Source organism: Pseudopipra pipra, chromosome 26 (assembly GCF_036250125.1).
Source record: "Pseudopipra pipra isolate bDixPip1 chromosome 26, bDixPip1.hap1, whole genome shotgun sequence".
NCBI lineage: Eukaryota > Metazoa > Chordata > Aves > Passeriformes > Pipridae > Pseudopipra > Pseudopipra pipra.
In genome coordinates, this window is record NC_087574.1 from 211684 (window position 1) to 280717 (window position 69034).

Here is a 69034-nt window from a genome sequence, read left to right on the forward strand (position 1 = left end):
AAGAGTTTGGCAAAATAAAGACTTGAAGAAAAGTACCAAGGTCAGTGTTTACAGAGCCATAGTGCTGTCTACTCTCTTATATGGTTTCGGATCATGGGTCATCTACCGCCACCACCTGTGTCTCCTAGAACGCTTCCATCAACGCTGCCTCCGTACAATCCTAAACATCCACTGGTCAGATTATGTGACCAATCCATCTGTTCTAGAACAAGCAGCAGTCACAAGTATTGAGGCCACGTTGCTGAGAACACAGCTGAGCTGGGCAGGACACGTCTCCAGGATGAAGGACCAAACACCGCCTCCCTAAGATCTTACTTTACAGTGAACTTCCACCGGCTGCCGCAAGAGAGGACCCCGAAGAAAAGACACAAGGACTCCCTGACACAACATCTCAGCCTTGGCCGTATCAATCAACATAACTGGTCTACTCTGGTCTCAAATGAGGAGGCCTGGAGACACAGCATCTATAGATGGTAATAGTATAATAAATATTATTAAAATAATAAAATAGTAAATACTAAAATACTTTAATCAGAGTTATTTATTCCACGTTGTAGATAATTATAGGTAGAAACATAGTGCAGTATTTGGAAGCAGTGTTGAAGCAATTATATTAAAGCTAAGAAAACAAATATTAAGTAGAGATTGTGCAGTACACAGACTACTGCCCTTCAGAGAAGAAGAGGAGGGTTTCCATGCCCCAGAGATTCACGTCAGACAAGCATTCAGGGCACTCTGGCAAAGATGGCGTTGGATTATGGCCCTGGCTCAAGCAGAACGGAAGACTAGCACTGCGTTTATTAGCCAAGGCATCCTTGTTTTCGACACGCCTTCTCAGACCTGAGTGAATGATTTAGCTAAGAAGATGAGAGTTATAATAATATAGAAATATTATTAGAAATATAGACATATATATGGAAATATAGAATATATAGAGAGAGAAGTATATATAGAAATATAGAAATATATATAGAAATATAATATAGAAATATAGAGAGAAATAATACTTTATAATACATTATTACATGTTATATATATTCAGCAATAGATAGTAATGTTATAAGAAATATTATTAAAATAATAAAATAAGAAATACTAAAATACTGTAATCAGAATTATTTATTCCACGTTGTAGACAATTATAGCTACAAACATCTCAGCCTCGGCCATATCAATCAACATGACTGGTCTACTCTGGCCTCAAATCGGGAGGCCTGGAGACACACCATCTCTAACGCTGCTGTTTCCTTTGAGAACGCACACAGAATCACTCTCGAGGAGAAAAGACAAGGCAGAAAGAATCATGTCTTGCAGAATATACCACCTAGGGAGTCTTTCTGCTGTGCCTTTTGCAATCGGATATGTCTATCTCACATTGGCCTCATAAGCCACCAGCGTGCTTGTAACAAATGTGGATAGAGCCTTCTTAAATCTTCGTTCGAGAAGCCTAGCCACGATGATGTGTTTAACTCGGGTGTTCCATCATTAAGTGTTCTCACTGAAACCATGCAAATCGTGCGCCACTCGCTCACTTCCCACTCCTCCTTGCCTTCCCACTCCCCCTCCGTCCTGAGGCAGGCTGGACAGGAGAATTGGAGGCACAAAAGGTAAAGATCGCAGGCTGAGATAAGAACAACTTTCTGGAAAAGGCAATGAAATAAGAAAACAGTACAGCAACAGAACAGTAACAGAAACAATACTAATAACAGAGTGTACAAGGGAGGCAAATGACTCACACATGATTGCTCACCAGTTGGTGCCCAACTTTGCCACCACGCACACAACCTGGAAGAGACCCCTTCCCCCATCCTTGACAAAATGAGGAATAACCTCTATGTCCTGGCTGTGCCCCCTCCTGGATACTGCCCAAATTAACACTGTCCTGACCAGAAGCAGGACAATCACCTTCCGGATGTGCAGCACAGCTTTCGGGTCTGCACCGGAGGCACTGGATCCCTCCATGCCAGGGAGGGGAGACATCAGAGATGAGCAGACTTTGGAAAAACCTCACCTCTCACTCCGGCCCATCTTTTCTCATTTTATGGGATGGAAGAATACATACCCAAGAATACATACCCCTCCCAGTGTCCTTCTCACTGGAAATCCCCTGAGCTTTGATTCCTTTGCTGACATGCTGCTTCCTCTGGGAAAAGCAGCCAGAAAACCCAAGGCCATTGCTTTGAGTGAAGGTCTTTCTTAGAACACTTTTCCTGAAGTGCACCCAGGAAGGCTGGGCTGCAGCAGCACATGGCCCCCATGGCTTTGCTACATCTCATCCAGAACACCTGGAAGCCCTTCTCTCACCATCCAGCCGCTCCCCTGCCCTGTCTTCCCCACCCCACAGGGATGCTGCCGAGGAGGTAACAAACTTCACAGTTCAATCCCGATATCCCACTGCTGACTGGGATGGGGTGAGACCAGGGGCAGTTTTGGCCCCCATCAGCACCAGCTCTTGGGACAGCCAGGCTCTCTCCTGACATGTGGGCTCATCTCTGCAGCTTTGCTGTCCTCCACAGGGCGTTTGCTGAAAAAAATCATCTTCTAGAAAAGATATATGACACCAGCCCAGGGGTCAGCAGCACCACACGAGAGCTTGGCAAGATGCCCTGAGGACAGCCAGGCCAGGCAGAGAGAGGTGGAAGGACCACAGGGGCTCTCTGAAGCAGCCACATTGTACAACATAGACAATGAGGCTAAATAAACACTGGGCTGAAAGATGATCGTGCTCTTACAAGGGAAATTTACAGCTGCTGTACAGGCCTGGGGCTCTTGCTGGAAAGCTTCAGTCTCTGGGCTCCCGGTGGCCAAAGGCATTGCAGATAACTCCTTCTCAAGCAATGGCAGGGAGCAGGGTGGAGAAGTCAAGGATGAGGCAGATCAGAAAGACTGGGGCAGCACAAAGAGATCTACAAGGGAGAGAGGCAGCATCTGAAAGGCACTCCTTGCTGACCTATGAGCTGGTGCCGTGGGCTCTACAACTGCTGCCTGCAGTCAGCTTGGAAGCTCTGGCAGTTTTAACAGGAGGTTTGTCTGCAAACAAGATGGAGAGACGTTACGATGATGGATGTGGGTATATTCCTGACCTCGGCTCTCCAGAGGGAGATTTGCTGTCTCCTTGTGGGCCATAGAGGCTTTTAATATGGGATGAACTTCACTTGGTCTCCCCAAGCTCATGTCCAACCTGTTCCATGGCCTCTGACTGCGATCTGCTGTCCACCTAGCTTCATCCCCCCTCACAACCCTGGGGACTCCTTGGAGATGAATGGCTGCTGTGCCAGCACCTACTGCTCCAGGAAGGGAGTGCAAGGTGAAGATGCTACACTCGCAGGTGCAAAGAAGGTTCATTTTGCCATGGGATCCCAGGAGGTCACCATGCACATCGTCAATGGGGTCTGAAAAAAGAAAACTTACAGATGTTGAGGCAGCTGAGCTCATCAAGCACATGTAGAAAAGCTCCTGATTTCAGTATGGCTGGCTCTTTTGAAATGCCCCAGGAAGGAAGATTTGGTCTCAGGCATCATCAGCCTCATTGGCCAGTCTAGAGAGAACTGCCTGGACTTGAATCAGAAGTTTGTGGATAAGAGATTCAGCTTCATTTAGCTAGAAATGGGATATCTCTCTCCAGTGAGCCAGCTGCTTGCCATTCCGTTAGTCCCTGACCACAAGCAGCACTGAATCCGTGATCTCTCCCCCTCCAGTTTCTCGGAGTCCCTGGGTAACCCTGAAAGCACTGCTTCAGTATCAGGTTCTGCAAGAGGCCTTCCAAAAAGCAGCTAGGGGACTAGGTGAGGGGAAGAACCAGAAAATCGCACACATTCTTCCCTGGATTCGTGAAAGACAATAAGAAAGGAATACAAGACCCCCAAAAGCAAGTCCACTTGATGGGAGCGGCAGGTGAGCATCTCTGGTTCAGTAGTGATATGACGCACTCAACTGCAGCTTGCAGACAAGAATCCTGAAACATTCCAGTAGCCAAGATTGCCACCTGATCCCAAGGTCCCCTGTCCTCTGCCCCATGCATTTCCACGGGACCAAAGCCCCTGTGCACAGCAAAAGGAAAGTATGTGAATGTACACACATGGTAACTTGCTCCTGGCCTTTTCAGCCTATGGAGGAAGACAGCTTCCCTCATCAGAAAATGAAGCAGGTCTGACCTGGACTTTCTCAAAACACTCTAAAGCCAGAGGCAGGTTTCTCCCACAAGCGACAGCAAAGCCCTCCTCCTGCCCATGTTGTTTGGGAAATGCCACAAGAACCAGGAGAATCACAGAGAGATTCACACCTTCAGAGACACCAGTGAGTGCAGCCCCTCCTGACATCATCTGGGCAGAAGCCTCCAGCCCTTGGGATGACTTTACCTCCTAACAGAGGTGCCAGAGCATCTGATCTGGATTTACCAGGCCTGCCTTAGTACCATGCCACAATAATTGTCGCAGCATCCCAGCCTTTCCTTGCTCGAGCCAGTCTGTTTATAGGTTGTTTGGATCTCCACCTCCACATTGCAGGGGGATTGAACACCACTGATCACATCCACTTCTACCTCTGACCTGAAGGGAGAGGAAGATTTCCCCGTTTGCTGTTGTGGCAAGTGGTGCCTCTCTGCAAGAGATTTCACCTCCTGCTCGGGGCCCCTCTGCACTGGCCAGGCTCACTCCATGCTGCTGGACCTCTCCCAGCCCCTCTAAGCAGGGCTCCGGTCAAGTCTTCGTAACAACTCCCCATTCCTCAGAATGGCTTGGCACTCCTGTAGCAGTTTGGGTGGGGAATGCCAAACTCACACCAACAAATGGCTCTGTCCAATCACCTGAGCAGTAGCAGGTACCACCCAGTGCGGAGGTCAGCGCTTGAATAAAGACCTCCCCAACTTTTCTGGGTGCAGCTGGTAAGGCGATTTTGTTATAAAAGTAGCGGGGCAACTGAACTGCTTAAAGGGAGGAACAAAAGGGCACAAAAAGCACTGCGCAAAAAGGCTCCAGCCTTAAATAAGGTGGGTAAGGAAGGCGCTGGAACAGAAGATGGGGTTTAGGCGGAGCATGCAAATTACAACCAATCGTAGGAGATAGGGGCCGAACATAACCATATACGGTACTGCGTCAAATATCAGCCAATGAAAGGACAGAACATACATACAGTACAATACAATACAACAACTTATATGCAAAATCTACAATTTCCTTATTAATTACACATTTTTAGGCTGCCACAACCCAGCCTGCCCCATGCAGAACCTGGGGGTGGCTCCTGCTACGCCCAATGCCAGAAGAACACCACAGGAGACCCTGGGGAGGGAAGAAGGGAAGGAAAGAAGGAAATCTCAGTGCTTTGGATCTGGAGCAGCTGGGGGAACTCCAGTGCCTCCCAAGACGCCCTGTCAGACACGCGAGGAACTGCAGAGTCGAGAGCTCTCCCCACGCACCCCTACGGCCCGCTCCGAAATCAATACCATTGACTGCCCATGGAAGGTCCCCTTCAGAGTAGCGACACGATCCCCGTAGCCCCTTGCTCTGGATTCCCCCACCCATTCCTGGCCTCACCCCTTTGTGCCCAGAGCCCACTAGCTTTGAGCTACAGGGAGCAGAGGGGCTCTGTTGCCACCCTGTCAGGCGGCGTGAGCTGCAGAACAGCTCCAGCGGCCAAGTGTAGGGCTGAGCTCTCCATGGGACTGTGTCTGGCTTCAGGCAGTTTTCTGACAGGGAATGGGACTATTCTAGCCCAAAGGGAGCAATCAGGATCCAACATCTCTTTTGTTTAAGGCTATCAGGAGCCTTCTTGGTCGCTTATCCTTTGATTTTTGTCCAAATCTTGAAGTGGTTTTGATGAGGTACAAAAATGAGGTGCAGAAAGCATACCTTCCTCCTCCATAGACATAGTTTCCCCTCAGATCAGGGGGATCAGACCAAATCTCTGGTGGGAGCTGTTTTATTAAACTTGTCAGACCTTGAACATCAGGGGAGCTGTGTACAGCTCGTGGCAGCAGGTGCTGGGGCCTTGGCCAGTGTCACCTGGAAGGGGAAAGGAGGAAAGGGGACCAGCACGCATCCCTGCTGCCCTGCATATCCCCTGAGCCAAGGGACACTTATGGACAGTTGTTCTGCACCTCCCCCTGTCCCCTTTTGGTCAGGGCTATCACCTGACACTGCGGTGACAGACGGGTTCATCAGGATATCCTTGGCAGAATGATGATGGCACTGAGTCACAGTTACCATTAAAGCTTCATTTTTTTTAACATCATGGTATGATCACTATAGCCCAGAACACCATGATTTGAGTAGCACAAGATTTCTATAAGCAGCACCAGCATAGCAAGATTTTGTAAGCCCTTTAGCACAGAACTGTACAGCACAGCTCAGCTTATGATGCCTGATCACCTGGACCTGATCACTCTGCAGGCCAGGGCACATCCTAATCCTTGGTTTGTCATGTCAATATAACAATCTTAATCTAGACTTGAAACACGTTAACAGAACAGGAGTGGCCCTTTCAGGGGAGAAGAGTCTGTTTGGTATTAAGATGGGGCTCTGCGTGCTGCTGTGCTGCCCTGTGCTGCTGTGAGGCCATCCCAGCCCGGCAGGCAGGTGCCTGTGACCTGCAAGGCCTGTGAGGAGCAAAGGAGTCGGCCTGGGGCCTGGAAATGGGAAGGCTGATAGGGAGGGGGAGAAGGGGTCTTCCTGGCGCACTGGACCTTCAGGGACTGACGATGAGGGCAAAGGGGACTCATGTAGGACCAGCTTGGTCACAGAGCACAGCTGTTTACGTCCTAAAATGCCCCCATATGAGCAGGAGGCAGGAGCAGAGGCACTGTTCACGAGTGCCATTGTTGATTGTCTTCATCAGAGAGCTCCTGAAGTGCTGCTGGGGGGACGGTAATACAGGACCTAGACATCAGGTTAGGGCAGGGGCATAAAAAGTCACCTGAGAGGTGTAATGCAGGAGTAAATGCAGATACTTTGTCTGGGTAAGGGACACAAAGGAGCCTCCCCAAGGATGACAGGGATAGAACCAGCTGCTGCAAGACGTGATGAAAAAAGCCATCCAAGCAAAGTCATGCCCTAGCTGGATGCCCCAAGTATAAAAGAAGAAACACCTCGGAGTGGAGCAGGAGCCATATGAACTGTGCTGAGCTGGGCAGGAGTAAAACCACCTGTCCTGAGAAGAACTGAGTAAAACTTGATGCCCCATTCCAGGCAGGGGCCAAACCAGCCAGGTCAAGTGTTGTTAAATAACAACCAGCTGCATCCTTGGCGCATGAGAAACACTATCTGCCTGCTGAGCAGAGGTTACACCAGGTGTCCAGAGGACTGCCTGTTGCTAAACACCTCTGAAACTGTCGGGATAAATAGGACCTTCTGACAAATTGGCTTTTTAGTGTTAGAAAGCAAGTGATTACTTTTATTTGCAGCCCTGCGTGCGCATGTGGCTGACAAAAATCCTGCCTCCGTACTGACAGCAAGACATCGCTTTTCACCTATTTATACAGATTTGGCAAACAAAGAAATTAATGTTCATTGCTTCCAAATTACATCACTCACTCCCTTTCATTACTTAGTATTCTATGTGGTATTGGTTATTAATTTCTCACTTTCTACTGTAATAACTTCATATCTTTAATCTTTTTTGCATATTTTCCCTCCCCTAGGGATTTTCTGACACAAATGCTGAGCCTTTGTTAGTCTTCTTCTTTAGCTGCTGGTTTCTGCAGAAGGTCCTTGTAGTCCATAAATCTTGTGTTCCAGATCTCCTCCTTCAACAGGACATCTTTCTCTGGCAGGCTTTCTCCACTGAAGCATAACAGGGTTAACTTCAACAAAACTTACAGTTTTAGTACTTTTCCCAGGCTGTGTTCTCCCAAAGGAGCTTATGACAATTTTTACTCCATGCTGGCTAAAGCTGATTTAAGGCTGAACGCACCGCCTATGATGTGTGTTAAAAACAACTAATCAAAAAGTTAATTAGGAACACTAAAAAAATTAGAAAAGTTTTATGATTTCCAACAAGCCCAAAACAACATAGGCCAAGTGCAGCAGGGACAAAACTGTCTCTACCCATTGATGCCAGGAAAAGGCAACAGTAGTAAAACTCAATAGCCACAGGTGCTATTAAGCCGGTATTTGTTTATTTCGGCGCCGGACGTGCGGGGGATAGCTCCGCCTAACACGCGCGTGCCCTCGCCCGTCATAGCTTCCGTTTTATACAATTAGGTCATACAGATTCATTGCACATTTTTACATCTTCCTGAACTACCCGAGAGTGGGCAGTGTTCTATGTAAATCTCGGGACACGCCTCCTGGAGCCTGCGCACTTCTCTCTGGTGGTTGCCTCGGGTGGTCGTAAGGGATGAAGGCTCAAAGTCTTCCTCTCTCTGAACTTCTCACCTCGCTCAGTCCCTCAGCATCTTCCCCTGGCAACGGCTCCTCATGGACTGCCCGTCCACTCGGTGTCCCATTGGTTGCCTACGGGTTACCCTTTGCTACACTGCACACTTTCCCACTGGCTGCCCCTTCGCACCATCACACAGCTTTCCCATTGGCTGCCTCTGGGCAACTCCCCATTGCCTGCTCACCAGCACATAGCTGCTATCTTAGCAACAGCACACGAACCTTAAAATTTCACTTATTAGACTGTGCAGCTTGAAATTTTCCCTTATCAATAGCAGCGTAACATTTTCTCAACAGCAACTTAACATTTTCCCTTATCACCATCCAGAGTGGGAGTCTGGCTAAAGCTGCGGCTGATCCAAACCTAACCCACCCTAGCGGCAGGAGTAAATGTGAAGCTGCCAAAAAGCCATCCAGGAACGTTTTCAGAGCTTGAGGACAAGACAGCAGCTGGGCAGGGGCCAGCAGCCAGCCAAGGTCCTCCCAGTGCAGCCTCTGAAGGGTTCCTTTGGCAGTCCCAGTTCAGGGTCAGCCCATGGCTGTACCCTGGGGGCAGATGAAATTAATTGGAAATGAACCCATTAGAGTCCAGGTGCTTTGCTAAGAGTCTCACTGATAGAAGTGGAAGTGAAACCCTCAGTGTCTTGGGGGTCAGAAAAGCTGTGACCTGGCTCAGTTACAGCCCTGAGCAGGCTTTTACTCCTCAGGCCGTGTGGCTCAGGGAAGGTGTGGGAGCTCTGTCAGAGGATAACTAGCCCTTTGCCACCAGCACGGGGGGAGGTGCAGTGGCTTCCACCTGGCGGACGTGCCATGTGGGTTCCTGTGCCCAAGAACCATGTGGTTCCATGTGGTTCCGTGTGGTTCCATGTGACCCCATGTCACAAAGGGGCAGAGATGTGGCACCCATCCGGTATCCTGAGGAGCGCGCCAACGAAAATCAGTTGGACAGAGTTGGCCTTCGGGATAACTCAGCTCCTTCCTTTGCTACTTGTGTGCCTGCCTTTTTTGGATGGTTTATTGTTTACTGACCGTTTCTCCTCAACTTTCATCCTCTTTCAAAGGTAATGCTTTGACTTTTGGCACAGATCATAGAGCAGGGTACATGGGATAAAAGTATAGGCTGATTTATACCTTCCTAGCTGTAGGCTGAGCTGTTACAACTTTTATAGGCTGGCCACGTATGACCTAGGCTAGAATTCCAGTTTGCTGATTCTTGGTTTTTTTCCATAGCCTAGGGTAGGTAAGCAGGGAGGTGACTGTAGTCTGAGGGGATGGGCTCAGCCCACCTTGACTGCTGGGGGAGGGAGGGAGGCAGAAAAAGGAGAGTAGCAGAGGCAGCAGTTAAAGTAGTGGCTGAAAGACGGTCACTCCTAGGAGGTGGGAAAGCCAGAGGGTTCTGTTGCTGAAGCAGTGTCAGGAGAGCAGCAGGGCCTCTTCAGAGAAGGTAACGTACATTGGAACATTTCAAAAGGGCCTTTGAACCCGCTGTGAGTTGGTGCCCCGCGACTGATCATAAGGGCGTGAGCTGCAGCTCAGCAGCAGTTACAAGCACCACTGAAAGACTTGGTGGTGGATGCCGTTCTGCGTTTATTTAGAGTTTTTATACTTTCGGTGAGCTACAGTAATTTCTTTGCAATTAGGTGACGGGATTGGTGCTGTTCTCTTTCTGGAGAGAAAGACATCCTTGGTCATCTAAAGCATTGCACTCTCTTCCTGAGAGAGGCAATGGCCACAGCAGGGAACGACTCCTGTGAGTAATAGCTTCACCAGCAGGTTTGGACTTTGTGAACTGCCACAGACAACTGACATGGCTGGTGGTCAAATCCCAGAACGATGTGCTCACAACCTAGAGTGATCTCTGGGATGTTTCCTGAGAGCAGTCAAACTGACCCCCGTGTTTACAATTAGACCCAGGAAAACACCTTTTGTCACTCCTCTGACACTAGGTACAAGACTTTGAAAGCTGCCATTGCTCGTAGAGAGGTCTGCCATCCTTTGGGTTACCTTCCGTGCTCACTATTTACTTGTTTTCAACAAGTTACAATCAGGAAAAGGGATGGCTTCACTGATAATTCAGTCTAGAACTCTACTGAGAAAGGAAGGTAGCCTGCGGCCCATAAATCAAATTGTGGGTTTGTTGGACTCTCAGCAACGTAAACAGGGGAATGGATTTTTCCAAAACAGTAAATTTAAATGGCACTGTTTAAGCTTCCCCTGATGTTGTTGGGTTGGCAGTTAAAGCAGATGGTCCTGAGTGCTCCTGTAGAGACCTCACTGTTTAAATACGCCTTTGTGCCTCATTTCATCTCTTTCCAAATGGAATTTCCCTGCAGTCATTGCCGAGGGAATGACTCCGCCACAAAGGATCCTCTTTCCCCCGGAGAAGATTTGCATGGTCTGGCAGCAAAGACAGAGTGCTGGAGCAGGACTCCGCAATGTGGGCAACACATGCTTCCTTAATGCTGTCCTGCAATGCCTGACATACACCCCGCCGCTGGCCAACTATCTGCTCTCCCGGGAGCACAGCCAGGCCTGTGAGTACTCTTAGGGACGTCTCCCTGTAAATCTGTTAATCAAATCCCAAGGATTCCCAGAACCTGAAATTTGATTTAGGAGAAAAGCAGCCCTTTGTCAGCCCCAGAACTTGTGTTCTTTGTACACTCAGGAGCCACCTGTCCTATCCAGCTGTCTTATTCTTCATGAAGGCATGTCTTTCTAGCTCTGGGTCTCTATTCCTGCAAGTTAAAACCTCAGTTTAGCATTCCTCTGAAGAACATTTTCTGTGCACTAAAACGTCCCGTGCTTGTTGAAACACTGGGAGGAGTGGCATATTGCACTGGAGTGGGAGTGGAAGAAGAGGAGTATTCCACCACTAGGGATATTTTGCTAACCAGAGGACCTTCTCTCCCTCCCTCCTCAGGTCGCCAACAAGGCTTCTGCATGATGTGCATCATGGAAGCGCATGTTAACAAGGTCCTGCATTCCTCAGTCAGTGCCATCCTGCCTTTGGCTGTTCTCAGGGGTTTCAGACGTATGTGATTTCAGGTTCTTTGACAGGTTTTCTTCCCTTCCTGTAGGAGACAACTGCTAACTTCCTGTTTCTTAGTCATAGGAGAACATTTTCAGCTTGGCAGGGAGGAAGATGCCCATGACTTCTTATGCTGTACTGTCAATGCCATGCAGAGAGCTTGTCTGAGTGCAAGCAACGAGTAAGCACAAGCAAGTTACCTTTACAAAGTTCTGAGCCCTTTGGACTCCTTGATGTGGCCTCATCAAGGAAAACCTACAGCCGGGGCTTGGAGGAAGTAATGCTCTGTCTTACCACTTGTTTCCAGCTTGGACATATCATCCCAATCTACTACCATTGTCCATCAAATATTTGGAGGCTTTCTGAGATCCAGAGGTATGTTTCTACAACTACTGCTCTCCTTGGCACTGCCTGTGCCCTTCTGTCTGCCTGTGCCCAACAGCTGGTCCTGGGACTAGCAGGACAGGTACAATGAGCACAAAGCAGTACCATCGTTCAACTCACCATTGCTCGGCATTTTGATTTTTCCTTCCAGTCATCTGCTTCAGCTGCAAAGCCATTTCTGATTCCTATGAGGCCTTCCTGGATGTCCCTTTGGATATCAAAGTAAGAGGTTTTGCAGTTGTGCTTCAAGACATGGCAAGGCTTTTCAGAGTCAACACATTTGTCCTGAAAGCATATACTGTGAACCCAAGAGGTCTTGGTCGTGGATGGGAAGGGGAACGGATGTTGTCCTCCTGCAGAGCCCATGGCACTGGTCTCTCTGTAGGTGCTGGCTTGAAGCTGGACAAGCGCCCATTATGCGCTCTGCACCCTTGACATATCCTCCTCCTTCTTCCCTTTGCCCTCCTTCAACACCTGTCTGGCTTCCAGGCTGATGGGTTGGATTGTTTTCACTACTGATGACCCTACATAACATCAGTAGCTCAATGGCAGGCGGTACAGAGAGGGAGCTCTTGATTGCCCCTGAGAACCTCTGGGACAGGGGAAATGTTCAGCACCACACTCCCTTTCTGACTCCTTCTGGATATAGCTTGCAGATTCATGGCGGGTCTCCTCAGCATCAGCTACAGGGGTTTTCTTGTCAGCTCCTGGAAAATGTTTGGGCCAGGGCATTTGCTGTAGCTCAGTGCACCAATTTCTCAATTCTCCAGGCAGCCTCATCCCTCACTGCAGCTCTGGAGGACTTTGTAACACCTGAGCACCTGGATGGTGAAAACTGCTTTAAATGTAGCAAGTAAGATGATTACTAACAACATATTAACACTAGACTCTGTGTGAGGGGGCTACAAGTCATTGAGCAGAAGTCATCTTCTCGTGGAAGTTTACTGCACACTGATGAGACACAGGTTTTTTTGTCTGGTTTTTGGGGGGGGGGTGGGGGTGGAGGTTTTTTGTTTGTTTGTTTGTTTGTTTGTTTTAAATATGGCACCGAATTGCCTTAAAATAGCATAAGGATGCACGAGACAAGAAAGGTTGTCTGACTGCCTTGGTGGAAGATAGGGTGCATTTCAGTGCTGTGCTCTGTGCTTGGTTTCAAGGTGTGAGAAGAATGTTGCCGCCACTAAGAGGTTCACTGTCCACTGTGCACCCAAGGTTCTCACTGTGTGTCTGAAGAGGTTTGACTGCTTCACTGGTGGGAAGATCAGCAAGGTGTGTACACTATTGGTGTGTAGCTTTCTCTTCAAGAGGCAGATTTCCTAAAGCAGTATGCTTGTCACAAGCTGCTTGTGTGGGGTTTTTTGTGGTCCCTTCTGGGGAGTGGAAAGTTCCTGTGGGAAGACAGGCAAGCACTGTGCTCTGATAGGGCTGCTTTGACTGAGAAGGGTTTCCTGCCCCCCAAACGATTATATGTTGCTTTATGGAAAACCAAGTGCTCATGAGCCCCAGAGATGTATTGATACACCTGGACTGGCCCCTGCACTTGGTAGGCTATTTCATGTCACAGACCAGGGTCTTTTCTGAGCCCTCTTGGTCTCTCCATAGGTTGTAGAGTATCCGGAGTACTTGGATCTTCGCCCATACATGTCTCAGGCAGATGGAGAAGCACTCCTCTACTCCTTATATGCTGTCCTGGTGCACAGTGGTGTCAGCTGTCATGGAGGACACTATTTCTGCTACACAAAGGTAAAAGAGCAACTTCCTTCCCAATGGGGAAAAATGTGTGCTGAGGAAGATAAACTTTCCTGTCAGTGTTACTGACAGCCAAAGTTTTGAGGCAGGAGGCCTCCTTAGTGGCTGGACTGCATTTGTTTTGACATGCTCTCGGTTTGGCAGTTTCCTACCTGTGTTTTTGGAGAGAAACCATGGAGAGATCCTTGCCTTTTTTTTACAGGCCAGCAATGGATTGTGGTACCGGATGGACGATGAATCTGTGGAGCTGTGTTCCATTGACACAGTTCTCAGGCAGCAAGCCTACCTGCTGTTCTATGCCAGGTAATAACCAGGATTCAAATATGTTCAGAATACATTTCCTTTTCCTCATTTGCAGTTGTGCTTCTCACCTTCCTGAGTGTTTTTCTCATCAAATGAAATTACTACCTGCATCATTCAGTGCTGTCAAATCTGAACTACTCCGTGTCTGTCCTTTACTGGGCTTCAGGCTGCGGCCCGGATGTAATCTGCTACTTGCCTGGTCTCTGATGTTGACTCTTGTAGATAAGAGGACTTAAAGAGGACCTCCAGGAAAGATGGGGAGGCACCATTTGTCAGGGAATGTAGTGACAGGATGAAGGCTATCAGTTTTCAGCTAACAGAGGGCAGGTTTACATTAGATATTGGGAAGGAATTCTTTGCTGTAAGGCTGCTGAGACACTGGCACAGGTTGCCACAGCATCTGTGGGTGCCCCATCCCTGGAAGTGTTCAAGGCCAGGTTGGACAGGGCTTGGAGAAACCTTGGAATAGTGGAGGGTGTTCCTGCCCACCACAGCGGGGTGGAACAAGATAAAGTTAAAGGTCCCTTGCAACCCAAACAAGTCTGTGAATTTATGAAATGGAGGCTGTGGGAGGTATAGAGATGAGGTTTTTGTTGGGACAGAGGCAAACTTGGTGGGAAGACCCTAGCTGAGTTTCCCATTAGTGTCCTTGGTTAAGACTTCTCTCTGTCATAGAAACCTCTCTGAGAAAACGACTGAACCCCAGAGGAGGTTGCAACAACAGCTCTAAACTGAGATCACTCTTTTGTTTTTCTCCAGATGCTCGGATCTGAGAATTGGAGAAAGGGCTTCTTCCTCACTGGCACCATCACATGCCCCTTCCTTCCTCAGTCAGTGTGTGGCCAGCAGCAAGCAGGCGGGCTCTGTTGGACCACAGGGTCTGACTGGTAGGACTAAGGTAACTTTGGGGTCGTGGGTCAGGGCATCAGAGGAATAGTGGATTTCTTTCTGGGATCTCAGCATTTCTCTTCTGTCCCTCACACACCGCACCTTTCTTCCCAGCCACAACGCTGCTCCCTCTCAAAGCATCCCACCTGGATCCATCCCTTTTGTGCGCCTCTGGCCTTTTGGTCTTAGTAGCCCTCCAAAAGAGCCTTTTGGAGGCCCCAAACTGTCCTGTCCCAGAACTTGTAGGGGTTCCCCACTGCTCTGATCCTTTCAGGAGAAAAGGGCAGGAACTCTCCACAGCTCTCTTTGCAGGGCATGAAGGACACTGGCAGGGAGCGGTCCCGGAGCAGATCCCCTCTGTGGGGCAGGGATCTCCGCAGCTGGTCTGTGGACACCACAGACTATGATGACTCTTCAGAGAGAAGAACTGGTCCTCCAAGTCGTGACCGTGGTCCTAGGGATAGCACAGCTGCAAGGCCTTCCAAGAGGATCTGCCGGTGGGCTCCCGCTCCCAGGGCTGCTCAGGAGCAAACCTTGCTGAGGCAGAGGGAGCCAAGCAGATCTGTGCGGGGAACTTACAACCTTTGCAGGAAGGACACTGGCAGGGAGCGGTCCCGGAGCAGATCCCCTCTGTGGGGCAGGGATCTCCGCAGCTGGTCTGTGGACACCACAGACTATGATGACTCTTCAGAGAGAAGAACTGGTCCTCCAAGTCGTGACCGTGGTCCTAGGGATAGCACAGCTGCAAGGCCTTCCAAGAGGATCTGCCGGTGGGCTCCCGCTCCCAGGGCTGCTCAGGAGCAAACCTTGCTGAGGCAGAGGGAGCCAAGCAGATCTGTGCAGGGAACTTACAACCTTCGCAGCCGGTTTGTGCCGTACACAGACTATGACCGCTCACTGCGGAAGAGAAAGAGGCAGAGAACAAGTCCTCCATGTTGTGACCAAGTCTTAGTGAATACTGCAGTTCCAGGGCCCTCCAAAGCCAGCTCCAAGCAGGCTCTCATGCTCCGGGCTGCTCAGGAGCAAACCCGACAGAGGCAGAGAGAGCAGAGAAGATCAACATGGCGGGGCTATGATCGCCACAGCCAGTTTGGGCAGCACACAGACTACCGCCCTTCAGAGAAGAAGAGGAGGGTTTCCACGCCCCAGAGATTCACGTCAGACAAGCATTCAGGGCACTCTGGCAATGATGGCGTTGGATTATGGCCCTGGCTCAAGCAGAACGGAAGACTAGCACTGCGTTTATTAGCCAAGGCATCCTTGTTTTCGACACGCCTACTCAAACCTGAGTGAATGATTTATCTAAGTAGATGATAGTTATAATAATATAGAGATATTATTAGAAATATAGAAATATATATAGAAATATAGAAGAGAGAGAGAGAGAAATATATATAGAAATATAGAATTATATAGAGAAATATAGAATATAGAGAGAGAAATATGTATAGAAATATAGAAATAGATATAGAAATATAATATAGAAATAGAGAGAGAAGTAATACTTTATAATACATTATTACATGTTATATATATTCAGCAATAGATAGTAATGTTATAAGAAATATTATTAAAATAATAAAATAAGAAATACTAAAATACTGTAATCAGAATTATTTATTCCACGTTGTAGACAATTATAGCTACAAACATCTCAGCCTCGGCCATATCAATCAACATGACTGGTCTACTCTGGCCTCAAATTGGGAGGCCTGGAGACACACCATCTCTAACGCTGCTGTTTCCTTTGAGAACGCACACAGAATCACTCTCGAGGAGAAAAGACAAGGCAGAAAGAATCATGTCTTGCAGAATATACCACCTAGGGAGTCTTTCTGCTGTGCCTTTTGCAATCGGATATGTCTATCTCACATTGGCCTCATAAGCCACCAGCGTGCTTGTAACAAATGTGGATAGAGCCTTCTTAAATCTTCGTTCGAGAAGCCTAGCCACGATGATGTGTTTAAGACGGGTGTTCCATCATTTAGTGTTCTCACTGAAACCATGCAAATCGTGCGCCACTCGCTCACTTCCCACTCCTCCTTGCCTTCCCACTCCCCCTCCGTCCTGAGGCAGGCTGGACAGGAGAATTGGAGGCACAAAAGGTAAAGATCGCAGGCTGAGATAAGAACAACTTTCTGGAAAAGGCAGTGAAATAAGAAAACAGTACAGCAACAGAACAGTAACAGAAACAATACTAATAACAGAGTGTACAAGGGAGGCAAATGACTCACACATGATTGCTCACCAGTTGGTGCCCAACTTTGCCACCACGCACACAACCTGGAAGAGACCCCTTCCCCCATCCTTGACAAAATGAGGAATAACCTCTATGTCCTGGCTGTGCCCCCTCCTGGATACTGCCCAAATTAACACTGTCCTGACCAGAAGCAGGACAATCACCTTCCGGATGTGCAGCACAGCTTTCGGGTCTGCACCGGAGGCACTGGATCCCTCCATGCCAGGGAGGGGAGACATCAAAGATGAGCAGACTTTGGAAAAACCTCACCTCTCACTCCGGCCCATCTTTTCTCATTTTATGGGATGGAAGAATACATACCCAAGAATACATACCCCTCCCAGTGTCCTTCTCACTGGAAATCCCCTGAGCTTTGATTCCTTTGCTGACATGCTGCTTCCTCTGGGAAAAGCAGTCAGAAAACCCAAGGCCATTGCTTTGAGTGAAGGTCTTTCTTAGAACACTTTTCCTGAAGTGCACCCAGGAAGGCTGGGCTGCAGCAGCACATGGCCCCCATGGCTTTGCTACATCTCATCCAGAACACCTGGAAGCCCTTCTCTCACCATCCAGCCGCTCCCCTGCCCTGTCTTCCCCACCCCACAGGGATGCTGCCGAGGAGGTAACAAACTTCACAGTTCAATCCCGATATCCCACTGCTGACTGGGATGGGGTGAGACCAGGGGCAGTTTTGGCCCCCATCAGCACCAGCTCTTGGGACAGCCAGGCTCTCTCCTGACATGTGGGCTCATCTCTGCAGCTTTGCTGTCCTCCACAGGGCGTTTGCTGAAAAAAATCATCTTCTAGAAAAGATATATGACACCAGCCCAGGGGTCAGCAGCACCACACGAGAGCTTGGCAAGATGCCCTGAGGACAGCCAGGCCAGGCAGAGAGAGGTGGAAGGACCACAGGGGCTCTCTGAAGCAGCCACATTGTACAACATAGACAATGAGGCTAAATAAACACTGGGCTGAAAGATGATCGTGCTCTTACAAGGGAAATTTACAGGTGCTGTACAGGCCTGGGGCTCTTGCTGGAAAGCTTCAGTCTCTGGGCTCCCGGTGGCCAAAGGCATTGCAGATAACGCCTTCTCAAGCAATGGCAGGGAGCAGGGTGGAGAAGTCAAGGATGAGGCAGATCAGAAAGACTGGGGCAGCACAAAGAGATCTGCAAGGGAGAGAGGCAGCATCTGAAAGGCACTCCTTGCTGACCTATGAGCTGGTGCCGTGGGCTCTACAACTGCTGCCTGCAGTCAGCTTGGAAGCTCTGGCAGTTTTAACAGGAGGTTTGTCTGCAAACAAGATGGAGAGACGTTACGATGATGGATGTGGGTATATTCCTGACCTCGGCTCTCCAGAGGGAGATTTGCTGTCTCCTTGTGGGCCATAGAGGCTTTTAATATGGGATGAACTTCACTTGGTCTCCCCAAGCTCATGTCCAACCTGTTCCATGGCCTCTGACTGCGATCTGCTGTCCACCTAGCTTCATCCCCCCTCACAACCCTGGGGACTCCTTGGAGATGAATGGCTGCTGTGCCAGCACCTACTGCTCCAGGAAGGGAGTGCAAGGTGAAGATGCTACACTCGCAGGTGCAAAGAAGGTTCATTTTGCCATGGGATCCCAGGAGGTCACCATGCACATCATCAATGGGGTCTGAAAAAAGAAAACTTACAGATGTTGAGGCAGCTGAGCTCATCAAGCACATGTAGAAAAGCTCCTGATTTCAGTATGGCTGGCTCTTTTGAAATGCCCCAGGAAGGAAGATTTGGTCTCAGGCATCATCAGCCTCATTGGCCAGTCTAGAGAGAACTGCCTGGACTTGAATCAGAAGTTTGTGGATAAGAGATTCAGCTTCATTTAGCTAGAAATGGGATATCTCTCTCCAGTGAGCCAGCTGCTTGCCATTCCGTTAGTCCCTGACCACAAGCAGCACTGAATCCGTGATCTCTCCCCCTCCAGTTTCTCGGAGTCCCTGGGTAACCCTGAAAGCACTGCTTCAGTATCAGGTTCTGCAAGAGGCCTTCAAAAAAGCAGCTAGGGGACTAGGTGAGGGGAAGAACCAGAAAATCGCACACATTCTTCCCTGGATTCGTGAAAGACAATAAGAAAGGAATACAAGACCCCCAAAAGCAAGTCCACTTGATGGGAGCGGCAGGTGAGCATCTCTGGTTCAGTAGTGATATGACGCACTCAACTGCAGCTTGCAGACAAGAATCCTGAAACATTCCAGTAGCCAAGATTGCCACCTGATCCCAAGGTCCCCTGTCCTCTGCCCCATGCATTTCCACGGGACCAAAGCCCCTGTGCACAGCAAAAGGAAAGTATGTGAATGTACACACATGGTAACTTGCTCCTGGCCTTTTCAGCCTATGGAGGAAGACAGCTTCCCTCATCAGAAAATGAAGCAGGTCTGACCTGGACTTTCTCAAAACACTCTAAAGCCAGAGGCAGGTTTCTCCCACAAGCGACAGCAAAGCCCTCCTCCTGCCCATGTTGTTTGGGAAATGCCACAAGAACCAGGAGAATCACAGAGAGATTCACACCTTCAGAGACACCAGCGAGTGCAGCCCCTCCTGACATCATCTGGGCAGAAGCCTCCAGCCCTTGGGATGACTTTGCCTCCTAACAGAGGTGCCAGAGCATCTGATCTGGATTTACCAGGCCTGCCTTAGTACCATGCCACAATAATTGTTGCAGCATCCCAGCCTTTCCTTGCTCGAGCCAGTCTGTTTATAGGTTGTTTGGATCTCCACCTCCACATTGCAGGGGGATTGAACACCACTGATCACATCCACTTCTACCTCTGACCTGAAGGGAGAGGAAGATTTCCCCGTTTGCTGTTGTGGCAAGTGGCGCCTCTCTGCAAGAGATTTCACCTCCTGCTCGGGGCCCCTCTGCACTGGCCAGGCTCACTCCATGCTGCTGGACCTCTCCCAGCCCCTCTAAGCAGGGCTCCGGTCAAGTCTTTGTAACAACTCCCCATTCCTCAGAATGGCTTGGCACTCCTGTAGCAGTTTGGGTGGGGAATGCCAAACTCACACCAACAAATGGCTCTGTCCAATCACCTGAGCAGTAGCAGGTACCACCCAGTGCGGAGGTCAGCGCTTGAATAAAGACCTCCCCAACTTTTCTGGGTGCAGCTGGTAAGGCGATTTTGTTATAAAAGTAGCGGGGCAACTGAACTGCTTAAAGGGAGGAACAAAAGGGCACAAAAAGCACTGCGCAAAATGGCTCCAGCCTTAAATAAGGTGGGTAAGGAAGGCACTGGAACAGAAGATGGGGTTTAGGCGGAACATGCAAATTACAACCAATCGTAGGAGATAGGGGCCGAACATAACCATATACGGTACTGCGTCAAGTATCAACCAATGAAAGGACAGAACATACATACAGTACAATACAATACAACAACTTATATGCAAAATCTACAATTTCCTTATTAATTACACATTTTTAGGCTGCCACAACCCAGCCTGCCCCATACAGAGCCCTGGGGGTGACTCCTGCTACGCCCAATGCCAGAAGAACACCACAGGAGACCCTGGGGAGGGAAGAAGGGAAGGAAAGAAGGAAATCTCAGGGCTTTGGATCTGGAGCAGCTGGGGGAACTCCAGTGCCTCCCAAGACGCCCTGTCAGACACGCGACGCAGAGTCGAGAGCTCTCCCCACGCACCCCTACGGCCCGCTCCGAAATCAATACCATTGACTGCCCATGGAAGGTCCCCTTCAGAGTAGCGACACGATCCCCGTAGCCCCTTGCTCTGGATTCCCCCGCCCATTCCTGGCCTCACCCCTTTGTGCCCAGAGCCCACTAGCTTTGAGCTACAGGGAGCAGAGGGGCTCTGTTGCCACCCTGTCAGGCGGCGTGAGCTGCAGAACAGCTCCAGCGGCCAAGTGCAGGGCTGAGCTCTCCATGGGACTGTGTCTGGCTTCAGGCAGTTTTCTGACAGGGAATGGGACTATTCTAGCCCAAAGGGAGCAATCAGGATTCAACATCTCTTTTGTTTAAGGCTATCAGGAGCCTTCTTGGTCGCTTATCCTTTGATTTTTGTCCAAATCTTGAAGTGGTTTTGATGAGGTACAAAAATGAGGTGCGGAAAGCATACCTTCCTCCCCCATAGACACAGTTTCCCCTCAGATCAGGGGGATCAGACCAAATCTCTGGTGGGAGCTGTTTTATTAAACTTGTCAGACCTTGAACATCAGGGGAGCTGTGTACAGCTCGTGGCAGCAGGTGCTGGGGCCTTGGCCAGTGTCACCTGGAAGGGGAAAGGAGGAAAGGGGACCAGCACGCATCCCTGCTGCCCTGCATATCCCCTGAGCCAAGGGACACTTATGGACAGTTGTTCTGCACCTCCCCCTGTCCCCTTTTGGTCAGGGCTATCACCTGACACTGCGGTGACAGACGGGTTCATCAGGATATCCTTGGCAGAATGATGATGGCACTGAGTCACAGTTACCATTAAAGCTTCATTTTTTTTAACATCATGGTATGATCACTATAGCCCAGAACACCATGATTTGAGTAGCACAAGATTTCTATAAGCAGCACCAGCATAGCAAGATTTTGTAAGCCCTTTAGCACCGAACTGTACAGCACAGCTCAGCTTATGATGCCTGATCACCTGGACCTGATCACTCTGCAGGCCAGGGCACATCCTAATCCTTGGTTTGTCATGCCAATATAACAATCTTAATCTAGACTTGAAACACGTTAACAGAACAGGAGTGGCCCTTTCAGGGGAGAAGAGTCTGTTTGGTATTAAGATGGGGCTCTGCGTGCTGCTGTGCTGCCCTGTGCTGCTGTGAGGCCATCCCAGCCCGGCAGGCAGGTGCCTGTGACCTGCAAGGCCTGTGAGGAGCAAAGGAGTTGGCCTGGGGCCTGGAAATGGGAAGGCTGATAGGGAGGGGGAGAAGGGGTCTTCCTGGCGCACTGGACCTTCAGGGACTGACGATGAGGGCAAAGGGGACTCATGTCGGACCAGCTTGGTCACAGAGCACAGCTGTTTACGTCCTAAAATGCCCCCATATGAGCAGGAGGCAGGAGCAGAGGCACTGTTCATGAGTGCCATTGTTGATTGTCTTCATCAGAGAGCTCCTGAAGTGCTGCTGGGGGGACGGTAATACAGGACCTAGACATCAGGTTAGGGCAGGGGCATAAAAAGTCACCTGAGAGGTGTAATGCAGGAGTAAATGCAGATACTTTGTCTGGGTAAGGGACACAAAGGAGCCTCCCCAAGGATGACAGGGATAAAACCAGCTGCTGCAAGACGTGATGAAAAAAGCCATCCAAGCAAAGTCATGCCCTAGCTGGATGCCCCAAGTATAAAAGAAGAAACACCTCGGAGTGGAGCAGGAGCCATATGAACTGTGCTGAGCTGGGCAGGAGTAAAACCACCTGTCCTGAGAAGAACTGAGTAAAACTTGATGCCCCATTCCAGGCAGGGGCCAAACCAGCCAGGTCAAGTGTTGTTAAATAACAACCAGCTGCATCCTTGGCGCATGAGAAACACTATCTGCCTGCTGAGCAGAGGTTACACCAGGTGTCCAGAGGACTGCCTGTTGCTAAACACCTCTGAAACTGTCGGGATAAATAGGACCCTCTGACAAATTGGCTTTTTAGTGTTAGAAAGCAAGTGATTACTTTTATTTGCAGCCCTGCGTGCGCATGTGGCTGACAAAAATCCTGCCTCCGTACTGACAGCAAGACATCGCTTTTCACCTATTTATACAGATTTGGCAAACAAAGAAATTAATGTTCATTGCTTCCAAATTACATCACTCACTCCCTTTCATTACTTAGTATTCTATGTGGTATTGGTTATTAATTTCTCACTTTCTACTGTAATAACTTCATATCTTTAATCTTTTTTGCATATTTTCCCTCCCCTAGGGATTTTCTGACACAAATGCTGAGCCTTTGTTAGTCTTCTTCTTTAGCTGCTGGTTTCTGCAGAAGGTCCTTGTAGTCCATAAATCTTGTGTTCCAGATCTCCTCCTTCAACAGGACATCTTTCTCTGGCAGGCTTTCTCCACTGAAGCATAACAGGGTTAACTTCAACAAAACTTACAGTTTTAGTACTTTTCCCAGGCTGTGTTCTCCCAAAGGAGCTTATGACAATTTTTACTCCATGCTGGCTAAAGCTGATTTAAGGCTGAACGCACCGCCTATGATGTGTGTTAAAAACAACTAATCAAAAAGTTAATTAGGAACACTAAAAAAATTAGAAAAGTTTTATGATTTCCAACAAGCCCAAAACAACATAGGCCAAGTGCAGCAGGGACAAAACTGTCTCTACCCATTGATGCCAGGAAAAGGCAACAGTAGTAAAACTCAATAGCCACAGGTGCTATTAAGCCGGTATTTGTTTATTTCGGCGCCGGACGTGCGGGGGATAGCTCCGCCTAACACGCGCGTGCCCTCGCCCGTCATAGCTTCCGTTTTATACAATTAGGTCATACAGATTCATTGCACATTTTTACATCTTCCTGAACTACCCGAGAGTGGGCAGTGTTCTATGTAAATCTCGGGACACGCCTCCTGGAGCCTGCGCACTTCTCTCTGGTGGTTGCCTCGGGTGGTCGTAAGGGATGAAGGCTCAAAGTCTTCCTCTCTCTGAACTTCTCACCTCGCTCAGTCCCTCAGCATCTTCCCCTGGCAACGGCTCCTCATGGGGTGCCCGTCCACTCGGTGTCCCATTGGTTGCCTACGGGTTACCCTTTGGTACCCTGCACACTTTCCCACTGGCTGCCCCTTCGCACCATCACACAGCTTTCCCATTGGCTGCCTCTGGGCAACTCCCCATTGCCTGCTCACCAGCACATAGCTGCTATCTTAGCAACAGCACACGAACCTTAAAATTTCACTTATTAGACTGTGCAGCTTGAAATTTTCCCTTATCAATAGCAGCGTAACATTTTCTCAACAGCAACTTAACATTTTCCCTTATCACCATCCAGAGTGGGAGTCTGGCTAAAACTGCGGCTGATCAAAACCTAACCCACCCTAGCGGCAGGAGTAAATGTGAAGCTGCCAAAAAGCCATCCAGGAACGTTTTCAGAGCTTGAGGACAAGACAGCAGCTGGGCGGGGGCCAGCAGCCAGCCAAGGTCCTCCCAGCGCAGCCTCTGAAGGGTTCCTTTGGCAGTCCCAGTTCAGGGTCAGCCCATGGCTGTACCCTGGGGGCAGATGAAATTAATTGGAAATGAACCCATTAGAGTCCAGGTGCTTTGCTAAGAGTCTCACTGATAGAAGTGGAAGTGAAACCCGTTCTGCGTTTACTTAGAGTTTTTATACTTTCGGTGAGCTACAGTAATTTCTTTGCAATTAGGTGACGGGATTGGTGCTGTTCTCTTTCTGGAGAGAAAGACATCCTTGGTCATCTAAAGCATTGCACTCTCTTCCTGAGAGAGGCAATGGCCACAGCAGGGAACGACTCCTGTGAGTAATAGCTTCACCAGCAGGTTTGGACTTTGTGAACTGCCACAGACAACTGACATGGCTGGTGGTCAAATCCCAGAACGATGTGCTCACAACCTAGAGTGATCTCTGGGATGTTTCCTGAGAGCAGTCAAACTGACCCCCGTGTTTACAATTAGACCCAGGAAAACACCTTTTGTCACTCCTCTGACACTAGGTACAAGACTTTGAAAGCTGCCATTGCTCGTAGAGAGGTCTGCCATCCTTTGGGTTACCTTCCGTGCTCACTATTTACTTGTTTTCAACAAGTTACAATCAGGAAAAGGGATGGCTTCACTGATAATTCAGTCTAGAACTCTACTGAGAAAGGAAGGTAGCCTGCGGCCCAGAAATCAGATTGTGGGTTTGTTGGACTCTCAGCAACGTAAACAGGGGAATGGATTTTTCCAAAACAGTAAATTTAAATGGCACTGTTTAAGCTTCCCCTGATGTTGTTGGGTTGGCAGTTAAAGCAGATGGTCCTGAGTGCTCCTGTAGAGACCTCACTGTTTAAATACGCCTTTGTGCCTCATTTCATCTCTTTCCAAATGGAATTTCCCTGCAGTCATTGCCGAGGGAATGACTCCGCCACAAAGGATCCTCTTTCCCCCGGAGAAGATTTGCATGGTCTGGCAGCAAAGACAGAGTGCTGGAGCAGGACTCCGCAATGTGGGCAACACATGCTTCCTTAATGCTGTCCTGCAATGCCTGACATACACCCCGCCGCTGGCCAACTATCTGCTCTCCCGGGAGCACAGCCAGGCCTGTGAGTACTCTTAGGGACGTCTCCCTGTAAATCTGTTAATCAAATCCCAAGGATTCCCAGAACCTGAAATTTGATTTAGGAGAAAAGCAGCCCTTTGTCAGCCCCAGAACTTGTGTTCTTTGTACACTCAGGAGCCACCTGTCCTATCCAGCTGTCTTATTCTTCATGAAGGCACGTCTTTCTAGCTCTGGGTCTCTATTCCTGCAAGTTAAAACCTCAGTTTAGCATTCCTCTGAAGAACATTTTCTGTGCACTAAAACGTCCCGTGCTTGTTGAAACACTGGGAGGAGTGGCATATTGCACTGGAGTGGGAGTGGAAGAAGAGGAGTATTCCACCACTAGGGATATTTTGCTAACCAGAGGACCTTCTCTCCCTCCCTCCTCAGGTCGCCAACAAGGCTTCTGCATGATGTGCATCATGGAAGCGCATGTTAACAAGGTCCTGCATTCCTCAGTCAGTGCCATCCTGCCTTTGGCTGTTCTCAGGGGTTTCAGACGTATGTGATTTCAGGTTCTTTGACAGGTTTTCTTCCCTTCCTGTAGGAGACAACTGCTAACTTCCTGTTTCTTAGTCATAGGAGAACATTTTCAGCTTGGCAGGGAGGAAGATGCCCATGACTTCTTATGCTGTACTGTCAATGCCATGCAGAGAGCTTGTCTGAGTGCAAGCAACGAGTAAGCACAAGCAAGTTACCTTTACAAAGTTCTGAGCCCTTTGGACTCCTTGATGTGGCCTCATCAAGGAAAACCTACAGCCGGGGCTTGGAGGAAGTAATGCTCTGTCTTACCACTTGTTTCCAGCTTGGACATATCATCCCAATCTACTACCATTGTCCATCAAATATTTGGAGGCTTTCTGAGATCCAGAGGTATGTTTCTACAACTACTGCTCTCCTTGGCACTGCCTGTGCCCTTCTGTCTGCCTGTGCCCAACAGCTGGTCCTGGGACTAGCAGGACAGGTACAATGAGCACAAAGCAGTACCATCGTTCAGCTCACCATTGCTCGGCATTTTGATTTTTCCTTCCAGTCATCTGCTTCAGCTGCAAAGCCATTTCTGATTCCTATGAGGCCTTCCTGGATGTCCCCTTGGATATCAAAGTAAGAGGTTTTGCAGTTGTGCTTCAAGACATGGCAAGGCTTTTCAGAGTCAACACATTTGTCCTGAAAGCATATACTGTGAACCCAAGAGGTCTTGGTCGTGGATGGGAAGGGGAACGGATGTTGTCCTCCTGCAGAGCCCATGGCACTGGTCTCTCTGTAGGTGCTGGCTTGAAGCTGGACAAGCGCCCATTATGCGCTCTGCACCCTTGACATATCCTCCTCCTTCTTCCCTTTGCCCTCCTTCAACACCTGTCTGGCTTCCAGGCTGATGGGTTGGATTGTTTTCACTACTGATGACCCTACATAACATCAGTAGCTCAATGGCAGGCGGTACAGAGAGGGAGCTCTTGATTGCCCCGATAACCTCTGGGACAGGGGAAATGTTCAGCACCACACTCCCTTTCTGGTTCCTTCTGGATATAGCTTGCAGATTCATGGCGGGTCTCCTCAGCATCAGCTACAGGGGTTTTCTTGTCAGCTCCTGGAAAATGTTTGGGCCAGGGCATTTGCTGTAGCTCAGTGCACCAATTTCTCAATTCTCCAGGCAGCCTCATCCCTCACTGCAGCTCTGGAGGACTTTGTAACACCTGAGCACCTGGATGGTGAAAACTGCTTTAAATGTAGCAAGTAAGATGACTACTAACAACATATTAACACTAGACTCTGTGTGAGGGGGCTACAAGTCATTGAGCAGAAGTCATCGTGGAAGTTTACTGCACACTGATGAGACACAGGGTTTTTTGTCTGGTTTTTGGGGGGGGGTGGGGTTTGTTTGTTTGTTTGTTTGTTTGTTTGTTTTAAATATGGCACCGAATTGCCTTAAAATAGCATAAGGATGCACGAGACAAGAAAGGTTGTCTGACTGCCTTGGTGGAAGATAGGGTGCATTTCAGCGCTGTGCTCTGTGCTTGGTTTCAAGGTGTGAGAAGAATGTTGCCGCCACTAAGAGGTTCACTGTCCACTGTGCACCCAAGGTTCTCACTGTGTGTCTGAAGAGGTTTGACTGCTTCACTGGTGGGAAGATCAGCAAGGTGTGTACACTATTGGTGTGCAGCTTTCTCTTCAAGAGGCAGATTTCCTAAAGCAGTATGCTTGTCACAAGCTGCTTGTGTTGGGTTTTTTGTGGTCCCTTCTGGGGAGTGGAAAGTTCCTGTGGGAAGACAGGCAAGCACTGTGCTCTGATAGGGCTGCTTTGACTGAGAAGGGTTTCCTGCCCCCCAAACGATTATATGTTGCTTTATGGAAAACCAAGTGCTCATGAGCCCCAGAGATGTATTGATACACCTGGACTGGCCCCTGCACTTGGTAGGCTATTTCATGTCACAGACCAGGGTCTTTTCTGAGCCCTCTTGGTCTCTCCATAGGTTGTAGAGTATCCGGAGTACTTGGATCTTCGCCCATACATGTCTCAGGCAGATGGAGAAGCACTCCTCTACTCCTTATATGCTGTCCTGGTGCACAGTGGTGTCAGCTGTCATGGAGGACACTATTTCTGCTACACAAAGGTAAAAGAGCAACTTCCTTCCCAATGGGGAAAAATGTGTGCTGGGGAAGATAAACTTTCCTGTCAGTGTTACTGACAGCCAAAGTTTTGAGGCAGGAGGCCTCCTTAGTGGCTGGACTGCATTTGTTTTGACATGCTCTCGGTTTGGCAGTTTCCTACCTGTGTTTTTGGAGAGAAACCATGGAGAGATCCTTGCCTTTTTTTTACAGGCCAGCAATGGATTGTGGTACCGGATGGACGATGAATCTGTGGAGCTGTGTTCCATTGACACAGTTCTCAGGCAGCAAGCCTACCTGCTGTTCTATGCCAGGTAATAACCAGGATTCAAATATGTTCAGAATACATTTCCTTTTCCTCATTTGCAGTTGTGCTTCTCACCTTCCTGAGTGTTTTTCTCATCAAATGAAATTACTACCTGCATCATTCAGTGCTGTCAAATCTGAACTACTCCGTGTCTGTCCTTTACTGGGCTTCAGGCTGCGGCCCGGATGTAATCTGCTACTTGCCTGGTCTCTGATGTTGACTCTTGTAGATAAGAGGACTTAAAGAGGACCTCCAGGAAAGATGGGGAGGCACCATTTGTCAGGGAATGTAGTGACAGGATGAAGGCTATCAGTTTTCAGCTAACAGAGGGCAGGTTTACATTAGATATTGGGAAGGAATTCTTTGCTGTAAGGCTGCTGAGACACTGGCACAGGTTGCCACAGCATCTGTGGGTGCCCCATCCCTGGAAGTGTTCAAGGCCAGGTTGGACAGGGCTTGGAGAAACCTTGGAATAGTGGAGGGTGTTCCTGCCCACCACAGCGGGGTGGAACAAGATAAAGTTAAAGGTCCCTTGCAACCCAAACAAGTCTGTGAATTTATGAAATGGAGGCTGTGGGAGGTATAGAGATGAGGTTTTTGTTGGGACAGAGGCAAACTTGGTGGGAAGACCCTAGCTGAGTTTCCCATTAGTGTCCTTGGTTAAGACTTCTCTCTGTCATAGAAACCTCTCTGAGAAAACGACTGAACCCCAGAGGAGGTTGCAACAACAGCTCTAAACTGAGATCACTCTTTTGTTTTTCTCCAGATGCTCGGATCTGAGAATTGGAGAAAGGGCTTCTTCCTCACTGGCACCATCACATGCCCCTTCCTTCCTCAGTCAGTGTGTGGCCAGCAGCAAGCAGGCGGGCTCTGTTGGACCACAGGGTCTGACTGGTAGGACTAAGGTAACTTTGGGGTCGTGGGTCAGGGCATCAGAGGAATAGTGGATTTCTTTCTGGGATCTCAGCATTTCTCTTCTGTCCCTCACACACCGCACCTTTCTTCCCAGCCACAACGCTGCTCCCTCTCAAAGCATCCCACCTGGATCCATCCCTTTTGTGCGCCTCTGGCCTTTTGGTCTTAGTAGCCCTCCAAAAGAGCCTTTTGGAGGCCCCAAACTGTCCTGTCCCAGAACTTGTAGGGGTTCCCCACTGCTCTGATCCTTTCAGGAGAAAAGGGCAGGAACTCTCCACAGCTCTCTTTGCAGGGCATGAAGGACACTGGCAGGGAGCGGTCCCGGAGCAGATCCCCTCTGTGGGGCAGGGATCTCCGCAGCTGGTCTGTGGACACCACAGACTATGATGACTCTTCAGAGAGAAGAACTGGTCCTCCAAGTCGTGACCGTGGTCCTAGGGATAGCACAGCTGCAAGGCCTTCCAAGAGGATCTGCCGGTGGGCTCCCGCTCCCAGGGCTGCTCAGGAGCAAACCTTGCTGAGGCAGAGGGAGCCAAGCAGATCTGTGCGGGGAACTTACAACCTTTGCAGGAAGGACACTGGCAGGGAGCGGTCCCAGAGCAGATCCCCTCTGTGGGGCAGGGATCTCCGCAGCTGGTCTGTGGACACCACAGACTATGATGACTCTTCAGAGAGAAGAACTGGTCCTCCAAGTCGTGACCGTGGTCCTAGGGATAGCACAGCTGCAAGGCCTTCCAAGAGGATCTGCCGGTGGGCTCCCGCTCCCAGGGCTGCTCAGGAGCAAACCTTGCTGAGGCAGAGGGAGCCAAGCAGATCTGTGCAGGGAACTTACAACCTTCGCAGCCGGTTTGTGCCGTACACAGACTATGACCGCTCACTGCGGAAGAGAAAGAGGCAGAGAACAAGTCCTCCACGTTGTGACCAAGTCTTAGTGAATACTGCAGTTCCAGGGCCCTCCAAAGCCAGCTCCAAGCAGGCTCTCATGCTCCGGGCTGCTCAGGAGCAAACCCGACAGAGGCAGAGAGAGCAGAGAAGATCAACATGGCGGGGCTATGATCGCCACAGCCAGTTTGGGCAGCACACAGACTACCGCCCTTCAGAGAAGAAGAGGAGGGTTTCCACGCCCCAGAGATTCACGTCAGACAAGCATTCAGGGCACTCTGGCAATGATGGCGTTGGATTATGGCCCTGGCTCAAGCAGAACGGAAGACTAGCACTGCGTTTATTAGCCAAGGCATCCTTGTTTTCGACACGCCTACTCAAACCTGAGTGAATGATTTATCTAAGTAGATGATAGTTATAATAATATAGAGATATTATTAGAAATATAGAAATATATATAGAAATATAGAAGAGAGAGAGAGAGAAATATATATAGAAATATAGAATTATATAGAGAAATATAGAATATAGAGAGAGAAATATGTATAGAAATATAGAAATAGATATAGAAATATAATATAGAAATAGAGAGAGAAGTAATACTTTATAATACATTATTACATGTTATATATATTCAGCAATAGATAGTAATGTTATAAGAAATATTATTAAAATAATAAAATAAGAAATACTAAAATACTGTAATCAGAATTATTTATTCCACGTTGTAGACAATTATAGCTACAAACATCTCAGCCTCGGCCATATCAATCAACATGACTGGTCTACTCTGGCCTCAAATCGGGAGGCCTGGAGACACACCATCTCTAACGCTGCTGTTTCCTTTGAGAACGCACGCAGAATCACTCTCGAGGAGAAAAGACAAGGCAGAAAGAATCATGTCTTGCAGAATATACCACCTAGGGAGTCTTTCTGCTGTGCCTTTTGCAATCGGATATGTCTATCTCGCATTGGCCTCATAAGCCACCAGCGTGCTTGTAACAAATGTGGATAGAGCCTTCTTAAATCTTCGTTCGAGAAGCCTAGCCACAATGATGTGTTTAAGACGGGTGTTCCATCATTTAGTGTTCTCACTGAAACCATGCAAATCGTGCGCCACTCGCTCACTTCCCACTCCTCCTTGCCTTCCCACTCCCCCTCCGTCCTGAGGCAGGCTGGACAGGAGAATTGGAGGCACAAAAGGTAAAGATCGCAGGCTGAGATAAGAACAACTTTCTGGAAAAGGCAATGAAATAAGAAAACAGTACAGCAACAGAACAGTAACAGAAACAATACTAATAACAGAGTGTACAAGGGAGGCAAATGACTCACACATGATTGCTCACCAGTTGGTGCCCAACTTTGCCACCACGAACACAACCTGGAAGAGACCCCTTCCCCCATCCTTGACAAAATGAGGAATAACCTCTATGTCCTGGCTGTGCCCCCTCCTGGATACTGCCCAAATTAACACTGTCCTGACCAGAAGCAGGACAATCACCTTCCGGATGTGCAGCACAGCTTTCGGGTCTGCACCGGAGGCACTGGATCCCTCCATGCCAGGGAGGGGAGACATCAAAGATGAGCAGACTTTGGAAAAACCTCACCTCTCACTCCGGCCCATCTTTTCTCATTTTATGGGATGGAAGAATACATACCCAAGAATACATACCCCTCCCAGTGTCCTTCTCACTGGAAATCCCCTGAGCTTTGATTCCTTTGCTGACATGCTGCTTCCTCTGGGAAAAGCAGTCAGAAAACCCAAGGCCATTGCTTTGAGTGAAGGTCTTTCTTAGAACACTTTTCCTGAAGTGCACCCAGGAAGGCTGGGCTGCAGCAGCACATGGCCCCCATGGCTTTGCTACATCTCATCCAGAACACCTGGAAGCCCTTCTCTCACCATCCAGCTGCTCCCCTGCCCTGTCTTCCCCACCCCACAGGGATGCTGCCGAGGAGGTAACAAACTTCACAGTTCAATCCCGATATCCCACTGCTGACTGGGATGGGGTGAGACCAGGGGCAGTTTTGGCCCCCATCAGCACCAGCTCTTGGGACAGCCAGGCTCTCTCCTGACATGTGGGCTCATCTCTGCAGCTTTGCTGTCCTCCACAGGGCGTTTGCTGAAAAAAATCATCTTCTAGAAAAGATATATGACACCAGCCCAGGGGTCAGCAGCACCACACGAGAGCTTGGCAAGATGCCCTGAGGACAGCCAGGCCAGGCAGAGAGAGGTGGAAGGACCACAGGGGCTCTCTGAAGCAGCCACATTGTACAACATAGACAATGAGGCTAAATAAACACTGGGCTGAAAGATGATCGTGCTCTTACAAGGGAAATTTACAGGTGCTGTACAGGCCTGGGGCTCTTGCTGGAAAGCTTCAGTCTCTGGGCTCCCGGTGGCCAAAGGCATTGCAGATAACGCCTTCTCAAGCAATGGCAGGGAGCAGGGTGGAGAAGTCAAGGATGAGGCAGATCAGAAAGACTGGGGCAGCACAAAGAGATCTACAAGGGAGAGAGGCAGCATCTGAAAGGCACTCCTTGCTGACCTATGAGCTGGTGCCGTGGGCTCTACAACTGCTGCCTGCAGTCAGCTTGGAAGCTCTGGCAGTTTTAACAGGAGGTTTGTCTGCAAACAAGATGGAGAGACGTTACGATGATGGATGCGGGTATATTCCTGACCTAGGCTCTCCAGACGGAGATTTGCTGTCTCCTCGTGGGCCATAGAGGCTTTTAATATGGGATGAACTTCACTTGGTCTCCCCAAGCTCATGTCCAACCTGTTCCATGGCCTCTGACTGCGATCTGCTGTCCACCTAGCTTCATCCCCCCTCACAACCCTGGGGACTCCTTGGAGATGAATGGCTGCTGTGCCAGCACCTACTGCTCCAGGAAGGGAGTGCAAGGTGAAGATGCTACACTCGCAGGTGCAAAGAAGGTTCATTTTGCCATGGGATCCCAGGAGGTCACCATGCACATCGTCAATGGGGTCTGAAAAAAGAAAACTTACAGATGTTGAGGCAGCTGAGCTCATCAAGCACATGTAGAAAAGCTCCTGATTTCAGTATGGCTGGCTCTTTTGAAATGCCCCAGGAAGGAAGATTTGGTCTCAGGCATCATCAGCCTCATTGGCCAGTCTAGAGAGAACTGCCTGGACTTGAATCAGAAGTTTGTGGATAAGAGATTCAGCTTCATTTAGCTAGAAATGGGATATCTCTCTCCAGTGAGCCAGCTGCTTGCCATTCCGTTAGTCCCTGACCACAAGCAGCACTGAATCCGTGATCTCTCCCCCTCCAGTTTCTCGGAGTCCCTGGGTAACCCTGAAAGCACTGCTTCAGTATCAGGTTCTGCAAGAGGCCTTCCAAAAAGCAGCTAGGGGACTAGGTGAGGGGAAGAACCAGAAAATCGCACACATTCTTCCCTGGATTCGTGAAAGACAATAAGAAAGGAATACAAGACCCCCAAAAGCAAGTCCACTTGATGGGAGCGGCAGGTGAGCATCTCTGGTTCAGTAGTGATATGACGCACTCAACTGCAGCTTGCAGACAAGAATCCTGAAACATTCCGGTAGCCAAGATTGCCACCTGATCCCAAGGTCCCCTGTCCTCTGCCCCATGCATTTCCACGGGACCAAAGCCCCTGTGCACAGCAAAAGGAAAGTATGTGAATGTACACACATGGTAACTTGCTCCTGGCCTTTTCAGCCCATGGAGGAAGACAGCTTCCCTCATCAGAAAATGAAGCAGGTCTGACCTGGACTTTCTCAAAACACTCTAAAGCCAGAGGCAGGTTTCTCCCACAAGCGACAGCAAAGCCCTCCTCCTGCCCATGTTGTTTGGGAAATGCCACAAGAACCAGGAGAATCACAGAGAGATTCACACCTTCAGAGACACCAGCGAGTGCAGCCCCTCCTGACATCATCTGGGCAGAAGCCTCCAGCCCTTGGGATGACTTTGCCTCCTAACAGAGGTGCCAGAGCATCTGATCTGGATTTACCAGGCCTGCCTTAGTACCATGCCACAATAATTGTTGCAGCATCCCAGCCTTTCCTTGCTCGAGCCAGTCTGTTTATAGGTTGTTTGGATCTCCACCTCCACATTGCAGGGGAATTGAACACCACTGATCACATCCACTTCTACCTCTGACCTGAAGGGAGAGGAAGATTTCCCCGTTTGCTGTTGTGGCAAGTGGCGCCTCTCTGCAAGAGATTTCACCTCCTGCTCGGGGCCCCTCTGCACTGGCCAGGCTCACTCCATGCTGCTGGACCTCTCCCAGCCCCTCTAAGCAGGGCTCCGGTCAAGTCTTTGTAACAACTCCCCATTCCTCAGAATGGCTTGGCACTCCTGTAGCAGTTTGGGTGGGGAATGCCAAACTCACACCAACAAATGGCTCTGTCCAATCACCTGAGCAGTAGCAGGTACCACCCAGTGCGGAGGTCAGCGCTTGAATAAAGACCTCCCCAACTTTTCTGGGTGCAGCTGGTAAGGCGATTTTGTTATAAAAGTAGCGGGGCAACTGAACTGCTTAAAGGGAGGAACAAAAGGGCACAAAAAGCACTGCGCAAAATGGCTCCAGCCTTAAATAAGGTGGGTAAGGAAGGCACTGGAACAGAAGATGGGGTTTAGGCGGAGCATGCAAATTACAACCAATCGTAGGAGATAGGGGCCGAACATAACCATATACGGTACTGCGTCAAGTATCAACCAATGAAAGGACAGAACATACATACAGTACAATACAATACAACAACTTATATGCAAAATCTACAATTTCCTTATTAATTACACATTTTTAGGCTGCCACAACCCAGCCTGCCCCATACAGAGCCCTGGGGGTGACTCCTGCTACGCCCAATGCCAGAAGAACACCACAGGAGACCCTGGGGAGGGAAGAAGGGAAGGAAAGAAGGAAATCTCAGGGCTTTGGATCTGGAGCAGCTGGGGGAACTCCAGTGCCTCCCAAGACGCCCTGTCAGACACGCGAGGAACCGCAGAGTCGAGAGCTCTCCCCACGCACCCCTACGGCCCGCTCCGAAATCAATACCATTGACTGCCCATGGAAGGTCCCCTTCAGAGTAGCGACACGATCCCCGTAGCCCCTTGCTCTGGATTCCCCCGCCCGTTCCTGGCCTCACCCCTTTGTGCCCAGAGCCCACTAGCTTTGAGCTACAGGGAGCAGAGGGGCTCTGTTGCCACCCTGTCAGGCGGCGTGAGCTGCAGAACAGCTCCAGCGGCCAAGTGCAGGGCTGAGCTCTCCATGGGACTGTGTCTGGCTTCAGGCAGTTTTCTGACAGGGAATGGGACTATTCTAGCCCAAAGGGAGCAATCAGGATCCAACATCTCTTTTGTTTAAGGCTATCAGGAGCCTTCTTGGTCGCTTATCCTTTGATTTTTGTCCAAATCTTGAAGTGGTTTTGATGAGGTACAAAAATGAGGTGCAGAAAGCATACCTTCCTCCCCCATAGACACAGTTTCCCCTCAGACCAGGGGGATCAGACCAAATCTCTGGTGGGAGCTGTTTTATTAAACTTGTCAGACCTTGAACATCAGGGGAGCTGTGTACAGCTCGTGGCAGCAGGTGCTGGGGCCTTGGCCAGTGTCACCTGGAAGGGGAAAGGAGGAAAGGGGACCAGCACGCATCCCTGCTGCCCTGCATATCCCCTGAGCCAAGGGACACTTATGGACAGTTGTTCTGCACCTCCCCCTGTCCCCTTTTGGTCAGGGCTATCACCTGACACTGCGGTGACAGACGGGTTCATCAGGATATCCTTGGCAGAATGATGATGGCACTGAGTCACAGTTACCATTAAAGCTTCATTTTTTTTAACATCATGGTATGATCACTATAGCCCAGAACACCATGATTTGAGTAGCACAAGATTTCTATAAGCAGCACCAGCATAGCAAGATTTTGTAAGCCCTTTAGCACCGAACTGTACAGCACAGCTCAGCTTATGATGCCTGATCACCTGGACCTGATCACTCTGCAGGCCAGGGCACATCCTAATCCTTGGTTTGTCATGCCAATATAACAATCTTAATCTAGACTTGAAACACGTTAACAGAACAGGAGTGGCCCTTTCAGGGGAGAAGAGTCTGTTTGGTATTAAGATGGGGCTCTGCGTGCTGCTGTGCTGCCCTGTGCTGCTGTGAGGCCATCCCAGCCCGGCAGGCAGGTGCCTGTGACCTGCAAGGCCTGTGAGGAGCAAAGGAGTCGGCCTGGGGCCTGGAAATGGGAAGGCTGATAGGGAGGGGGAGAAGGGGTCTTCCTGGCGCACTGGACCTTCAGGGACTGACGATGAGGGCAAAGGGGACTCATGTCGGACCAGCTTGGTCACAGAGCACAGCTGTTTACGTCCTAAAATGCCCCCCTATGAGCAGGAGGCAGGAGCAGAGGCACTGTTCACGAGTGCCATTGTTGATTGTCTTCATCAGAGAGCTCCTGAAGTGCTGCTGAGGGGATGGTAATACAGGACCTAGACATCAGGTTAGGGCAGGGGCATAAAAAGTCACCTGAGAGGTGTAACGCAGGAGTAAATGCAGATACTTTGTCTGGGTAAGGGACACAAAGGAGCCTCCCCAAGGATGACAGGGATAAAACCAGCTGCTGCAAGACGTGATGAAAAAAGCCATCCAAGCAAAGTCATGCCCTAGCTGGATGCCCCAAGTATAAAAGAAGAAACACCTCGGAGTGGAGCAGGAGCCATATGAACTGTGCTGAGCTGGGCAGGAGTAAAACCACCTGTCCTGAGAAGAACTGAGTAAAACTTGATGCCCCATTCCAGGCAGGGGCCAAACCAGCCAGGTCAAGTGTTGTTAAATAACAACCAGCTGCATCCTTGGCGCATGAGAAACACTATCTGCCTGCTGAGCAGAGGTTACACCAGGTGTCCAGAGGACTGCCTGTTGCTAAACACCTCTGAAACTGTCGGGATAAATAGGACCCTCTGACAAATTGGCTTTTTAGTGTTAGAAAGCAAGTGATTACTTTTATTTGCAGCCCTGCGTGCGCATGTGGCTGACAAAAATCCTGCCTCCGTACTGACAGCAAGACATCGCTTTTCACCTATTTATACAGATTTGGCAAACAAAGAAATTAATGTTCATTGCTTCCAAATTACATCACTCACTCCCTTTCATTACTTAGTATTCTATGTGGTAGTGGATATTAATTTCTCACTTTCTACTGTAATAACTTCATATCTTTAATCTTTTTTGTATATTTTCCCTCCCCTAGGGATTTTCTGACACAAATGCTGAGCCTTTGTTAGTCTTCTTCTTTAGCTGCTGGTTTCTGCAGAAGGTCCTTGTAGTCCATAAATCTTGTGTTCCAGATCTCCTCCTTCAACAAGAAATCTTTCTCTGGCAGGCTTTCTCCACTGAAGCATAACAGGGTTAACTTCAACAAAACTTACAGTTTTAGTACTTTTCCCAGGCTGTGTTCTCCCAAAGGAGCTTATGACAATTTTTACTCCATGCTGGCTAAAGCTGATTTAAGGCTGAACGCACCGCCTATGATGTGTGTTAAAAACAACTAATCAAAAAGTTAATTAGGAACACTAAAAAAATTAGAAAAGTTTTATGATTTCCAACAAGCCCAAAACAACATAGGCCAAGTGCAGCAGGGACAAAACTGTCTCTACCCATTGATGCCAGGAAAAGGCAACAGTAGTAAAACTCAATAGCCACAGGTGCTATTAAGCCGGTATTTGTTTATTTCGGCGCCGGACGTGCGGGGGATAGCTCCGCCTAACACGCGCGTGCCCTCGCCCGTCATAGCTTCCGTTTTATACAATTAGGTCATACAGATTCATTGCACATTTTTACATCTTCCTGAACTACCCGAGAGTGGGCAGTGTTCTATGTAAATCTCGGGACACGCCTCCTGGAGCCTGCGCACTTCTCTCTGGTGGTTGCCTCGGGTGGTCGTAAGGGATGAAGGCTCAAAGTCTTCCTCTCTCTGAACTTCTCACCTCGCTCAGTCCCTCAGCATCTTCCCCTGGCAACGGCTCCTCATGGGGTGCCCGTCCACTCGGTGTCCCATTGGTTGTCTACGGGTTACCCTTTGCTACACTGCACACTTTCCCACTGGCTGCCCCTTCGCACCATCACACAGCTTTCCCATTGGCTGCCTCTGGGCAACTCCCCATTGCCTGCTCACCAGCACATAGCTGCTGTCTTAGCAACAGCACACGAACCTTAAAATTTCACTTATTAGACTGTGCAGCTTGAAATTTTCCCTTATCAATAGCAGCGTAACATTTTCTCAACAGCAACTTAACATTTTCCCTTATCACCATCCAGAGTGGGAGTCTGGCTAAAACTGCGGCTGATCAAAACCTAACCCACCCTAGCAGCAGGAGTAAATGTGAAGCTGCCAAAAAGCCATCCAGGAACGTTTTCAGAGCTTGAGGACAAGACAGCAGCTGGGCGGGGGCCAGCAGCCAGCCAAGGTCCTCCCAGCGCAGCCTCTGAAGGGTTCCTTTGGCAGTCCCAGTTCAGGGTCAGCCCATGGCTGTACCCTGGGGGCAGATGAAATTAATTGGAAATGAACCCATTAGAGTCCAGGTGCTTTGCTAAGAGTCTCACTGATAGAAGTGGAAGTGAAACCCTCAGTGTCTTGGGGGCCAGAAAAGCTGTGACCTGGCTCAGTTACAGCCCTGAGCAGGCTTTTACTCCTCAGGCCGTGTGGCTCAGGGAAGGTGTGGGAGCTCTGTCAGAGGATGACTAGCCCTTTGCCACCAGCACGGGGGGAGGTGCAGTGGCTTCCACCTGGCGGACGTGCCATGTGGGTTCCTGTGCCCAAGACCCATGTGGTTCCGTGTGGTTCCATGTGACCCCATGTCACAAAGGGGCAGAGATGTGGCACCCATCCGGTATCCTGAGGAGCGCGCCAACGAAAATCAGTTGGACAGAGTTGGCCTTCGGGATAACTCAGCTCCTTCCTTTGCTACTTGTGTGCCTGCCTTTTTTGGATGGTTTATTGTTTACTGACCGTTTCTCCTCAACTTTCATCCTCTTTCAAAGGTAATGCTTTGACTTTTGGCACAGATCATAGAGCAGGGTACACGGGATAAAAGTATAGGCTGATTTATACCTTCCTAGCTGTAGGCTGAGCTGTTACAACTTTTATAGGCTGGCCACGTATGACCTAGGCTAGAATTCCAGTTTGCTGATTCTTGGTTTTTTTCCATAGCCTAGGATAGGTAAGCAGGGAGGTGACTGTAGTCTGAGGGGATGGGCTCAGCCCACCTTGACTGCTGGGGGAGGGAGGGAGGCAGAAAAAGGAGAGTAGCAGAGGCAGCAGTTAAAGTAGTGGCTGAAAGACGGTCACTCCTAGGAGGTGGGAAAGCCAGAGGGCTCTGTTGCTGAAGCAGTGTCAGGAGAGCAGCGGGGCCTCTTCAGAGAAGGTAACATACATTGGAGCATTTCAAAAGGGCCTTTGAACCCGCTGTGAGTTGGTGCCCCGCGACTGATCATAAGGGCGTGAGCTGCAGCTCAGCAGCAGTTACAAGCACCACTGAAAGACTTGGTGGTGGATGCCGTTCTGCGTTTACTTAGAGTTTTTATACTTTCAGTGAGTTACAGTAATTTCTTTGCAATTAGGTGACGGGATTGGTGCTGTTCTCTTTCTGGAGAGAAAGACATCCTTGGTCATCTAAAGCATTGCACTCTCTTCCTGAGAGAGGCAATGGCCACAGCAGGGAACGACTCCTGTGAGTAATAGCTTCACCAGCAGGTTTGGACTTTGTGAACTGCCACAGACAACTGACATGGCTGGTGGTCAAATCCCAGAACGATGTGCTCACAACCTAGAGTGATCTCTGGGATGTTTCCTGAGAGCAGTCAAACTGACCCCCGTGTTTACAATTAGACCCAGGAAAACACCTTTTGTCACTCCTCTGACACTAGGTACAAGACTTTGAAAGCTGCCATTGCTCGTAGAGAGGTCTGCCATCCTTTGGGTTACCTTCCGTGCTCACTATTTACTTGTTTTCAACAAGTTACAATCAGGAAAAGGGATGGCTTCACTGATAATTCAGTCTAGAACTCTACTGAGAAAGGAAGGTAGCCTGCGGCCCAGAAATCAGATTGTGGGTTTGTTGGACTCTCAGCAACGTAAACAGGGGAATGGATTTTTCCAAAACAGTAAATTTAAATGGCACTGTTTAAGCTTCCCCTGATGTTGTTGGGTTGGCAGTTAAAGCAGATGGTCCTGAGTGCTCCTGTAGAGACCTCACTGTTTAAATATGCCTTTGTGCCTCATTTCATCTCTTTCCAAATGGAATTTCCCTGCAGTCATTGCCGAGGGAATGACTCCGCCACAAAGGATCCTCTTTCCCCCGGAGAAGATTTGCATGGTCTGGCAGCAAAGACAGAGTGCTGGAGCAGGACTCCGCAATGTGGGCAACACATGCTTCCTTAATGCTGTCCTGCAATGCCTGACATACACCCCGCCGCTGGCCAACTATCTGCTCTCCCGGGAGCACAGCCAGGCCTGTGAGTACTCTTAGGGACGTCTCCCTGTAAATCTGTTAATCAAATCCCAAGGATTCCCAGAACCTGAAATTTGATTTAGGAGAAAAGCAGCCCTTTGTCAGCCCCAGAACTTGTGTTCTTTGTACACTCAGGAGCCACCTGTCCTATCCAGCTGTCTTATTCTTCATGAAGGCACGTCTTTCTAGCTCTGGGTCTCTATTCCTGCAAGTTAAAACCTCAGTTTAGCATTCCTCTGAAGAACATTTTCTGTGCACTAAAACGTCCCGTGCTTGTTGAAACACTGGGAGGAGTGGCATATTGCACTGGAGTGGGAGTGGAAGAAGAGGAGTATTCCACCACTAGGGATATTTTGCTAACCAGAGGACCTTCTCTCCCTCCCTCCTCAGGTCGCCAACAAGGCTTCTGCATGATGTGCATCATGGAAGCGCATGTTAACAAGGTCCTGCATTCCTCAGTCAGTGCCATCCTGCCTTTGGCTGTTCTCAGGGGTTTCAGACGTATGTGATTTCAGGTTCTTTGACAGGTTTTCTTCCCTTCCTGTAGGAGACAACTGCTAACTTCCTGTTTCTTAGTCATAGGAGAACATTTTCAGCTTGGCAGGGAGGAAGATGCCCATGACTTCTTATGCTGTACTGTCAATGCCATGCAGAGAGCTTGTCTGAGTGCAAGCAACGAGTAAGCACAAGCAAGTTACCTTTACAAAGTTCTGAGCCCTTTGGACTCCTTGATGTGGCCTCATCAAGGAAAACCTACAGCCGGGGCTTGGAGGAAGTAATGCTCTGTCTTACCACTTGTTTCCAGCTTGGACATATCATCCCAATCTACTACCATTGTCCATCAAATATTTGGAGGCTTTCTGAGATCCAGAGGTATGTTTCTACAACTACTGCTCTCCTTGGCACTGCCTGTGCCCTTCTGTCTGCCTGTGCCCAACAGCTGGTCCTGGGACTAGCAGGACAGGTACAATGAGCACAAAGCAGTACCATCGTTCAACTCACCATTGCTCGGCATTTTGATTTTTCCTTCCAGTCATCTGCTTCAGCTGCAAAGCCATTTCTGATTCCTATGAGGCCTTCCTGGATGTCCCTTTGGATATCAAAGTAAGAGGTTTTGCAGTTGTGCTTCAAGACATGGCAAGGCTTTTCAGAGTCAACACATTTGTCCTGAAAGCATATGCTGTGAACACAAGAGGTCTTGGTCGTGGATGGGAAGGGGAACGGATGTTGTCCTCCTGCAGAGCCCATGGCACTGGTCTCTCTGTAGGTGCTGGCTTGAAGCTGGACAAGCGCCCATTATGCGCTCTGCACCCTTGACATATCCTCCTCCTTCTTCCCTTTGCCCTCCTTCAACACCTGTCTGGCTTCCAGGCTGATGGGTTGGATTGTTTTCACTACTGATGACCCTACATAACATCAGTAGCTCAATGGCAGGCGGTACAGAGAGGGAGCTCTTGATTGCCCCGAGAACCTCTGGGACAGGGGAAATGTTCAGCACCACACTCCCTTTCTGACTCCTTCTGGATATAGCTTGCAGATTCATGGCGGGTCTCCTCAGCATCAGCTACAGGGGTTTTCTTGTCAGCTCCTGGAAAATGTTTGGGCCAGGGCATTTGCTGTAGCTCAGTGCACCAATTTCTCAATTCTCCAGGCAGCCTCATCCCTCACTGCAGCTCTGGAGGACTTTGTAACACCTGAGCACCTGGATGGTGAAAACTGCTTTAAATGTAGCAAGTAAGATGATTACTAACAACATATTAACACTAGACTCTGTGTGAGGGGGCTACAAGTCATTGAGCAGAAGTCATCGTGGAAGTTTACTGCACACTGATGAGACACAGGTTTTTCTGTCTGGTTTTTGGGGTGGGGTGGGGTGGGGGTTTTTTGTTTGTTTGTTTGTTTGTTTGTTTGTTTTAAATATGGCACCGAATTGCCTTAAAATAGCATAAGGATGCACGAGACAAGAAAGGTTGTCTGACTGCCTTGGTGGAAGATAGGGTGCATTTCAGCGCTGTGCTCTGTGCTTGGTTTCAAGGTGTGAGAAGAATGTTGCCGCCACTAAGAGGTTCACTGTCCACTGTGCACCCAAGGTTCTCACTGTGTGTCTGAAGAGGTTTGACTGCTTCACTGGTGGGAAGATCAGCAAGGTGTGTACACTATTGGTGTGCAGCTTTCTCTTCAAGAGGCAGATTTCCTAAAGCAGTATGCTTGTCACAAGCTGCTTGTGTGGGGTTTTTTGTGGTCCCTTCTGGGGAGTGGAAAGTTCCTGTGGGAAGACAGGCAAGCACTGTGCTCTGATAGGGCTGCTTTGACTGAGAAGGGTTTCCTGCCCCCCAAACGATTATATGTTGCTTTATGGAAAACCAAGTGCTCATGAGCCCCAGAGATGTATTGATACACCTGGACTGGCCCCTGCACTTGGTAGGTTATTTCATGTCACAGACCAGGGTCTTTTCTGAGCCCTCTTGGTCTCTCCATAGGTTGTAGAGTGTCCGGAGTACTTGGATCTTCGCCCATACATGTCTCAGGCAGATGGAGAAGCACTCCTCTACTCCTTATATGCTGTCCTGGTGCACAGTGGTGTCAGCTGTCATGGAGGACACTATTTCTGCTACACAAAGGTAAAAGAGCAACTTCCTTCCCAATGGGGAAAAATGTGTGCTGGGGAAGATAAACTTTCCTGTCAGTGTTACTGACAGCCAAAGTTTTGGGGCAGGAGGCCTCCTTAGTGGCTGGACTGCATTTGTTTTGACATGCTCTCGGTTTGGCAGTTTCCTACCTGTGTTTTTGGAGAGAAACCATGGAGAGATCCTTGCCTTTTTTTTACAGGCCAGCAATGGATTGTGGTACCGGATGGACGATGAATCTGTGGAGCTGTGTTCCATTGACACAGTTCTCAGGCAGCAAGCCTACCTGCTGTTCTATGCCAGGTAATAACCAGGATTCAAATATGTTCAGAATACATTTCCTTTTCCTCATTTGCAGTTGTGCTTCTCACCTTCCTGAGTGTTTTTCTCATCAAATGAAATTACTGCCTGCATCATTCAGTGCTGTCAAATCTGAACTACTCCGTGTCTGTCCTTTACTGGGCTTCAGGCTGCGGCCCGGATGTAATCTGCTACTTGCCTGGTCTCTGATGTTGACTCTTGTAGATAAGAGGACTTAAAGAGGACCTCCAGGAAAGATGGGGAGGCACCATTTGTCAGGGAATGTAGTGACAGGATGAAGGCTATCAGTTTTCAGCTAACAGAGGGCAGGTTTACATTAGATATTGGGAAGGAATTCTTTGCTGTAAGGCTGCTGAGACACTGGCACAGGTTGCCACAGCATCTGTGGGTGCCCCATCCCTGGAAGTGTTCAAGGCCAGGTTGGACAGGGCTTGGAGAAACCTTGGAATAGTGGAGGGTGTTCCTGCCCACCACAGCGGGGTGGAACAAGATAAAGTTAAAGGTCCCTTGCAACCCAAACAAATCTGTGAATTTATGAAATGGAGGCTGTGGGAGGTATAGAGATGAGGTTTTTGTTGGGACAGAGGCAAACTTGGTGGGAAGACCCTAGCTGAGTTTCCCATTAGTGTCCTTGGTTAAGTCTTCTCTCTGTCATAGAAACCTCTCTGAGAAAATGACTGAACCCCAGAGGAGGTTGCAACAACAGCTCTAAACTGAGATCACTCTTTTGTTTTTCTCCAGATGCTCGGATCTGAGAATTGGAGAAAGGGCTTCTTCCTCACTGGCACCATCACATGCCCCTTCCTTCCTCAGTCAGTGTGTGGCCAGCAGCAAGCAGGCGGGCTCTGTTGGACCACAGGGTCTGACTGGTAGGACTAAGGTAACTTTGGGGTCGTGGGTCAGGGCATCAGAGGAATAGTGGATTTCTTTCTGGGATCTCAGCATTTCTCTTCTGTCCCTCACACACCGCACCTTTCTTCCCAGCCACAACGCTGCTCCCTCTCAAAGCATCCCACCTGGATCCATCCCTTTTGTGCGCCTCTGGCCTTTTGGTCTTAGTAGCCCTCCAAAAGAGCCTTTTGGAGGCCCCAAACTGTCCTGTCCCAGAACTTGTAGGGGTTCCCCACTGCTCTGATCCTTTCAGGAGAAAAGGGCAGGAACTCTCCACAGCTCTCTTTGCAGGGCATGAAGGACACTGGCAGGGAGCGGTCCCGGAGCAGATCCCCTCTGTGGGGCAGGGATCTCCGCAGCTGGTCTGTGGACACCACAGACTATGATGACTCTTCAGAGAGAAGAACTGGTCCTCCAAGTCGTGACCGTGGTCCTAGGGATAGCACAGCTGCAAGGCCTTCCAAGAGGATCTGCCGGTGGGCTCCCGCTCCCAGGGCTGCTCAGGAGCAAACCTTGCTGAGGCAGAGGGAGCCAAGCAGATCTGTGCGGGGAACTTACAACCTTTGCAGGAAGGACACTGGCAGGGAGCGGTCCCGGAGCAGATCCCCTCTGTGGGGCAGGGATCTCCGCAGCTGGTCTGTGGACACCACAGACTATGATGACTCTTCAGAGAGAAGAACTGGTCCTCCAAGTCGTGACCGTGGTCCTAGGGATAGCACAGCTGCAAGGCCTTCCAAGAGGATCTGCCGGTGGGCTCCCGCTCCCAGGGCTGCTCAGGAGCAAACCTTGCTGAGGCAGAGGGAGCCAAGCAGATCTGTGCAGGGAACTTACAACCTTCGCAGCCGGTTTGTGCTGTACACAGACTATGACCGCTCACTGCGGAAGAGAAAGAGGCAGAGAACAAGTCCTCCACGTTGTGACCAAGTCTTAGTGAATACTGCAGTTCCAGGGCCCTCCAAAGCCAGCTCCAAGCAGGCTCTCATGCTCCGGGCTGCTCAGGAGCAAACCCGACAGAGGCAGAGAGAGCAGAGAAGATCAACATGGCGGGGCTATGATCGCCACAGCCAGTTTGGGCAGCACACAGACTACCGCCCTTCAGAGAAGAAGAGGAGGGTTTCCACGCCCCAGAGATTCACGTCAGACAAGCATTCAGGGCACTCTGGCAATGATGGCGTTGGATTATGGCCCTGGCTCAAGCAGAACGGAAGACTAGCACTGCGTTTATTAGCCAAGGCATCCTTGTTTTCGACACGCCTACTCAAACCTGAGTGAATGATTTATCTAAGTAGATGATAGTTATAATAATATAGAGATATTATTAGAAATATAGAAATATATATAGAAATATAGAATATATAGAGAGAAATATATATAGAAATATAGAATTATATAGAGAAATACAGAATATAGAGAGAGAAATATGTATAGAAATATAGAAATAGATATAGAAATATAATATAGAAATAGAGAGAGAAGTAATACTTTATAATACATTATTACATGTTATATATATTCAGCAATAGATAGTAATGTTATAAGAAATATTATTAAAATAATAAAATAAGAAATACTAAAATACTGTAATCAGAATTATTTATTCCACGTTGTAGACAATTATAGCTACAAACATCTCAGCCTCGGCCATATCAATCAACATGACTGGTCTACTCTGGCCTCAAATCGGGAGGCCTGGAGACACACCATCTCTAACGCTGCTGTTTCCTTTGAGAACGCACGCAGAACCACTCTCGAGGAGAAAAGACAAGGCAGAAAGAATCATGTCTTGCAGAATATACCACCTAGGGAGTCTTTCTGCTGTGCCTTTTGCAATCGGATATGTCTATCTCGCATTGGCCTCATAAGCCACCAGCGTGCTTGTAACAAATGTGGATAGAGCCTTCTTAAATCTTCGTTCGAGAAGCCTAGCCACGATGATGTGTTTAAGACGGGTGTTCCATCATTTAGTGTTCTCACTGAAACCATGCAAATCGTGCGCCACTCGCTCACTTCCCACTCCTCCTTGCCTTCCCACTCCCCCTCCATCCTGAGGCAGGCTGGACAGGAGAATTGGAGGCACAAAAGGTAAAGATCGCAGGCTGAGATAAGAACAACTTACTGGAAAAGGCAATGAAATAAGAAAACAGTACAGCAACAGAACAGTAACAGAAACAATACTAATAACAGAGTGTACAAGGGAGGCAAATGACTCACACATGATTGCTCACCAGTTGGTGCCCAACTTTGCCACCACGCACACAACCTGGAAGAGACCCCTTCCCCCATCCTTGACAAAATGAGGAATAACCTCTATGTCCTGGCTGTGCCCCCTCCTGGATACTGCCCAAATTAACACTGTCCTGACCAGAAGCAGGACAATCACCTTCCGGATGTGCAGCACAGCTTTCGGGTCTGCACCGGAGGCACTGGATCCCACCATGCCAGGGAGGGGAGACATCAGAGATGAGCAGACTTTGGAAAAACCTCACCTCTCACTCCGGCCCATCTTTTCTCATTTTATGGGATGGAAGAATACATACCCAAGAATACATACCCCTCCCAGTGTCCTTCTCACTGGAAATCCCCTGAGCTTTGATTCCTTTGCTGACATGCTGCTTCCTCTGGGAAAAGCAGCCAGAAAACCCAAGGCCATTGCTTTGAGTGAAGGTCTTTCTTAGAACACTTTTCCTGAAGTGCACCCAGGAAGGCTGGGCTGCAGCAGCACATGGCCCCCATGGCTTTGCTACATCTCATCCAGAACACCTGGAAGCCCTTCTCTCACCATCCAGCCGCTCCCCTGCCCTGTCTTCCCCACCCCACAGGGATGCTGACGAGGAGGTAACATACTTCACAGTTCAATCCCGATATCCCACTGCTGACTGGGATGGGGTGAGACCAGGGGCAGTTTTGGCCTCCAACAGCACCAGCTCTTGGGACAGCCAGGCTCTCTCCTGACATGTGGGCTCATCTCTGCAGCTTTGCTGTCCTCCACAGGGCGTTTGCTGAAAAAAATCATCTTCTAGAAAAGATATATGACACCAGCCCAGGGGTCAGCAGCACCACACGAGAGCTTGGCAAGATGCCCTGAGGACAGCCAGGCCAGGCAGAGAGAGGTGGAAGGACCACAGGGGCTCTCTGAAGCAGCCACATTGTACAACATAGACAATGAGGCTAAATAAACACTGGGCTGAAAGATGATAGTGCTCTTACAAGGGAAATTTACAGGTGCTGTACAGGCCTGGGGCTCTTGCTGGAAAGCTTCAGTCTCTGGGCTCCCGGTGGCCAAAGGCATTGCAGATAACTCCTTCTCAAGCAATGGCAGGGAGCAGGGTGGAGAAGTCAAGGATGAGGCAGATCAGAAAGACTGGGGCAGCACAAAGAGATCTACAAGGGAGAGAGGCAGCATCTGAAAGGCACTCCTTGCTGACCTATGAGCTGGTGCCGTGGGCTCTACAACTGCTGCCTGCAGTCAGCTTGGAAGCTCTGGCAGTTTTAACAGGAGGTTTGTCTGCAAACAAGATGGAGAGACATTACGATGATGGATGCGGGTATATTCCTGACCTAGGCTCTCCAGACGGAGATTTGCTGTCTCCTCGTGGGCCATAGAGGCTTTTAATATGGGATGAACTTCACTTGGTCTCCCCAAGCTCATGTCCAACCTGTTCCATGGCCTCTGACTGCCATCTGCTGTCCACCTAGCTTCATCCCCCCTCACAACCCTGGGGACTCCTTGGAGATGAATGGCTGCTGTGCCAGCACCTACTGCTCCAGGAAGGGAGTGCAAGGTGAAGATGCTACACTCGCAGGTGCAAAGAAGGTTCATTTTGCCATGGGATCCCAGGAGGTCACCATGCACATCGTCAATGGGGTCTGAAAAAAGAAAACTTACAGATGTTGAGGCAGCTGAGCTCATCAAGCACATGTAGAAAAGCTCCTGATTTCAGTATGGCTGGCTCTTTTGAAATGCCCCAGGAAGGAAGATTTGGTCTCAGGCATCATCAGCCTCATTGGCCAGTCTAGAGAGAACTGCCTGGACTTGAATCAGAAGTTTGTGGATAAGAGATTCAGCTTCATTTAGCTAGAAATGGGATATCTCTCTCCAGTGAGCCAGCTGCTTGCCATTCCGTTAGTCCCTGACCACAAGCAGCACTGAATCCGTGATCTCTCCCCCTCCAGTTTCTCGGAGTCCCTGGGTAACCCTGAAAGCACTGCTTCAGTATCAGGTTCTGCAAGAGGCCTTCCAAAAAGCAGCTAGGGGACTAGGTGAGGGGAAGAACCAGAAGATCGCACACATTCTTCCCTGGATTCGTGAAAGACAATAAGAAAGGAATACAAGACCCCCAAAAGCAAGTCCACTTGATGGGAGCAGCAGGTGAGCATCTCTGGTTCAGTAGTGATATGACGCACTCAACTGCAGCTTGCAGACAAGAATCCTGAAACATTCCAGTAGCCAAGATTGCCACCTGATCCCAAGGTCCCCTGTCCTCTGCCCCATGCATTTCCACGGGACCAAAGCCCCTATGCACAGCAAAAGGAAAGTATGTGAATGTACACACATGGTAACTTGCTCCTGGCCTTTTCAGCCTATGGAGGAAGACAGCTTCCCTCATCAGAAAATGAAGCAGGTCTGACCTGGACTTTCTCAAAACACTCTAAAGCCAGAGGCAGGTTTCTCCCACAAGCGACAGCAAAGCCCTCCTCCTGCCCATGTTGTTTGGGAAATGCCACAAGAACCAGGAGAATCACAGAGAGATTCACACCTTCAGAGACACCAGCGAGTGCAGCCCCTCCTGACATCATCTGGGCAGAAGCCTCCAGCCCTTGGGATGACTTTGCCTCCTAACAGAGGTGCCAGAGCATCTGATCTGGATTTACCAGGCCTGCCTTAGTACCATGCCACAATAATTGTTGCAGCATCCCAGCCTTTCCTTGCTCGAGCCAGTCTGTTTATAGGTTGTTTGGATCTCCACCTCTGTCGGAGGACAGAAACTGTGTGAACAGTTTCCATTGCATTTCTGCGACCTTCACCTTGGCATGGCTGGGTGCAGACAGTAAAAAAAATACTGCGCCATTAATATGACTGCAGGTCCTGTGCCGGGGTGACGGAGGAGTTATGCTGGCAGGAAAACAAGTTTTATGGACACCTGGTGTGGTCCAATTAGTAATGTACAGCTCGGTGTGTTTACCTTATGTATCCAATGTAACCTGAAAAAGAATCACATGTCTCTGCATCACAAGCAGCATATAAGCTGCTTTTCCTCTAATAAAGCGGACATTTTTGCCAATCATATTGATTTGTGTGCATTTCTGTCTGAACCCCTCCGCCGTTATCTGGCGCCCGTTTAGCAGGGAGTTCTACTTCGTCGAGTTCTGCAGGGACGCGAGGCGAACGGCAGGAGCTGAGGGAAGCGGTCGTGGGAGGTGATGCTGTCCCCGGCATCACGGAACAAAGCCATGCGCATGGTACAGAGGAATCTCACCCTGGCCCGGTGAGTCGACCGAGGGAGAGAGCATGGGGCCCGCGGCATCCGAAGGGGATGAGGCCGCGGAAACGCTCCTCCGATATATATTCTCTCTAGGAGAGCCTGTTTCTGATGGAACCGCCCCTAAGGGGTTGATGGCATGGGTGAGAGCGAGGACTCTACTTCCCGCTGCTCGAACCGCCTTTCAGGTGTCCACAAGGGACGCTATAAAGGAATTCTTTTGGGACGAGATCTCTACGGGGTCAGGAGCCCCTAGAACGTGTACTCTGCTTTGGCGTCTGGCAGTTCAGTCGCTACGAGAGTTAAGTTCTGAGCGACGGGAACTCATGAAGGTTCGGACGGCTCTGTAGGGAGATGGCGGGACTACGGTGGGTCCCCGCCCCGTTCGGTCTGCTGTAGGGGGGATCCCCGTGCCTGCGGCTGCGATGTTGCGAATGCTAGGACCCTTAGAAGCAGCGAGATCACCTCCGTTTAGCACCGTGCATGTAGCAGCAGGACGTGTAGGGGCTGCAGGAACATCACTAGCGGCGGCGAACGAAGCTGGAGCCGTGCCAGCAGCACCGCTCTCTCCTGCGGCTGCGCAGTCGGCAGTGTCGCTCCTCACTGTGCCTGCTGCTGCGCATGTGCCAACTGGACCGGCACTGCTGGGAGCCTCCGCGTCCCTAGATGGCGCTGCACCGCTGGCGCCTGAAGCCTCCACGAAACCCGGAAGAAAGCCACTGTGGATCGCTGCCATGGCAACAGACGCTGTTTTCGAAAAAAAAAAAAAAAAAAAAAAAAAAAAAAAAAGACAAACCATGCCGTTTCCAGGTGTGGTACATATGAAAGAAAGTAGCAGCTATTGGGCCTTGCATTGGAAGATGCTTTATTAGCACAACGAGCAACACCGAAAAAGTGCCACTTCTCGTTGACAGGAGAGGCAGGCTAGAGAACTGCCTTTCCGTATTTTTTGTTAACTCTCGTGCTAATTGTGTTGTGTGTCCAACGTTGTTGTGAGCTCACTGTATTGTTAACGGTACCGTGCTTGTGTGTGTGTGGAGAAGCGGCCATACGTTTGTTAGTAACTGTTAAAAGCCAGAGGTGAGAGTCCGGGAGAATTTCCTCCCGTTAGAGTGTCTCGGGTACACATAACAGCATAAAAATTCCCTTTAGGATTACTCAAACAGCTGCCAGAGTCCGGCGTGCGGGCGCTGGGGCCGCGCGCCAGGGCTGGGAGCTGCGCGCTGGGGCTGCCGCTGCGCCGGCTCGGCCGTGGGGGAGGCGGCGCTGGCAGCCACGGCAAAAGGCGGCAGGGGCACCTCGGCGGCAGGGGCACCTCAGCGACAGAGGCACCTCAGCGACAGAGGCACCTCAGCGACAGAGGCAACGCCGACAGCTACTTCTGCAGAGCCAGCCAGACTTCTGCGGGCATCCCCGGGAGCTGCACGGCGCACGGAGCAGCCCGGGGAACAGCAGCTCGGCGGTGACTGGCTTGCGGGGGAGTTGCCCCGCAGAATCCAGGCATGTCAGTAATTGAGAACAGAAAGCAGAACCTCTCTCTTTAGTCCTTCTACTCACTTGTAGATAACTTAAAACTAAAAGATTGTGTTTTACTAAAAGTTAGCATGCAAGAAATTTTAAGAGTTTCCCAGAGAATGAATCTTTATATAAAAGCTTTAGTGAATTGCCTTGTTTTTAGTTACATTTTACCCCTGTAAAGACCTTCTGCCCAAATTTCGTGTTCAGTCTTAGCAGGAGACATAAGGTTCACACAATAGAGATCATTTGTTGCTTAGCAACTGGGTGGGACTCAAACCACCTCCAGCAGTTTCTCAGGACTAGGGAGAGAGTAGAACTTGTAGACCAAAACCTATAAATCTGCAAATAAGATAAATGGAAAGCTAGCAGGCTGAGGATTTCCTTAATTCTTAGGTAAAACATCTCTCTATCTTCCTGTTATAAACTGAGAAGTTATTGTGACAGTGGAAATCACATCTTTAGAATTGTATTTAAAAAGGTTTACTCAGCTGATTTTAACATTTGGATGTTTAGTTTACATTCCTGTCTGATACTATTTCTTTTCCTTGGTCAAGCTTAGTGAATTCATTATTTTTTCCTTTCTTTTTTTCTTCTGTGTTTATGACAGAGTTGCAACTTTGAGTTGCATTTCATGTGCTGTTTAAGCAATTGTTAATATTCTATTTATAACATAGCAGCAAGTACATTTTTTTTTTTCAGATTTTAATATATATCTTCTGTCGTGGATTCGTACAGTATGTACAGAGCAGTTTGGTCAAATGAAACGTATTATATGTTTTTAAATGTTTTATAACTGCTGATATAGCATACAGCCTAATTGCTTTTCTAAAAACACTACTCAGGCACACACTATGCTGTGAAGTTTGACTTATCTCTCTTGGCACTGATGTTATGTCAACAGTTATACTACATGAATTTCAGATTATTTTTAAAATAACCTAACAAGATGCAAAATGTGTGTGTTTATACCGATAAAAGAGCAGATTGCTAAATTACACTTTTCCAAAACTATTGATGCGTGAATTAGAACTTTTTATGCCCATTTGATTTATAAAGCAGAAATGTCTGGAGACCACATGATAATCTGTCAGGAAATCAGTAGAGATTGCAATAAAGCTGAGTTACTAGAGTCAGGTTGAATTTAGTAAAATTTTTCTAGTTTGCCTCCCAATATAACGATCTCAAAGCTAGATTTAGTTAGCTTTACATTCGGGAAATTAATTAAAACCTGTGAGTGATTTAGGATTTTAATATAACAGGTGTAGTTTTTACCTGTTCTGTGCTGTTGTTCCACGATTATGGAGTTACATGTTCTTACAACTAGTTATTTGTTTTCCTTTGTGCTGCTTATGTTGTGAATTTTGTTCTCTTACCGAAATTTCATAGATAAAAGAACTAAAAATACGAGCAGATGACGTAGATCACATCTAAGGAACCGGCTGCAAGCTGGAATCTGGCCTTCTATATCCTTCTGAACTGCACATGTAGCTTAAGGCTGAGTATCAAACAGAATGATCAAACAGTATTTTTTCACTGTCATAGACTTAAATGCGAACTTTTTCAAAAGATGAGCTTGACAATGACTATAATAACTTGATGGCACAATTAAGTGTGACAGATTCAGGCAGGGGAAGTGCATCTGTCAGTGCATCTACTGCTGAATCTTCTATGGGACTTGCTCTTAACATGACCTCAACACAGACATCTGCAGTAAAACACATCCAATTTGGAAACCATGGGCAGCTTTTGCCAATACAAAAAATACCAACACGTTGTGATGAAGGTTTCTTTCTCAGTGACTTAGCAAATAAGAACTGCTCTCTAGTAAGCAGCTATGAGTTTCAGACACTGGCTGGACATGGAGCAGAATCAACTGTTACAGACTGTCTCCTCAGGTCTGGGGAGAGTAATTTGAAAACTATGCAAGAAACGGATTATGGACAAATATCTGCAGAAGACGTAACAACAGAGACAGATTTTTTCCTCACAGGAGACACCATATTGATGTCACCCTTCAGCTGTTGCTGCCAGCGCAAGTTACAGCCAATCTGCAGCACCAGTAGAGATGTCTGAAAAAGAGATAATCTGTATGGAAACAAACACAGATAGTTTGGCAGAGGTTATGCCAGAGGTGCTTTCATTCATATCTCACAAAGAATATGAATCCAAGGATGAAGACTTGTCTTCACTGAATCATTATGAATTCAAACATACAGTGATGCAGAAATAATTAACCAATTAACCAGTAGTGCAATCAACTTAGAAAAAAAAAAAAAATATTGGAAATTACACCCGGACAGATTGAAAGTTTACCTGACAATCCAGAAGCCAAAGTCCAAAGTGTAACTGAAGACAGCAGTGGAAAGGATTTTAAAGACATTAGTGTATCTCAGAATCCAAAGAAACCTACTAATATTGTAGCTTGTGAAGTTCAATGTGAGTTTAATACAAATCTGTGCCTGATGCATGAAGAAGTGGACAAAGATGAACTGCAGGAAGCCAGCACTGAGGTAGAACACACTCAGGAATCAAAAGCACTCCTGCATTCTGGCAGCCAACTTGAACCAAACAGCCTTTGCCAAAGAGGAAAAAGTGAGAAAACAGAAATAGGTCTACCACTGAATGTACACAAACATTCAGCTGTTTGGAAAGCAGCTCCACTGCAGACTGCTTGTCACTGGTATCTAGGACAGAGGAGGATTCTCTCCCCACAACTCATCCAGAGCTGCCAAAAGATCACACTCTGCGAAAAACACCTTTTGTCTCCGTGTTGCCTGTGCAAACTGTGGAGCAGAGGAATGTCTGTTTAGATGTGGATTTAGAAGATGATTTCTCGACTGAGATAGGGCAGACGTGTCACTAAGGGGAAAGGAAGACAATGGAAAACTATAGAACTTTTAACATCCTGAGGCCTAAGGGTTGTCGCTGTATACAACGATCTGTTTCTGTGCTGCTCATGTCACACCAGTGATGTTTGTGAAGATCAGGCAGACTGGTGTGGTTTGGGAACTCTACATCAGACATTAACTATTTTGCAGTGCTTGTATTTGTGTTTCATCTCAGTAGTGTTACAGTGGGTAGCAAGATTTATTTGGAATCATCATATGACAGAAACCTTTTGGCTTACGAGTCTTCCCAAGATTATATGTGATTGTGCAATAACAATTTTTGGGGTAAAATTCTATATCATATCCAAACTAGAAAAACTTTGAAAGGGTGAATTGCTTGTCCAGTTTGAAAACTACTACCAAGTTGCCAGACAATGCTATGTATTTGGTATAGGGGTCAGTGATTTAAGAATTTGTAAAACACTTTTGCAAGACAGAAACGGGGAGAGAACAGGTGGCAACCCCCTCAGTTCATTTGCAAAAGTTGTTTCATATGTTAAGTTTTTTTTTGTACACAGGTGTTGGTAGCTGCCTGCATGATGAATGAAACCTTGGAAAGAAAGAACAAGGTTGATGCTGTTTTCTGCAGGTAACAATGGTAACATCAGGAGCTGTTGTGGCTAACAGTTTCCTCAATATTGTTAGAACACAGTTTTTGGAGAACAATTCTTTTTGGTATTATAAGCATAGTTTTTCTTAGTCATATACACCTTTTTAGTATATTTTTGTATATTTTTTTTTAAGCACGTGAAATTAAGGATTTAAGAGAGTGTACGAACTTTAAAGTAAGTATAACAGGAGCACAATTTGTCAGCATTATGAGCACATTTTAGTGTTGTTAAGGCACAGTATTTTTAGTTTTGTCGGAGCACAATTTTTTAGTATGTTTAAGCATATAATTATAGAAGGTTAAGATCTTAGATTATTCACTGGGTATTGGTGGAGGAAAGTTCACCTGTTTGGTGGAGAAGCTTTAACACCATAAGGTACTAGAGAATTAGTATGGTTTCGTAACTCATGAGACAGTAAAATGAGATTCAAAAGTATGTGTGTGTGAAGTGTGTTTGAATGATGGTGGCCACCGTGTGAAAGTGAATGAATGAAAATGTATGCATGTATGTGTGTGAATATTCACTTACACAAACACTTTTGGATAAACAAATACACCGATACCTTTCCATAAAATGGCAAGAAATCCTGAACAAACTCTCTGGGCTGCAATAGAATGGTATGCAAAGAGTGCAATAGAAACGGAAGATCCAGTGTTAATATACGATCATGTCATTGTGTTATTCAAGGGCCAAGGGGTGAAAAAGAATAACAGAAGACATATGGCCCAGAGTTTAATGGAGTTCCATTTCCAAGGATGTTCTGAACAGAGTGGAAGTTTTAAGAATAAACCCTACATTTAAAGAAGCACTTTTAGGCACACTTTGAGAGCACACATCTTAGGGTCAATAGGTTGTTGAGTTTATTGGTGATGGTGGTGTTGTTGTATGTTTGCGCTTATTGAGATGTTATAGATACAATAAGGAATGTTACAGAAATGCAATTTAAACTGTTCAAACTTCAACGGGGGATTTGTCGGAGGACAGAAACTGTGTGAACAGTTTCCATTGCATTTCTGCGACCTTCACCTTGGCATGGCTGGGTGCAGACAGTAAAAAAAATACTGCGCCACTAATATGACTGCAGGTCCTGTGCCGGGGTGACGGAGGAGTTATGCTGGCAGGAAAACAAGTTTTATGGACACCTGGTGTGGTCCAATTAGTAATGTACAGCTCAGTGTGTTTACCTTATGTATCCAATGTAACCTGAAAAAGAATCACATGTCTCTGCATCACAAGCAGCATATAAGCTGCTTTTCCTCTAATAAAGCGGACATTTTTGCCAATCGTATTGATTTGTGTGCATTTCTGTCTGAACCCCTCCGCCGTTACACCTCCACATTGCAGGGGGATTGAACACCACTGATCACACCCACTTCTACCTCTGACCTGAAGGGAGAGGAAGATTTCCCCGTTTGCTGTTGTGGCAAGTGGCGCCTCTCTGCAAGAGATTTCACCTCCTGCTCGGGGCCCCTCTGCACTGGCCAGGCTCACTCCATGCTGCTGGACCTCTCCCAGCCCCTCTAAGCAGGGCTCCGGTCAAGTCTTTGTAACAACTCCCCATTCCTCAGAATGGCTTGGCACTCCTGTAGCAGTTTGGGTGGGGAATGCCAAACTCACACCAACAAATGGCTCTGTCCAATCACCTGAGCAGTAGCAGGTACCACCCAGTGCGGAGGTCAGCGCTTGAATAAAGACCTCCCCAACTTTTCTGGGTGCAGCTGGTAAGGCGATTTTGTTATAAAAGTAGCGGGGCAACTGAACTGCTTAAAGGGAGGAACAAAAGGGCACAAAAAGCACTGCGCAAAATGGCTCCAGCCTTAAATAAGGTGGGTAAGGAAGGCACTGGAACAGAAGATGGGGTTTAGGCGGAGCATGCAAATTACAACCAATCGTAGGAGATAGGGGCCGAACATAACCATATACGGTACTGCGTCAAATATCAGCCAATGAAAGGACAGAACATACATACAGTACAATACAATACAACAACTTATATGCAAAATCTACAATTTCCTTATTAATTACACATTTTTAGGCTGCCACAACCCAGCCTGCCCCATGCAGAGCCCTGGGGGTGACTCCTGCTACGCCCAATGCCAGAAGAACACCACAGGAGACCCTGGGGAGGGAAGAAGGGAAGGAAAGAAGGAAATCTCAGGGCTTTGGATCTGGAGCAGCTGGGGGAACTCCAGTGCCTCCCAAGACGCCCTGTCAGACACGCGAGGAACCGCAGAGTCGAGAGCTCTCCCCACGCACCCCTACGGCCCGCTCCGAAATCAATACCATTGACTGCCCATGGAAGGTCCCCTTCAGAGTAGTGACACGATCCCCGTAGCCCCTTGCTCTGGATTCCCCCGCCCGTTCCTGGCCTCACCCCTTTGTGCCCAGAGCCCACTAGCTTTGAGCTACAGGGAGCAGAGGGGCTCTGTTGCCACCCTGTCAGGCGGCGTGAGCTGCAGAACAGCTCCAGCGGCCAAGTGCAGGGCTGAGCTCTCCATGGGACTGTGTCTGGCTTCAGGCAGTTTTCTGACAGGGAATGGGACTATTCTAGCCCAAAGGGAGCAATCAGGATCCAACATCTCTTTTGTTTAAGGCTATCAGGAGCCTTCTTGGTCGCTTATCCTTTGATTTTTGTCCAAATCTTGAAGTGGTTTTGATGAGGTACAAAAATGAGGTGCAGAAAGCATACCTTCCTCCCCCATAGACACAGTTTCCCCTCAGACCAGGGGGATCAGACCAAATCTCTGGTGGGAGCTGTTTTATTAAACTTGTCAGACCTTGAACATCAGGGGAGCTGTGTACAGCTCGTGGCAGCAGGTGCTGGGGCCTTGGCCAGGGTCACCTGGAAGGGGAAAGGAGGAAAGGGGACCAGCACGCATCCCTGCTGCCCTGCATATCCCCTGAGCCAAGGGACACTTATGGACAGTTGTTCTGCACCTCCCCCTGTCCCCTTTTGGTCAGGGCTATCACCTGACACTGCGGTGACAGACGGGTTCATCAGGATATCCTTGGCAGAATGATGATGGCACTGAGTCACAGTTACCATTAAAGCTTCATTTTTTTTAACATCATGGTATGATCACTATAGCCCAGAACACCATGATTTGAGTAGCACAAGATTTTTATAAGCAGCACCAGCATAGCAAGATTTTGTAAGCCCTTTAGCACCGAACTGTACAGCACAGCTCAGCTTATGATGCCTGATCACCTGGACCTGATCACTCTGCAGGCCAGGGCACATCCTAATCCTTGGTTTGTCATGCCAATATAACAATCTTAATCTAGACTTGAAACACGTTAACAGAACAGGAGTGGCCCTTTCAGGGGAGAAGAGTCTGTTTGGTATTAAGATGGGGCTCTGCGTGCTGCTGTGCTGCCCTGTGCTGCTGTGAGGCCATCCCAGCCCGGCAGGCAGGTGCTTGTGACCTGCAAGGCCTGTGAGGAGCAAAGGAGTCGGCCTGGGGCCTGGAAATGGGAAGGCTGATAGGGAGGGGGAGAAGGGGTCTTCCTGGCGCACTGGACCTTCAGGGACTGACGATGAGGGCAAAGGGGACTCATGTCGGACCAGCTTGGTCACAGAGCACAGCTGTTTACGTCCTAAAATGCCCCCATATGAGCAGGAGGCAGGAGCAGAGGCACTGTTCACGAGTGCCATTGTTGATTGTCTTCATCAGAGAGCTCCTGAAGTGCTGCTGAGGGGATGGTAATACAGGACCTAGACATCAGGTTAGGGCAGGGGCATAAAAAGTCACCTGAGAGGTGTAATGCAGGAGTAAATGCAGATACTTTGTCTGGGTAAGGGACACAAGGAGCCTCCCCAAGGATGACAGGGATAAAACCAGCTGCTGCAAGACGTGATGAAAAAAGCCATCCAAGCAAAGTCATGCCCTAGCTGGATGCCCCAAGTATAAAAGAAGAAACACCTCGGAGTGGAGCAGGAGCCATATGAACTGTGCTGAGCTGGGCAGGAGTAAAACCACCTGTCCTGAGAAGAACTGAGTAAAACTTGATGCCCCATTCCAGGCAGGGGCCAAACCAGCCAGGTCAAGTGTTGTTAAATAACAACCAGCTGCATCCTTGGCGCATGAGAAACACTATCTGCCTGCTGAGCAGAGGTTACACCAGGTGTCCAGAGGACTGCCTGTTGCTAAACACCTCTGAAACTGTCGGGATAAATAGGACCCTCTGACAAATTGGCTTTTTAGTGTTAGAAAGCAAGTGATTACTTTTATTTGCAGCCCTGCGTGCGCATGTGGCTGACAAAAATCCTGCCTCCGTACTGACAGCAAGACATCGCTTTTCACCTATTTATACAGATTTGGCAAACAAAGAAATTAATGTTCATTGCTTCCAAATTACATCACTCACTCCCTTTCATTACTTAGTATTCTATGTGGTAGTGGATATTAATTTCTCACTTTCTACTGTAATAACTTCATATCTTTAATCTTTTTTGTATATTTTCCCTCCCCTAGGGATTTTCTGACACAAATGCTGAGCCTTTGTTAGTCTTCTTCTTTAGCTGCTGGTTTCTGCAGAAGGTCCTTGTAGTCCATAAATCTTGTGTTCCAGATCTCCTCCTTCAACAAGAAATCTTTCTCTGGCAGGCTTTCTCCACTGAAGCATAACAGGGTTAACTTCAACAAAACTTACAGTTTTAGTACTTTTCCCAGGCTGTGTTCTCCCAAAGGAGCTTATGACAATTTTTACTCCATGCTGGCTAAAGCTGATTTAAGGCTGAACGCACCGCCTATGATGTGTGTTAAAAACAACTAATCAAAAAGTTAATTAGGAACACTAAAAAAATTAGAAAAGTTTTATGATTTCCAACAAGCCCAAAACAACATAGGCCAAGTGCAGCAGGGACAAAACTGTCTCTACCCATTGATGCCAGGAAAAGGCAACAGTAGTAAAACTCAATAGCCACAGGTGCTATTAAGCCGGTATTTGTTTATTTCGGCGCCGGACGTGCGGGGGATAGCTCCGCCTAACACGCGCGTGCCCTCGCCCGTCATAGCTTCCGTTTTATACAATTAGGTCATACAGATTCATTGCACATTTTTACATCTTCCTGAACTACCCGAGAGTGGGCAGTGTTCTATGTAAATCTCGGGACACGCCTCCTGGAGCCTGCGCACTTCTCTCTGGTGGTTGCCTCGGGTGGTCGTAAGGGATGAAGGCTCAAAGTCTTCCTCTCTCTGAACTTCTCACCTCGCTCAGTCCCTCAGCATCTTCCCCTGGCAACGGCTCCTCATGGGGTGCCCGTCCACTCGGTGTCCCATTGGTTGTCTACGGGTTACCCTTTGGTACCCTGCACACTTTCCCACTGGCTGCCCCTTCGCACCATCACACAGCTTTCCCATTGGCTGCCTCTGGGCAACTCCCCATTGCCTGCTCACCAGCACATAGCTGCTATCTTAGCAACAGCACACGAACCTTAAAATTTCACTTATTAGACTGTGCAGCTTGAAATTTTCCCTTATCAATAGCAGCGTAACATTTTCTCAACAGCAACTTAACATTTTCCCTTATCACCATCCAGAGTGGGAGTCTGGCTAAAACTGCGGCTGATCAAAACCTAACCCACCCTAGCAGCAGGAGTAAATGTGAAGCTGCCAAAAAGCCATCCAGGAACGTTTTCAGAGCTTGAGGACAAGACAGCAGCTGGGCGGGGGCCAGCAGCCAGCCAAGGTCCTCCCAGCGCAGCCTCTGAAGGGTTCCTTTGGCAGTCCCAGTTCAGGGTCAGCCCATGGCTGTACCCTGGGGGCAGATGAAATTAATTGGAAATGAACCCATTAGAGTCCAGGTGCTTTGCTAAGAGTCTCACTGATAGAAGTGGAAGTGAAACCCTCAGTGTCTTGGGGGCCAGAAAAGCTGTGACCTGGCTCAGTTACAGCCCTGAGCAGGCTTTTACTCCTCAGGCCGTGTGGCTCAGGGAAGGTGTGGGAGCTCTGTCAGAGGATGACTAGCCCTTTGCCACCAGCACGGGGGGAGGTGCAGTGGCTTCCACCTGGCGGACGTGCCATGTGGGTTCCTGTGCCCAAGACCCATGTGGTTCCGTGTGGTTCCATGTGACCCCATGTCACAAAGGGGCAGAGATGTGGCACCCATCCGGTATCCTGAGGAGCGCGCCAACGAAAATCAGTTGGACAGAGTTGGCCTTCGGGATAACTCAGCTCCTTCCTTTGCTACTTGTGTGCCTGCCTTTTTTGGATGGTTTATTGTTTACTGACCGTTTCTCCTCAACTTTCATCCTCTTTCAAAGGTAATGCTTTGACTTTTGGCACAGATCATAGAGCAGGGTACACGGGATAAAAGTATAGGCTGATTTATACCTTCCTAGCTGTAGGCTGAGCTGTTACAACTTTTATAGGCTGGCCACGTATGACCTAGGCTAGAATTCCAGTTTGCTGATTCTTGGTTTTTTTCCATAGCCTAGGATAGGTAAGCAGGGAGGTGACTGTAGTCTGAGGGGATGGGCTCAGCCCACCTTGATTGCTGGGGGAGGGAGGGAGGCAGAAAAAGGAGAGCAGCAGAGGCAGCAGTTAAAGTAGTGGCTGAAAGACGGTCACTCCTAGGAGGTGGGAAAGCCAGAGGGCTCTGTTGCTGAAGCAGTGTCAGGAGAGCAGCGGGGCCTCTTCAGAGAAGGTAACATACATTGGAGCATTTCAAAAGGGCCTTTGAACCCGCTGTGAGTTGGTGCCCCGCGACTGATCATAAGGGCGTGAGCTGCAGCTCAGCAGCAGTTACAAGCACCACTGAAAGACTTGGTGGTGGATGCCGTTCTGCGTTTACTTAGAGTTTTTATACTTTCAGTGAGCTACAGTAATTTCTTTGCAATTAGGTGACGGGATTGGTGCTGTTCTCTTTCTGGAGAGAAAGACATCCTTGGTCATCTAAAGCATTGCACTCTCTTCCTGAGAGAGGCAATGGCCACAGCAGGGAACGACTCCTGTGAGTAATAGCTTCACCAGCAGGTTTGGACTTTGTGAACTGCCACAGACAACTGACATGGCTGGTGGTCAAATCCCAGAACGATGTGCTCACAACCTAGAGTGATCTCTGGGATGTTTCCTGAGAGCAGTCAAACTGACCCCCGTGTTTACAATTAGACCCAGGAAAACACCTTTTGTCACTCCTCTGACACTAGGTACAAGACTTTGAAAGCTGCCATTGCTCGTAGAGAGGTCTGCCATCCTTTGGGTTACCTTCCGTGCTCACTATTTACTTGTTTTCAACAAGTTACAATCAGGAAAAGGGATGGCTTCACTGATAATTCAGTCTAGAACTCTACTGAGAAAGGAAGGTAGCCTGCGGCCCAGAAATCAGATTGTGGGTTTGTTGGACTCTCAGCAACGTAAACAGGGGAATGGATTTTTCCAAAACAGTAAATTTAAATGGCACTGTTTAAGCTTCCCCTGATGTTGTTGGGTTGGCAGTTAAAGCAGATGGTCCTGAGTGCTCCTGTAGAGACCTCACTGTTTAAATATGCCTTTGTGCCTCATTTCATCTCTTTCCAAATGGAATTTCCCTGCAGTCATTGCCGAGGGAATGACTCCGCCACAAAGGATCCTCTTTCCCCCGGAGAAGATTTGCATGGTCTGGCAGCAAAGACAGAGTGCTGGAGCAGGACTCCGCAATGTGGGCAACACATGCTTCCTTAATGCTGTCCTGCAATGCCTGACATACACCCCGCCGCTGGCCAACTATCTGCTCTCCCGGGAGCACAGCCAGGCCTGTGAGTACTCTTAGGGACGTCTCCCTGTAAATCTGTTAATCAAATCCCAAGGATTCCCAGAACCTGAAATTTGATTTAGGAGAAAAGCAGCCCTTTGTCAGCCCCAGAACTTGTGTTCTTTGTACACTCAGGAGCCACCTGTCCTATCCAGCTGTCTTATTCTTCATGAAGGCACGTCTTTCTAGCTCTGGGTCTCTATTCCTGCAAGTTAAAACCTCAGTTTAGCATTCCTCTGAAGAACATTTTCTGTGCACTAAAACGTCCCGTGCTTGTTGAAACACTGGGAGGAGTGGCATATTGCACTGGAGTGGGAGTGGAAGAAGAGGAGTATTCCACCACTAGGGATATTTTGCTAACCAGAGGACCTTCTCTCCCTCCCTCCTCAGGTCGCCAACAAGGCTTCTGCATGATGTGCATCATGGAAGCGCATGTTAACAAGGTCCTGCATTCCTCAGTCAGTGCCATCCTGCCTTTGGCTGTTCTCAGGGGTTTCAGACGTATGTGATTTCAGGTTCTTTGACAGGTTTTCTTCCCTTCCTGTAGGAGACAACTGCTAACTTCCTGTTTCTTAGTCATAGGAGAACATTTTCAGCTTGGCAGGGAGGAAGATGCCCATGACTTCTTATGCTGTACTGTCAATGCCATGCAGAGAGCTTGTCTGAGTGCAAGCAACGAGTAAGCACAAGCAAGTTACCTTTACAAAGTTCTGAGCCCTTTGGACTCCTTGATGTGGCCTCATCAAGGAAAACCTACAGCCGGGGCTTGGAGGAAGTAATGCTCTGTCTTACCACTTGTTTCCAGCTTGGACATATCATCCCAATCTACTACCATTGTCCATCAAATATTTGGAGGCTTTCTGAGATCCAGAGGTATGTTTCTACAACTACTGCTCTCCTTGGCACTGCCTGTGCCCTTCTGTCTGCCTGTGCCCAACAGCTGGTCCTGGGACTAGCAGGACAGGTACAATGAGCACAAAGCAGTACCATCGTTCAACTCACCATTGCTCGGCATTTTGATTTTTCCTTCCAGTCATCTGCTTCAGCTGCAAAGCCATTTCTGATTCCTATGAGGCCTTCCTGGATGTCCCTTTGGATATCAAAGTAAGAGGTTTTGCAGTTGTGCTTCAAGACATGGCAAGGCTTTTCAGAGTCAACACATTTGTCCTGAAAGCATATGCTGTGAACACAAGAGGTCTTGGTTGTGGATGGGAAGGGGAACGGATGTTGTCCTCCTGCAGAGCCCATGGCACTGGTCTCTCTGTAGGTGCTGGCTTGAAGCTGGACAAGCGCCCATTATGCGCTCTGCACCCTTGACATATCCTCCTCCTTCTTCCCTTTGCCCTCCTTCAACACCTGTCTGGCTTCCAGGCTGATGGGTTGGATTGTTTTCACTACTGATGACCCTACATAACATCAGTAGCTCAATGGCAGGCGGTACAGAGAGGGAGCTCTTGATTGCCCTGAGAACCTCTGGGACAGGGGAAATGTTCAGCACCACACTCCCTTTCTGGTTCCTTCTGGATATAGCTTGCAGATTCATGGCGGGTCTCCTCAGCATCAGCTACAGGGGTTTTCTTGTCAGCTCCTGGAAAATGTTTGGGCCAGGGCATTTGCTGTAGCTCAGTGCACCAATTTCTCAATTCTCCAGGCAGCCTCATCCCTCACTGCAGCTCTGGAGGACTTTGTAACACCTGAGCACCTGGATGGTGAAAACTGCTTTAAATGTAGCAAGTAAGATGACTACTAACAACATATTAACACTAGACTCTGTGTGAGGGGGCTACAAGTCATTGAGCAGAAGTCATCTTCTCGTGGAAGTTTACTGCACACTGATGAGACACAGGTTTTTTTGTCTGGTTTTTGGGGGGGGGTGGAGGTTTTTTGTTTGTTTGTTTGTTTGTTTGTTTTAAATATGGCACCGAATTGCCTTAAAATAGCATAAGGATGCACGAGACAAGAAAGGTTGTCTGACTGCCTTGGTGGAAGATAGGGTGCATTTCAGCGCTGTGCTCTGTGCTTGGTTTCAAGGTGTGAGAAGAATGTTGCCGCCACTAAGAGGTTCACTGTCCACCGTGCACCCAAGGTTCTCACTGTGTGTCTGAAGAGGTTTGACTGCTTCACTGGTGGGAAGATCAGCAAGGTGTGTACACTATTGGTGTGTAGCTTTCTCTTCAAGAGGCAGATTTCCTAAAGCAGTATGCTTGTCACAAGCTGCTTGTGTTGGGTTTTTTGTGGTCCCTTCTGGGGAGTGGAAAGTTCCTGTGGGAAGACAGGCAAGCACTGTGCTCTGATAGGGCTGCTTTGACTGAGAAGGGTTTCCTGCCCCCCAAACGATTATATGTTGCTTTATGGAAAACCAAGTGCTCATGAGCCCCAGAGATGTATTGATACACCTGGACTGGCCCCTGCACTTGGTAGGCTATTTCATGTCACAGACCAGGGTCTTTTCTGAGCCCTCTTGGTCTCTCCATAGGTTGTAGAGTATCCGGAGTACTTGGATCTTCGCCCATACATGTCTCAGGCAGATGGAGAAGCACTCCTCTACTCCTTATATGCTGTCCTGGTGCACAGTGGTGTCAGCTGTCATGGAGGACACTATTTCTGCTACACAAAGGTAAAAGAGCAACTTCCTTCCCAATGGGGAAAAATGTGTGCTGGGGAAGATAAACTTTCCTGTCAGTGTTACTGACAGCCAAAGTTTTGGGGCAGGAGGCCTCCTTAGTGGCTGGACTGCATTTGTTTTGACATGCTCTCGGTTTGGCAGTTTCCTACCTGTGTTTTTGGAGAGAAACCATGGAGAGATCCTTGCCTTTTTTTTACAGGCCAGCAATGGATTGTGGTACCGGATGGACGATGAATCTGTGGAGCTGTGTTCCATTGACACAGTTCTCAGGCAGCAAGCCTACCTGCTGTTCTATGCCAGGTAATAACCAGGATTCAAATATGTTCAGAATACATTTCCTTTTCCTCATTTGCAGTTGTGCTTCTCACCTTCCTGAGTGTTTTTCTCATCAAATGAAATTACTACCTGCATCATTCAGTGCTGTCAAATCTGAACTACTCCGTGTCTGTCCTTTACTGGGCTTCAGGCTGCGGCCCGGATGTAATCTGCTACTTGCCTGGTCTCTGATGTTGACTCTTGTAGATAAGAGGACTTAAAGAGGACCTCCAGGAAAGATGGGGAGGCACCATTTGTCAGGGAATGTAGTGACAGGATGAAGGCTATCAGTTTTCAGCTAACAGAGGGCAGGTTTACATTAGATATTGGGAAGGAATTCTTTGCTGTAAGGCTGCTGAGACACTGGCACAGGTTGCCACAGCATCTGTGGGTGCCCCATCCCTGGAAGTGTTCAAGGCCAGGTTGGACAGGGCTTGGAGAAACCTTGGAATAGTGGAGGGTGTTCCTGCCCACCACAGCGGGGTGGAACAAGATAAAGTTAAAGGTCCCTTGCAACCCAAACAAGTCTGTGAATTTATGAAATGGAGGCTGTGGGAGGTATAGAGATGAGGTTTTTGTTGGGACAGAGGCAAACTTGGTGGGAAGACCCTAGCTGAGTTTCCCATTAGTGTCCTTGGTTAAGACTTCTCTCTGTCATAGAAACCTCTCTGAGAAAATGACTGAACCCCAGAGGAGGTTGCAACAACAGCTCTAAACTGAGATCACTCTTTTGTTTTTCTCCAGATGCTCGGATCTGAGAATTGGAGAAAGGGCTTCTTCCTCACTGGCACCATCACATGCCCCTTCCTTCCTCAGTCAGTGTGTGGCCAGCAGCAAGCAGGCGGGCTCTGTTGGACCACAGGGTCTGACTGGTAGGACTAAGGTAACTTTGGGGTCGTGGGTCAGGGCATCAGAGGAATAGTGGATTTCTTTCTGGGATCTCAGCATTTCTCTTCTGTCCCTCACACACCGCACCTTTCTTCCCAGCCACAACGCTGCTCCCTCTCAAAGCATCCCACCTGGATCCATCCCTTTTGTGCGCCTCTGGCCTTTTGGTCTTAGTAGCCCTCCAAAAGAGCTTTTTGGAGGCCCCAAACTGTCCTGTCCCAGAACTTGTAGGGGTTCCCCACTGCTCTGATCCTTTCAGGAGAAAAGGGCAGGAACTCTCCACAGCTCTCTTTGCAGGGCATGAAGGACACTGGCAGGGAGCGGTCCCGGAGCAGATCCCCTCTGTGGGGCAGGGATCTCCGCAGCTGGTCTGTGGACACCACAGACTATGATGACTCTTCAGAGAGAAGAACTGGTCCTCCAAGTCGTGACCGTGGTCCTAGGGATAGCACAGCTGCAAGGCCTTCCAAGAGGATCTGCCGGTGGGCTCCCGCTCCCAGGGCTGCTCAGGAGCAAACCTTGCTGAGGCAGAGGGAGCCAAGCAGATCTGTGCGGGGAACTTACAACCTTTGCAGGAAGGACACTGGCAGGGAGCGGTCCCGGAGCAGATCCCCTCTGTGGGGCAGGGATCTCCGCAGCTGGTCTGTGGACACCACAGACTATGATGACTCTTCAGAGAGAAGAACTGGTCCTCCAAGTCGTGACCGTGGTCCTAGGGATAGCACAGCTGCAAGGCCTTCCAAGAGGATCTGCCGGTGGGCTCCCGCTCCCAGGGCTGCTCAGGAGCAAACCTTGCTGAGGCAGAGGGAGCCAAGCAGATCTGTGCGGGGAACTTACAACCTTTGCAGGAAGGACACTGGCAGGGAGCGGTCCCGGAGCAGATCCCCTCTGTGGGGCAGGGATCTCCGCAGCTGGTCTGTGGACACCACAGACTATGATGACTCTTCAGAGAGAAGAACTGGTCCTCCAAGTCGTGACCGTGGTCCTAGGGATAGCACAGCTGCAAGGCCTTCCAAGAGGATCTGCCGGTGGGCTCCCGCTCCCAGGGCTGCTCAGGAGCAAACCTTGCTGAGGCAGAGGGAGCCAAGCAGATCTGTGCAGGGAACTTACAACCTTCGCAGCCGGTTTGTGCCGTACACAGACTATGACCGCTCACTGCGGAAGAGAAAGAGGGAGAGAACAAGTCCTCCACGTTGTGACCAAGTCTTAGTGAATACTGCAGTTCCAGGGCCCTCCAAAGCCAGCTCCAAGCAGGCTCTCATGCTCCGGGCTGCTCAGGAGCAAACCCGACAGAGGCAGAGAGAGCAGAGAAGATCAACATGGCGGGGCTATGATTGCCACAGCCAGTTTGGGCAGTACACAGACTACCGCCCTTCAGAGAAGAAGAGGAGGGTTTCCACGCCCCAGAGATTCACGTCAGACAAGCATTCAGGGCACTCTGGCAATGATGGCATTGGATTATGGCCCTGGCTCAAGCAGAACGGAAGACTAGCACTGCGTTTATTAGCCAAGGCATCCTTGTTTTCGACACGCCTACTCAAACCTGAGTGAATGATTTATCTAAGTAGATGATAGTTATAATAATATAGAGATATTATTAGAAATATAGAAATATATATAGAAATATAGAAGAGAGAGAGAGAGAAATATATATAGAAATATAGAATTATATAGAGAAATATAGAATATAGAGAGAGAAATATGTATAGAAATATAGAAATAGATATAGAAATATAATATAGAAATAGAGAGAGAAGTAATACTTTATAATACATTATTACATGTTATATATATTCAGCAATAGATAGTAATGTTATAAGAAATATTATTAAAATAATAAAATAAGAAATACTAAAATACTGTAATCAGAATTATTTATTCCACGTTGTAGACAATTATAGCTACAAACATCTCAGCCTCGGCCATATCAATCAACATGACTGGTCTACTCTGGCCTCAAATCGGGAGGCCTGGAGACACACCATCTCTAACGCTGCTGTTTCCTTTGAGAACGCACGCAGAATCACTCTCGAGGAGAAAAGACAAGGCAGAAAGAATCATGTCTTGCAGAATATACCACCTAGGGAGTCTTTCTGCTGTGCCTTTTGCAATCGGATATGTCTATCTCGCATTGGCCTCATAAGCCACCAGCGTGCTTGTAACAAATGTGGATAGAGCCTTCTTAAATCTTTGTTCGAGAAGCCTAGCCACGATGATGTGTTTAAGACGGGTGTTCCATCATTTAGTGTTCTCACTGAAACCATGCAAATCGTGCGCCACTCGCTCACTTCCCACTCCTCCTTGCCTTCCCACTCCCCCTCCGTCCTGAGGCAGGCTGGACAGGAGAATTGGAGGCACAAAAGGTAAAGATCGCAGGCTGAGATAAGAACAACTTACTGGAAAAGGCAATGAAATAAGAAAACAGTACAGCAACAGAACAGTAACAGAAACAATACTAATAACAGAGTGTACAAGGGAGGCAAATGACTCACACATGATTGCTCACCAGTTGGTGCCCAACTTTGCCACCACGCACACAACCTGGAAGAGACCCCTTCCCCCATCCTTGACAAAATGAGGAATAACCTCTATGTCCTGGCTGTGCCCCCTCCTGGATACTGCCCAAATTAACACTGTCCTGACCAGAAGCAGGACAATCACCTTCCGGATGTGCAGCACAGCTTTCGGGTCTGCACCGGAGGCACTGGATCCCTCCATGCCAGGGAGGGGAGACATCAAAGATGAGCA

General features: G+C 48.6%; 4 protein-coding genes and 5 long non-coding RNA genes across 9 annotated transcripts; all 9 read left to right on the plus strand.

Annotated features, from left to right (window-relative positions):
• Positions 1-10729: 10729 nt before the first annotated feature.
• On the plus strand, positions 10730-11584 carry LOC135402881 (uncharacterized). The gene is made up of 3 exons (XR_010425246.1): positions 10730-10909; positions 11296-11406; positions 11482-11584. It is a non-coding gene; the product is annotated as an uncharacterized LOC135402881 (long non-coding RNA).
• Positions 11585-11636: 52 nt separating this feature from the next.
• On the plus strand, positions 11637-18621 carry LOC135402781 (uncharacterized). The gene is made up of 10 exons (XM_064636242.1): positions 11637-11680; positions 11711-11778; positions 11939-12009; positions 12558-12640; positions 12945-13056; positions 13390-13530; positions 13739-13839; positions 14599-14737; positions 15040-15884; positions 18447-18621. The coding sequence occupies exons 1-10, from the start codon at positions 11637-11639 to the stop codon at positions 18619-18621; spliced, it is 1779 nt and encodes a 592-aa protein (XP_064492312.1).
• A 6387-nt stretch (positions 18622-25008) lies between these two features.
• Positions 25009-25863, plus strand: LOC135402890 (uncharacterized). Its single transcript, XR_010425248.1, has 3 exons — positions 25009-25188; positions 25575-25685; positions 25761-25863. It is a non-coding gene; the product is annotated as an uncharacterized LOC135402890 (long non-coding RNA).
• Positions 25864-26153: 290 nt separating this feature from the next.
• Positions 26154-30286, plus strand: LOC135402773 (uncharacterized). Its single transcript, XM_064636233.1, has 8 exons — positions 26154-26175; positions 26218-26288; positions 26836-26918; positions 27211-27322; positions 27656-27796; positions 28005-28105; positions 28865-29003; positions 29306-30286. Exons 1-8 carry the CDS (start codon positions 26154-26156, stop codon positions 30284-30286), a joined length of 1650 nt encoding a protein of 549 aa, XP_064492303.1.
• A 9657-nt stretch (positions 30287-39943) lies between these two features.
• On the plus strand, positions 39944-41066 carry LOC135403047 (uncharacterized). The gene is made up of 3 exons (XR_010425302.1): positions 39944-40391; positions 40778-40888; positions 40964-41066. It is a non-coding gene; the product is annotated as an uncharacterized LOC135403047 (long non-coding RNA).
• Positions 41067-41192: 126 nt separating this feature from the next.
• LOC135402880 (uncharacterized) lies at positions 41193-42561 on the plus strand. The gene is made up of 4 exons (XR_010425245.1): positions 41193-41260; positions 41421-41491; positions 42039-42121; positions 42423-42561. It is a non-coding gene; the product is annotated as an uncharacterized LOC135402880 (long non-coding RNA).
• Positions 42562-42760: 199 nt separating this feature from the next.
• On the plus strand, positions 42761-45498 carry LOC135402782 (uncharacterized). The gene is made up of 5 exons (XM_064636243.1): positions 42761-42808; positions 42868-43008; positions 43217-43317; positions 44077-44215; positions 44518-45498. The coding sequence occupies exons 1-5, from the start codon at positions 42761-42763 to the stop codon at positions 45496-45498; spliced, it is 1410 nt and encodes a 469-aa protein (XP_064492313.1).
• A 16515-nt stretch (positions 45499-62013) lies between these two features.
• LOC135403023 (uncharacterized) lies at positions 62014-63136 on the plus strand. The gene is made up of 3 exons (XR_010425297.1): positions 62014-62461; positions 62848-62958; positions 63034-63136. It is a non-coding gene; the product is annotated as an uncharacterized LOC135403023 (long non-coding RNA).
• Positions 63137-63188: 52 nt separating this feature from the next.
• On the plus strand, positions 63189-67837 carry LOC135402783 (uncharacterized). The gene is made up of 9 exons (XM_064636245.1): positions 63189-63232; positions 63263-63330; positions 63491-63561; positions 64109-64191; positions 64489-64600; positions 64934-65074; positions 65283-65383; positions 66143-66281; positions 66584-67837. Exons 1-9 carry the CDS (start codon positions 63189-63191, stop codon positions 67835-67837), a joined length of 2013 nt encoding a protein of 670 aa, XP_064492315.1.
• The last annotated feature ends 1197 nt before the right edge of the window (positions 67838-69034 follow it).

Coding starts and splice junctions, on each gene's coding strand:
- LOC135402773 (XM_064636233.1), top strand. CDS start 26,154: ATGAGCACAAAGCAGTACCATC. Junction 26,176..26,217: donor GAGCACAAAGCAGTACCATC/GTTCAGCTCACC, acceptor TTTTCCTTCCAG/TCATCTGCTTCAGCTGCAAA. Junction 27,323..27,655: donor CTGGTGGGAAGATCAGCAAG/GTGTGTACACTA, acceptor GTCTCTCCATAG/GTTGTAGAGTATCCGGAGTA.
- LOC135402783 (XM_064636245.1), top strand. CDS start 63,189: ATGTGGCCTCATCAAGGAAAACCTACAGCCGGGGCTTGGAGGAA. Junction 63,233..63,262: donor ACAGCCGGGGCTTGGAGGAA/GTAATGCTCTGT, acceptor ACTTGTTTCCAG/CTTGGACATATCATCCCAAT. Junction 66,282..66,583: donor GTCTGACTGGTAGGACTAAG/GTAACTTTGGGG, acceptor CTCTCTTTGCAG/GGCATGAAGGACACTGGCAG.
- LOC135402781 (XM_064636242.1), top strand. CDS start 11,637: ATGTGGCCTCATCAAGGAAAACCTACAGCCGGGGCTTGGAGGAA. Junction 12,641..12,944: donor AACTGCTTTAAATGTAGCAA/GTAAGATGATTA, acceptor CTTGGTTTCAAG/GTGTGAGAAGAATGTTGCCG. Junction 13,057..13,389: donor CTGGTGGGAAGATCAGCAAG/GTGTGTACACTA, acceptor GTCTCTCCATAG/GTTGTAGAGTATCCGGAGTA.
- LOC135402782 (XM_064636243.1), top strand. CDS start 42,761: ATGAGCCCCAGAGATGTATTGATACACCTGGACTGGCCCCTGCACTTG. Junction 43,009..43,216: donor ACTATTTCTGCTACACAAAG/GTAAAAGAGCAA, acceptor TTTTTTTTACAG/GCCAGCAATGGATTGTGGTA. Junction 43,318..44,076: donor TACCTGCTGTTCTATGCCAG/GTAATAACCAGG, acceptor GTTTTTCTCCAG/ATGCTCGGATCTGAGAATTG.